The 72089-nt window shown below is 44.9% G+C and overlaps 2 protein-coding genes and 1 long non-coding RNA gene across 3 annotated transcripts; 1 reads left to right on the forward strand and 2 right to left on the reverse strand.

Annotated features, from left to right (window-relative positions):
* Window positions 1–10094: 10094 nt before the first annotated feature.
* On the reverse strand, window positions 10095–11128 carry LOC127331035 (uncharacterized). The gene is made up of 2 exons (XR_007869542.1): window positions 10473–11128; window positions 10095–10391 (listed from the first exon to the last, which is right to left on the reverse strand). It is a non-coding gene; the product is annotated as an uncharacterized lncRNA (long non-coding RNA).
* Window positions 11129–27689: 16561 nt separating this feature from the next.
* On the forward strand, window positions 27690–31084 carry LOC127331037 (probable glucuronosyltransferase Os04g0103100). Its single transcript, XM_051357115.2, has 4 exons — window positions 27690–28817; window positions 29301–29550; window positions 29879–30094; window positions 30768–31084. Exons 1-3 carry the CDS (start codon window positions 28078–28080, stop codon window positions 30047–30049), a joined length of 1161 nt encoding a protein of 386 aa, XP_051213075.1. The 5' UTR covers window positions 27690–28077; the 3' UTR covers window positions 30050–30094; window positions 30768–31084.
* A 488-nt stretch (window positions 31085–31572) lies between these two features.
* Window positions 31573–34497, reverse strand: LOC127331036 (uncharacterized). Its single transcript, XM_051357114.2, has 9 exons — window positions 34155–34497; window positions 33938–34076; window positions 33620–33832; window positions 33386–33530; window positions 32669–32819; window positions 32482–32591; window positions 32308–32405; window positions 32112–32181; window positions 31573–31923 (listed from the first exon to the last, which is right to left on the reverse strand). Exons 1-9 carry the CDS (start codon window positions 34381–34383, stop codon window positions 31834–31836), a joined length of 1245 nt encoding a protein of 414 aa, XP_051213074.1. The 5' UTR covers window positions 34384–34497; the 3' UTR covers window positions 31573–31833.
* Between the last annotated feature and the right edge of the window lie 37592 nt (window positions 34498–72089).

Genomic DNA, 72089 nt, shown 5'->3' on the forward strand with positions numbered 1-72089 from the left:
GCAAAAACGAACCGGGACCAATGCCCCCATTGGTCCTGGTTTGGTTCAGCACTGGGACATTTGCTTGGGATCAAAGACCTCTTCTCCACTAGTGCGACGACTGGTGGGCGAAGCTCGTCGCGGCGCTGGAATGGCGGTGGTGATGCATGCACGTAGAGCTCGCGGTCGCCTGCCTGGACTCCTGGAGGCGCTTTTCTCCGATCATGCCTGGTCCTTATGTGGTGGCCGGTGGGCTGCGGCGGCGCTTGCGCCCTAGCTTCCCTGTTTCTCTGCATAAGGGTAACTAGGGATGATGGATTTGATTGATCTGTTTCGATGATCGATTCTTTAACTTTCAGCCACAGCGGTACAAGCATTGTATTTGACTAAGTATTTTAGTGTTAAAAAAGAATAGTTCTGTAAAAGACTAAACATGGCAGATTATCAAGAAATAAATCTAAAGTGTGGCAAATAATAAATGGTAAAGTAAAGTGTGCAAATAGTAGAGGAATAAAGTAAAGCGTGGCATATTATAAAATCTCTGCCGAGCGCCGCATTGTTACTTTTTTGTATGCGTTGGGAAACACGGGAAACGAGGCGGACCCCTTTACTCTGCACTCCACTCCCCTCACTGCCTAACCGACACTCTCACCTACATCGGTTTTACCATGGTAGCCGCACCTCCTCCTTCCCCTCCGCCCCGCGACCTCCCCAGTATTAGGAGGATGTCCACCTAGGAAGTGTGGGCGGCGAGCTAGCTCCACCTGCTAGCGGCCGGCGGAGGCAACCTCGCAGCCGCACTGAAGGCCCCGTGCTCGGTCTGTTCAAGACCGTGGTCGACGAGGGCGGCGACGATGGAGGCAGCCTCAGAGGTGACGTCTAGCCGGGGATCGTCATCGGTGGCGGGTTGCGGTCGAGATAGCGTTGCGGCACACAAGGCACCTGTATTCGCATGTCCTACCTTCACTGCTTTGGCTCGGGTTTTTTCAACCCCACAGACAACCAGCTCAAACAGGCCCTCCTCTTCTTCCCAAGCTGCGATAGGTCGGTCCAAGTCTCGGAGCGTTCCTCCGCCAACATGAGCACCCAATTTCTCCAAGGTACGCCCGATTTATCCAGTTACAAAAAGAAAAGGATACTACAATCATGGGAAACTAACAGGGCACCTTAAATAGTAAAGAATCAGCATTAATGATCAATAGGCGTGCATGATGTTCATGCACGCAGGCAGATAGGATTGTCCTCTCCTAATGATAGTGACTGGAAAATTGAAAAGGGAGTTACAGGGGATATAAAGGAGAGGGAACACATAGCCACTCATGGCAGCTCTCCAGCCGTTGGGGCTCAACAGGCCGAAATTCAGCGCTATTTAGCGTCGGATGGATGTAAGATTTGGCCTGGGGAGACCTATATTCCCAGCGGGGAGTCCAGGATAGATGTAAAATTTGAACAAATATAGGCGAATTTAGACAAAATCAGACAAATACGTTCAAACATAGGCGAAATTTAGATATATTTAACATATATAGGCGAGTTTGTACATATATAGGCCGAATCCGTAATGTATTTGAATTCGGCCAGATGGAAACATAAACTAAAATTTAAAAACGGCGTTCTACATGTCGAAATGGCGCCGGCGCCGACGGCAGCATCCCCAGGACGGGGGAGTTGCCGCCCTCGATGTGCGCGAGCACACTGTCGAGTGTGCGGCCCGACGCGCTCCACCAGCGGCGTTGTTACGCGCTAGAGGAGGGGAGGACCGGCGTACGCTGCGTGCCGGCGACGGAAGAACTCGTTCCAGGCGTCGTAGTTGTCGGGGAGGTACTGCTCCTCCGCGCGCTGCTCGTCGCTGAGGGTGACTCGCACAGCGCCGATCGCGGCGTCGAGCGCGTCGCCTCCCACCGAATGCGGCGGAATCGGGACGCACCCCGCGCTCAGGCGCCGTCCTCCGGGCGCGCGGAAGTCCGACGGCGCCGGGTAGCCCGCCATGTATAGAAGGCCCTCCTCCCACTGGTGTAAGGAACGCTGGCCGAAGTTGTTGTTCGCCGCGCCTTCGTTGTGGCCCGCCATTGCTCGCTGGAGGAGGATTGGGGAGAGAATATAGGGCTGGGAAGAGAAGGGAGACGGCGGTGGTGAATGCGGCCAGACGCGGTAGTTCCGCAATAAATAGAGGGAGCCACGCGTAAATCCGAGGCGACGGCATTAACTCGCCGCGTGGAAGCTACGCGTTCGGTGAAAACTAACCAGCGGCAGGCTTTTGCAGCGCGCGAAAGACGATTAGCCGTTCCCGCCGACAAGTTGGGGCCACCAGCCGCGCGGGAAGTTTTCTCGATGTTTCCCGCGCTTTCATTTTCTCCAGACTCCCCGAGCGCTCCCGTAGGGCCGGGGATGACCTGGACTCGCCGGATGGATGAAAGCCCAAATCCAGATGAAAACGAGGATTCGGGACCCGACTGGGCCGTTTTCGTCCATCCGAATAAGAAAAAGGATCCTGAGGCCTTCCTGGAGAGACGGCTAGAGATGCTCTTAGAGCATCTCCAGCCGCATCCCCCAAACCGTCCCCCAAAGCGCGCCGGATCGAGCGTTTGGGGGACGTGTTTTGTTCGTGCCGTCTTTGGGGGACGTCGCTCCCCAGCCGCGTCCCCCAAACGCCGCCCCCAATCAAGAAATTCAAATAGATGCATTCAAAAGAGATCGTTCCCGCCGATTCGTCGCGATCAGAGTAGCGGCGATCGATCAAAGTACTGGGCGCGATCATATTACAGACCGTTGGTGCATGCAAATTAGAAGAAGGGGAAGGGGTTGGGCGACGGCGTCGTATCCTGAGTCGATGCAGGCCCGTCGAGCACGACGACCTCGTCGCGATCTGCCTGTTGCTGTGCATGGTGCGTCTGCTCCGTCGCCGACGCGGAGGCCGATGCAGGTGTAGCAGTAGAAGACGCGTCAGCCTGCTCTTGCTGCGCTGCCGCTGCCGCCGATGCCGCTGCCCGGGCCGCCGCGTCCGCCGCCGCCATTTTGGCTTCGATGTCGTCGAGAATCTGGCCTTTGAAGAAGTTGTGCGCCACTCGCGTCCGGGGAGACATTCCCTCTGTCGATGTTCTCAGCAGGGACATGTCGTCCCTGCGTTTCTTGAGCTCCAGCTTCTCCTCTTGCCTCTTGAGCAGCTCCGCCCACCTTTCGTCGTTCTTTTCGGCGCGGGAGAGAAAGGTCGAGGAGACGTCGGCGAGGCATTTCGTGATCGACGCCTGCGTCTTCTCAGACGACGCAGCGTCGGCCAAGGCGGCCTTGGCAGCTTTGTTGCCAGTAGGACGCCCTGTCGAAGTTGCCAGCGGCGCGTCCAGATCAATGGCGTCCTTTCCCTTGGACAGCGACAGGCGCGTCAACCGCCATTTCTCATTCACTTTGAGCTTGCTATAGCAATGCATCAGCGCGAACGGCTTGTGACCTTCCGAGTGCCTCGAGTACAATTCCATGGCCCTATCAAACTAACCAAAGGAAGCAGAGTCATTTCATCGAACACAATGTAGGCGCTACGGAATATGGAAGAAAGAGTCGTACCAGTTGGGCGACGTCGGCGCCGCTGTCGCCTCTGGTCTCTAAGTCCAGATGGTACCCATGGAAGGAGTTCACCGACGCCTGGATGATGGCCCATCGCGTCGACATTGCCTTCTGGCTCCTCTTCATTGTCACTTTGTTGTAGTCGCTGTTGATGAGCTTGCGCTCATCGAACTCGGCCTTGATCCTCGCGCAATACTTCCCGCCTTTTTGGTTGGCGCCGATGATGGAGTCATGGCTCACCGTCGCCCACGACTCGCACAGACAAAGATCTTCCAGAGGCGTCCACTTCGGGCCCCGTGTGCCCGACGCCTTCTTCTTCTTCTTCGTCCTCACGCCGTCCGCGTCTACCTCCACGAGATCATCGTCACCGGCACCCTCGTCGTCCTCTTCCTCGCCGCCCTCTTCGTCCTCATCGTCGTCCTCCACCCCGTCCTCTTCCTCGTCGTCCTCCTCCTCAACCCCGCCGTCCTCCTCAGCACCGGCGCCGTCGTATTCGAGCGGACCCCTGCGGCCGGTGAAAGGGGCGCCATCCGGCCCGGGTCCTGGCTCGCGCTGCTCGTACGCCGGGGAGTAGAGGTTGTTCAGGTTGAAGCCGCCGTGCGGCAGCGCATCCTGGTAGTGCGGCGACAAGTTAGGCGTCACGCACCCGGGAGTGCCGGAGGGGCCGTCGTTGTAGAAGGCGGATGACGACGGAGAGAAGACTCCCGGAACGTACACCGGCAGGTTCGTACTATATGGGCTCGCGTTGGTGGCGGCGATACACCCGGCCAGTATGTGCTGGTGCTGGCGCGCCGCCAGAGCCTTCTTCTCCAGCTCCACCGCCCTCCGTCCTTTCCGCTCCCGATAGCTTCCGGCGCAGGCAATCTTGCTGTCATTCATCGTCGGTCCATCCTTCAGGCTTCTTCTTCAAAGCCGGCGCCTTCCGCGGCCTCGCGAACGGCGCTGTCGCCCCTTTCGCCCCATTGCCCGGCGGCTTCTTGGCCGCTTTCTTCGCCATCTTTTTGGGGGCTGTCAGCGGCGCCATGTGGAGAGGGTAGCGCCGGCGGGTGGACGGCGGGTGGACGGTGGGATAGGAGAAATGAATCGGCGGCGGGATATGTTTTGGGAGGCCTGAAATGCGCGGCGATATAGGCGCGATTTGGCGGGAGCGGCGGGATTTGGCGGGAGTGTGAGACGAATTTTCCCTGTGCCGCTGACGGGTCGGCCCCGCCACTCCCTGTCTCGCTTTTCGTTGTGTCCGGTGTCCCCGGTGCGTCCCCTGTGGGACGGGGACGGGCTCGGGGCGCCGGACACCGAATGGGGGCGCGCCGGACAAAAAAGGGCTTTGGAGGACGCGGCTGGAACGCATTTTCTATCCGGCGCGCCCCAAATCCCTTTGGGGGACGCTTTGGGGGACGCGGCTGGAGATGCTCTTAGGGTGCTGCCAACCCGCGCGGACAAGTTTGGAAAAAGATGGAGGCAGGGGCTCGCCGCGTCAGTTTGCTGATGCTGTTGTGGGATCATGGGGTGGTGGCGGTCACCGTGGCGGCGGCGCCGATGGCGTTCATAGAATATTTGATGATATTTTTGGTTAGACTTACATACGAGATCAAGTGAACCCCTGACTAAAAGTTTCTCTGTTTCATGCATACGTGGAAGCTCTTACATCATCAGCATGCTTCGCTGTGGATTACATGACTAGATGTCATGATATGTTTTCTTGACCTGTAGAAATGAACTGCTCCACACATCAATAGTATGTTTTTTCTTGACCTGAACACACTTGTTCTTCAACTTTAGATGTTATTTGAACTGTAGGTAGTTGAATAGCAATGTTCGTGTCAGCACTATCAGCTGAAGAATTGTCCAGATAGTTCGGAGTAGATGATAAGAATCTATTTTCAAGATGTTTTTTTTTAAGAGAAGGCCGTAGCCCTGCCTTAAATTAATAAGGCCGTTGCCGGCAAGTGATACAGGATGCTGAAGAACAGCTTACAAACATCGATGAACAAGCAAACGAAAGATTACAAAGAAAACAACTTGTCATCAAGGCCATCATCTCAAAGAAGAACCAGAGCGGAGGAGAAACAACGCCATGAAGCTCGCCACCGGGAATCCTGCCACCGTCAAGTCCTGTCGCATCGCAGCCGGAATGCCATCCGCCTCCACCTCCGAAGAAGGTCCCAACCTTCTCGCCCTGGATCGTAGGGCGCCGGACAGTCGGCAAGCGGAGCAGCTCTCCCTAGAGCACGAATGAGCACCAGGGGCATCAAACCAAGGACAAGAACCAGACACGACCACCACATGCGACAGACCACAGGCCTCGCCGCCGACCAACGCACCGGCCACCGAAAAGACTTCAGCATCAGGACGGAGATCGCCAAAGAAGACACGGCAAGCGCCGCAACCGCAGACCAGGACACCCACGCAGCACAGACACCTTCCGCCGACCCAAGGCGGCGCCTTCAAGAAGAAACACGACGCCAGAGTGCCGTCGCCGCCCAATCCAGAGATTTGGGTTTTAACCCGGGTGCCAAAGGAAGGAGGGAGGGGGATATACCTCAGCATCGCCTCCAAGGAGGAAGACGGCGTCCAGGACGTCGCCGACGCTGTGACCGCCACCGCCGGCCAAGGATTTCTCCCGGCCAGAGCCCCCTGCCCTGCCACCCCAACCACACCGACGAGAACGCCGGAAGTCATGGCCTTGGGGTGGGTACCACATGAAATCCGGCCTCCGTCTTCAGATCTGCCACGAGGTCGACGGGGCAACCACCGCGGCCCAAGCACCCTCCACCGCCTCCACGCCGCCCACGCGACCGAGGAGACGGTCCTCAGCATCAGCAAGCGCTCCCCGCCGCCAGGGACCGCGCCGCCCTCACCTCGCAGAGGCCGCCGCCTCCGGTGCCCAAGCCCCCACCGGGAGGAGCGCTAGTCGACCACGCCCTGACCCACGGCTGCTCCGACGGGAGCGAGACGCAGCAGGGGCGCCGACGTCGCGCCCGCTCCGGCACCAGCAGATCCTGCGTGGCGTTCCTCCTCCTATCATCGCGCGCGGAGCCGGGAGCCCAGATCCCCGCCGCCCCCTTCCTGGGCGTCGCGGCCTTCGACCGGCGGCGCCTCCGGGGGCGACGAGGAGGGGAGATCAAGGCGGGGGGAGCTGGCGGCGGCGGCCTAGGGTTTCGTCCCCCGGCCAGGAGGAGGCGACGCGGGGGAGCGAACCGGTCTGATTGGTGACACCATTTTCAAGATGTTTGGTCTCATAATATCAGCTTCTTGACTAACTGCATTTATCCTCAGGCTGAAGCTCTGTTTTCTCCCTGAAAACAAAATGAAGATTGTTAAGCGTCCAAGGCGCTCACGGAGGGTTAATCTTTTGATACATGGAGAGAAGTATTAGACATGGATATCTCCCATAACTTCAGCTATAACATGGCCTGATTATTTGGTCGCTAGATCACTAGATGACCATCAATGGTTGAACAGTACAACTTGTAGGAAATACTTGGACAATTATGAGAAATGCATATTAATGTTGGTACGGTATAAATAGCAGTTTGAGATGCTTTGGCCTATGTGATGTTGAATCAAATCAGGCATGTCCATTCAAGTTCCTCTACCAAATAAGAGGGAAATATGAACGTGCAATTCATTGATATATCTATCTTAAACTTTGTAAACCAATTATTTTCTGCCGCCCATCTCTCTGTTTTGACTTTTAAATCAGATCAAGAGTTTGATTTCATAGCCAATTACTCTAGGAACTGGGACTGTCAATACAAATAGATTCTGAGTGCAATGAATTTCTTGTTGCTATCTTCTAAAGTGTGCCGAATTGCTGTCTCTAAATTAGTATAACGTCCGTTTCGGAAAAAAAAAAGTATAACGTGCAATGTCTTTCTTCACCTACAATTGTGCATTTAATGTGATCTGCATCACATTGGCAGAATGGCTCTTTGATCTTTTCTCACTTTCTAACAAGGAAATGAAGAGTAAATTCTTCCGTGGCTATTTTGCATGGATTGCCACTGGTTTTGTTTACCATCCTCCAGATCTTGCATAATCATGTACGTTGATTCTTAGAATTATGGAGTAGTTTCTTTCCAAAGTAATAGACAATGTTTATCTTAAGAGATGACTGCAGCTAAGGATGCTAGGTTAGTGAGTGTTCACCAGCAGTTAGGCTGGTGTTTTCTACGATTTAGCATTGGATGGTTATGAGAATTATGAATTGTACAATCATTTGGATCTTGAATTATGTCTTTCCACTATATCAATGAAATTTTTGAACAGTGCTAATATAGTTTTGAATTACAGTTGAGATATGAATTTGATCGAGAGAATGAAACAAAAAATAGGAATACCGGATTATGCAATGCATTTCAGTCAAAGGCTCAAAGCCGCCGGGACTGTATGGGGTTTTCATTTAGCGTGGAATAACAACTGTCGGTGATAGTTTTCTGTATGGGCCGCTCGCTTGGTGCTTGTGGGTTTCGATGGATTCGGTCTGCCCCCGGTACTAGTGAATTGAGCCCACCGATAAATATGGCAAAAATCTTGGGCAGCATGCATGGATGCAAGAAGACCGGCCTGGGGCCTGTTTACTGAAACCAGCCGCTATTTTGTTTTTTGTTCTAAACCAAAGCACTATGACGAACTCATGGCGAAAATGCTGAACGGAACCTGGCAACGGGCGAGGATGATATCGAGCCCGTCCGGTGGTTCAAGATTAGGAATGTATTAAGGCCTAAGTGTGTATTCTGTCTTTATTCAGCGATTTAGTTGATAGGTATTCGTGGTATTCATTTCACGCGCTTAGCATTAACTCTCGTGTAGGATGGACGAGGCTTTAATACGGGGCTCGGCTGACCTGCATGCAACTCTAGCCACTCAGAGCAATAATAACTGCTCTAAGGACAGAACATGTCCATAAATTGACCATTAAATATCTAGTCATTAATTTAAGGGAAGTGCTGGGCGTCCCCCGGGGGATTAGAAATCTAATCCCCCGGGTCCCCAACCGTCCGATCTGTTGATCTGGAATGTTTTCGGCCGTCAGATTAAACCAACCAGCCCTCTCTCCCACTTTTGCTACCATGATGTACCAAAGTAGCAAAAAACGCTTTAATTGTAGCAAAATTTATTTTCACCTAAAAACACGAACTCATGGGAGACTACATGGGAGATGTCGCCGGAGACCCACCGGAGACTTAGTAGCAAAAAATATATGCTATAGTAGCAAATACACACAAAGATTGTAGCAACTTTGTTTTGCTATTGTAGCAAAACCGACCTCATCGAAGTCTCGCCGGAGACCTCGCCGGAGAACTTGTAGCAAAAAACGTATACTATTATAGCTAAAACCTAGAACAAATGTAGCAAAACCTGATTCCGCCGGATACTCGCCGGAGACATAGTAGCAAAAAAAATATGGTATAGTAGCAAGAAAACAAAAATATTGTAGCAATTTTTTTTGCTATTGTAGCATCACGCCCCTGAGAAAAAAACGCCGAGGAGCCGTTAGCAAGGGCGGCCGTTGACTTGCGGCTAGAGGGAAGGGGAAGAGGAGGATGACGACCATGGTTGGGGAGCGGAGGACGGAGAAAATCTCGCCACCACGTCACGGGACGCCAGCCAGCCAGCACGGGGATCGGGTAGACACGACGAGCTCTGCTCGGTGGCGCGCGATCAAGCTCCGTGGGATCCCCATGGAAGCGCGGCGCGCGCGCGATTCAAAGCATGGCTGCCCCACGGCAGGTGGCGGATTCAGACGGATCTCCTTGCCGGAGTCCTCCGCGGCGCGAAAGCGGGAGCGGCGGCCAGCGACCGGGCGACCGGCCGGGGAGGAGCGGGAGCGGCGGACGGTGGCTCTTGCGGAGTTGACCGACGGCGTCGCGTGCAGACGCGGCTCCAGGCGAAGGCGGATCTTGGCCGCGCGCATGGAAGCGAGGAAGAAGATGGACGGGATATTTTCTGCCTTTGGTTCAGCGGGACCCACCCATGTGCGCGTGGACCACAACACACCGCGTGCCTGGCAGGACCCGGAGGATTTGATAAGTAATCTTCCGGGGGAACACCAGCTTTTCCCTTAATTTAATTCGTGGAAGAATTTTATTTCACACACAGTCATGTTTGCTCCACCTACTAATTAACATCCGTGTAAAAAATAATATATTACTATATCAAATAGCTTCTTTCCAAATTATCTATAGTAAAATAATGTACTATTTATTCAAATGGCTCCTTTTGCAAATATTTACCATGTAAAAAAGTTGTACTACTAATTCACAGCTGTGTAAAAATGATGTACAACATCAAATGGCTCTTTTCAATTTTCTACAGTAAAATGTTGTACTACTACTAGTTCTCCAAATAGATCCTTTCCAAATTTTTACCATATAAAAAAGTTGTACTACTAATTCACATTCGTGTAAAAATGTTGTAATACATTAATTACTTCATGGGTCATATATTCTGATTTTAAAATCTGCATTTTTTTTTTTTGAACTGCACTTGGTTATTTTTGAAATATTTCATGATATCTCCAAGATAAAAGAATTACTGAATATTCAGCAATTACAAAAGCACAAGGATCTTTTCTCATAATGAAAATAGCTTCATCTAGCTCAATTCTAAATCAACATTCATTCAATCTGAATACAACTTTCAGCATGCACACATCAGTGGTCTCTGAATTTCCAAAACCGACATGAACCGGTATCACAGTTAATTGTGTCATTAACCATAATTTAAAATAAATTCAATGGAATATCATCTTCCCCAAACTCAAAATTATCCACCAAACAACCCCAAGAATCAACATGATTTCATCAATAATTTAGAACAAGTTTAGTGGATAATCATCAACGGGCAAATTTCTGGAAAAACAGAATACTATCAAAATGGATCCAAAACAACAACGAACCAAAAATCTGTAGTAAATCGAGTCAAATCCTCACCGAGCAGATATGGGATGGCCATGATAGATCTCTCTAGAAACCCAGCGCATGAAACAATGGCCATTTTTCCTGGCTTGGAACCAAGATGTCCAGATGCTATGGATCTGGGCAGGACAACAGCGAAGCAGAGATTCTCTGGGCGAACAGGAACTTCCGCGAATCAGGCCATGAGCACGAAGCCATGATTTTACCGGCGCTGGGTATGCTAGCCTATTCGGCGAGCTCCTCGTCGACCGAGAGGATGAAGCCAGCGAGCTCTTCGCCTCCCTCTCCGTTGCTTCGTCGTGCTCCCGGCTCCGGCCGCCTCCGGCCGCCCCCGTTCTCCCCACCGTCATGTACATGAGCGAGAGAGAGAGGGTAGGTGGAGTCATGAGATGGCTGGAGAGGCCGATTTTGCTGCCTGAGATGCACAAGATCCAGAGGATGGAGAAGATCTACAGGAGCATACGGCTAGCTACCATGCACCGTGCTAATAAATGAGGTTAAATGCGAGTTCAGTATGGTTTCGTGGTGGCCTTGTATAAAGCCGCGTATGCGAGGTGCGGATATGAAAATCCAACGCGTATTGAACTGACGCTATATTAGCTACGAATCTCCCGGCGCAAGCTGAGGGCGACGATATCATCCTCGCGCGTTGCCAGGTCCCAATCGGCCGGGTCGGAACTCATGGCCGCTTTTGTCATCCCTTTAGTACTCCTAGTATACTAAACTAGCAGAGTAGTTTAGACAAAGACGAAACCTGCCAACCGTTTCCATTCCTGAGACCTCTTTGTCCTTCGTTCCGTTATTAACCTCCGGAGCGTAGATAGAATTAGGTAAAAATAAAATATTAGAAAGTTCTTTTTTTATAATGGACGTTTTTATTATCCGAAATAAGCAATTACACCTGGTATCTGCATAACCAAGATGCATACAGCCGTCAAAGTTTGAGAATCCACAAGTTCTAAAAAGTTATAAAAAAAAGCATTGTACATATCAATAATGAGTAACTGTGCAAGCGCCTGGGTAACCACTGGCGGCCCGATCCGTAGATTATGCTGCCACCCAAGTTGGAAAATAGTATCTCTCGCCGTAGCCTCCAATCGTGTACAGACCTCCATAAACAGATTACGATTCGCCACCTTCTGTAGCGTAGATCACGAACGTAGAGTACCGGTACATCTGTAGATAACCTGCAAGAGAGAATAATTCTTATCATTAAAAACTTTGTCATTTCTATACAGCAAAAGTGACCATATAACGGCAAGCACTTCCACCCTAATATGCGTTCTAAACCTGTGATCGATACCATGAAACTAATTTCCAAAGACATTGGCTACACTAGTCAGAGGATACAGCTCTGAAGGTACTTGGATGCATGACCAATATTAGAAAGTTATAAATTAGACCAGAAAAAATATGTCGGCTAGAATAAAAAGCGCTTCCGAATTGATCTCATCCTTTATAATAGTATCCGAATTTTTTCCTTGTTCAACAATAACTTAATCTTAGAATAAAATACAAGTGCTGGAAATTCCGTTACGAGACTGTATATTTACTATCCGACATTTCCTTCGAGCAAGTACAATAAGGTACAGTCAGTTGGCTATAAAAAATAAAATATTATAAGTTTGCTTAGTTGGATGAGAGAGATTAGAAGAGAGAATGAAAAGTGTGCTCTTATCTAATAGCCAGCTCTAGCACATGCTTCTAGGTACTATGTGAGACTACAAGATAGACTATGTATTGTAAAAGTACTACACTTTTGTAGCTTACTATTGTACATGCTAGCTATAAGTTAACTATAGATGATGTGGCAAATTGTTATAGCCAGCTGCCGGCTACACTATTGTTCTTCCTCTTCATGCCATGCGTTCCATGCCCCTGGGGGCAGCATATATTTCTAGACCGTGTTTTAGGTCCCCTTTTAATCTACGCGGTTCAGCACGTATTTTAAGACCATGCTTTCCATACTCGGAAGGCTAGCTGGGAGTAATACCGTACACATAACACACCGGAACGTAAAGTGTCTGAACGGTAGAATATATTTCTCAGGTCCTCTTTTATTTTCTGTCAGTGCATGATTATAATGATGAGTCACTCGCGCACATCGCCAAATCGGTCCTATTATATACATGGCGACCTGTGCAATTGTCTTTGGCACAAAGTCAGAATCTTCGGATTCGACTTATTTGTTCTGCTTAGTTGTATTGGGATTCTGCCGCTGATGACTCACTGAACAAACTCAACCTGTAGTATGAAAGAGGAAGACGCGCGAGTTGGCAAAGATGACGGGGATCGATGATGATGATGATGATGATGATGATCCATCTCTGTCTCCGTTCAGATCGCTGTCAACTGAAGCTGGAAAAGCGTTGAGGCCTTGCTTCGTTTCCAGACCAAGCGGAGCTCAGGAAAATCAGGTCGAGAGTTTGGTCGGTCCGCATTGATGCATTCTGGTACGCTGTGCTTTCGTTTGGTCTCTACGCGCGAGTTGCGTTAGTCATTTTGCTGGTCGGCAAAGATGAGGCTTGACAATGCATGTGTCAACCAGTTTAATAGGGGTCCTATATATGGAAAACATAAGCATGCCACATAGTATCAGGGAAATGCACTTTGGCTCATAGGAGCATATGCTCCCATTATGTGAATCCACATTTCAAAGTGTCAAAAAATTCTAAACTAAATTTTTACATGTACATCTAGATATTTTATGTTGGTACACAAGTTTTCAAAAAAAACTAAAAATAATTGTGGCTCCTGTAAAAAAGACAAGTTTTGATGCTATAACACGACTACGTACAGGATATTTTTTTGTTTTTTTTGCACACGCCATATAAAATGTTGTTTCTCCACGAAAATTTGTGCACTAACATAGAATGTCAAGATGTACACCAACAAATTTATATCAGAATTTTTTAACATTTTTAAAATTGTTTTTTAATTATTTTATATAATGAGAGCATTTGCTCCTATGAGCCAAATTGCCACCTCCCATAGTATCATCTTTATATTAGCAAACATATTACAAGGCCAAACCGCTTCGTTCCTTTGGTAGTTTGGTGCAATATTTTTAAAGCGGAATTCACTCGATCTCTAATAGATTTTGTGTGAACTTCAGTTAGAAGTTCTATTTGCTGGCCAGCAAGTCCCCATTCATTGCTAGACTTACTATCTTTAACCAGGCATGGAGTGATGCACAATTTTAATGTGGTGTGGGTGGGTTCTGCAGCTGTGATGTGCTCTTTATGAACCATTCGCAACAAGTCGATCTTCGAGGGCAAAGTCATTAAGATGCCATCTGATTCAGTTTCCGCTTGATCTTTCCTACAGTCGTGGCCCCTGTCATGGAGTAAGAGGATGCAGGGTGTTTTTGAATGGGCGATTAGAAGATGCAAAAAAACAAGATGAAGGCTTTACTCAGAAGAACAAGATCGTAGTGTTTTCGTTTGCTCAAAGGTGTGGTTGCTTTTGGTTTCTCTTAAATGTGTAGTCTGTTCCTTCAGTTCTGTCTTGTGAGGGAGTGACAGTTTAGTCTTGCTTGTTGTTGTGTTCAGGCTAGGTGGGAGCTTAGTCACTTTTTTTGCAGGTTTTGTTTAATGATAAGCAGGGATATTTGCCTTTCATAGAGTGAATTCCACTTCTTATACCTCATAATTGTGCATTTGTGGTGCTAAAACATCCCATCTACTGAAAATCGTTTAGTACTGGTTGAGAAGACGTGCCCTGTATGTGGGACTACCCTTCTCTTCTCCTTTACCTTTTGTTTGGTGCAAGATGATGTGTCACTCACTCTGCTATTCTTGTTACCACGTCAGGGAAAAGATGGAGTTCTGCTTACTTTAGTTACAATCTCTGCGTTCGCATATTCGGCTGATAGGTCACTCTTTGATTGCATTCTGTGTTTGGTAGCATGAAAGAAGAAGAGACTGGCAAACAAGATGAGAATAGGACGTACGATCCACGTATGTATCAATCGCTGAAAGCCTCTAACCGAAAAAGAGTTGAAGATCGTGTTGTCTCAGTGGATCTCCAAGCAAACGAACTTAGAAAACAAATCTCGGCTAGTCGGCAAAATTCCGGCTGTTTTTGCATTGGTAATCGGTGAGCATTCCATTTGCCGGTTTTTTTGGCCGTCGTTGACAATCAGTGCCACCGCATGGCCAATGATTAGAAGGCTGCCTCGTGGCATGCAAGTAAGTACATGTGATCGGCCGCCGACAGACAAGCGAAAGATGAGTCGTTGACTACGTACGGTTCTGCCTAACATGGACGACATGAGCCCGCCCAGCTAGCTACGTGCTGTTCATAATGTGTGTTATCTGGGCAGTCAGGCGTATGCATGTTTGCCTGCTTGTTCTGGTCGGCTAAATATATATTACACCGATCTCAGATGTTAAGGGTTACCATGATATACTATTAGTTGACTGACAGATAAGATAGGCATCAGCGGAAATCTGGTCGCCTATACATATATAACACACTACCTCTATAAGCATCTTCGGAACGCTCAGCCGATAAATCAGGCCCTCATATTGCTAAAATCACTATAGACGTCTCCATCGGCAGTTGATGGAAAACTCACTACTAAGAGTTCACAATGATGTACATGTACCTATATTTATTCTACTAGTGTTAGACTCGTTCATTTAAAGAAAAACTATGTCATTTAATTTGAAGCCAAGGAAGTAATTAAGTTAAACAAGTACATAAGAACCTCTATAAGCATCTTCGAAACACTAAGCCGAAAAATCGGATCCTTAGATTAACAAAATCACTATAAGTGTCTCCATCGGCTGTCGATGGAAAGTCACTACTAAGAGGTTATATTGTCTTCGTTCCGAGTTAACTTAGGTAACTTGAGTCTGATTTAATCTAGATATACATGTTATCTAGACATGTTCTAGTGTGTAGGTTCGTTCATTTGAAGAAAAACAGTGTCACTTAATTTAAAGCCGAGGAGGTAATTAAGTTAAACAGATAGATAAGATAGGCATTGACGCGAATCTGGTCCACGTGCAGCTAGCAACGGCCGGGAGGACAGGCAAGGCCGCAAGGTATAGCGACGGTGCGAGAGGAAGGAATTTGGGAAGAGAGAGTTCCTTGCTTGCTCCAGTTGTACGCGGCGCTATGCTGCGAAGAAAGCGAGGGATCGGCCAAGAAGAAAAGCTTGCCTAAAAGCTACTGGTTTTTAGGACGAGGTACTGTATTCATCTGCAGTATACAGACGAGACGAGCCCTGGTCCATCTCCTTGGGCTTTATCTAGGAGCACCCTTCGCTTTCTTCTCTTTACGTTTTGTTTTTGGTGTATGATGATGTGTCGCTCACTCTACTCTTTTCTTACTCTTACATCAGCGAACAGTTCGAGTTCAATTTAAAAAAGAAAATCTCTGCCCATTTTCGCTTATGGATCACTCAGTTATGCATTGTGCGAGCTCGAGTATGAAGGAAGAAGAAGGAAAGATCGAGTTGGCAAAGAAGATGGGGAAAAGGACGACCCACATATCCATCTCTGTCAGCTGAAACCGGAAAAGATGCTGAAGATCGTGCTGTTCCGGGTGCAAGCAAGCAAACTTGTTATTTTTCGAAAAAGGTTGGCAAAAACTCAAAATTGATCTCGGGTGTATATACACCTGGTATGTACAAAACATATTTTAAAAGCTAAAATTTAGGAAATTTGTTTTGCATGTAGAGGAACATGTTCTATATCTGCACGTAAAGTTTCACATAAAATTGATATTTTGTGAATTTTGTAAAAAGGGAAAAAATGTCTCAAAAAAATAGATTATTTTACCACCAAAATTTATCTTTTTTATAAAGGGCACAAAACATGTCGGTTTTTTGCTGAAACAACTTTGCGAGCATGTAACATGTTAAGATATACATGAGACGTTTTTTATATTTGTTCAACTTCTTAAATATATTCAAAATGCATTATAAATAAAGGGTGCGGAAATACATGTCCGTACTCTTGGCATATGTATCAGAATAAATGCAAGCAAATTTGCAGACTCTCCTTCCAAATACATACGCCCCCGTGTACAATAGGCTATATGCATTCATCGATGCAGAGCCCGGGTACTTCCTATTTTCAAAAAAATGTAATCTCAATTTTTTTTAGTCCTTGAGTTGGCGAAAATATGTAAGTTATTATTTGTAGTAGCGCAGAGCGCTCCACCGGCCTCCTCCCTTCTTCCCCCACCTCGAGCAGCTCCCCTCCGACCGCTGCCACCCGGTCGTCACCGAGCAAAGCCGTGTGACGCGGCGGTGGCTACGGATCTCCTCCGCCATGATCGGCTTGCAGCGGCGACGACCACTCCATGCAATCGGCAGCAAGGTTGCGGAGGCGTGACGATGGGGGTGTGCCGGTGTGCCGGCGGTAGTGGGAGGCGCGAGGCATACCTAGTTTAGTTCCAGATGGGTTCCGACGGGCCACGATATGCAGCTTTCTCGACTCCGACGACGGCACCCGGAGGTGCTCCTGGGCTAGGCCCATAGCTTGAGGACGCTAGGGGACTCTGGCCCCGGATGGCGGTGGTGGCCTCCTCTTCCGTCAGAGGTGGTCGGCCGGCTAGGATCCCACATCCAGTCTCGGTTGCGAGTTGGGAGGCACATCTGGTGAATACTGAGCTCCGACTCCGATCATGGCGGGTGACTATGGCGTATCTGTGCCACTATCTTGCTGAAGGCATCATCGTTGAAGCTTGTGTCTACTCACTCATGCTGCTCTGGGGGCGGGGGCTAAGATCTCAATATCCCGGATCGGATGATGGTGGCACTTTTGGCGTCTCTCTCTCTCTCTCTCTCTCTCTCTCTCTCATGGGCATGATTTTTGGAGCAATTGATGGATGGTGGAGGTAGGGGTGGAGTGGTGTGCATCTTCCACATCGATCAAGGCGTGTTGGTGGCATGGTGCTGCGGGGCCTTGGTGGCGGGTGCGGTGTGACGAACTCACGCAGGGCAAGGGAGTTGGCTGGCCCCATGGTGGCGTCGATGACAGTCCTAGCAAGCTAGGGCTATACGGAACTCTGATCTGAAAATGAACCAACGGTTGCTAGAGCTGACAGAAGTACATGAGGTGAACGTCGAGTGTCTGGTAGACTAGATGTGTGGTCCTGATTTGCCACAGGGTGACTTGGTGATGCCCCTTGTAATTACCTAGTTGGTCGTTGTTTTGTGTTTTAGGGCATAAGGCCCTAATGGCATGTTCTTCACCCATTGTTGATTTTGTAGGTTTTGAGTGGTGGCTTCGGGTTTTATCATGCATGCTTTTGGCGGATCTTTGTTCCATAAATCCAAATAAAATCGTCTCTTCGATGCAAAGGGAGTCTCGACCTGTGTTTCTTAAAAAAAAAAAAAAAAAAAAAAAAAAAAAAAAAACTAGCAGCGTATAACACATTTAGAAAGGAGGGCCTTATTTAGAAGGCCGGGAGCATGAAAACCCGCCTCATGCATGTTCCATATGTCAAATTCCGGTGGGTTTGCCTTTGCTTGATTTGTTGTGTATGGTGTGGTGTCTTGAATTCTTGATCTACGGGATGTGTTATGCTTTTTATTAGGCGTTGAACCCCTCTGCTGGTTTGGCCTGGTTGTCAAAATACGTGTGAAACTGCAGCTAGACATGTATCATCACTGGCATTCATGCCCAACGATTAACACCTAATGAAAAGGCTGTGTCGTGGCATGCAAGTAGTACATGTGATTGGCCGCCGACTGACACAAGGAATATATATCAGTCGTTGACTGATGCACGTAGGATGTGGCGATCAGCATATGCCTAACATGGATGACAATGACATGAGCACGGCCAGCGGGAGACTTTGCCCTGCCCCCTGAGTCGTGGGTATATACTACAGTGATGTCTTCATTTTATATACGTACGTATGTATTATCTGGTTAACAAAACAGATAAGATGCGAATCGATCTGGTCCATGTGCCCAGGGGGAGGGGGAAGGTATAGTATAGTGCTGCTGGCAAAGCCAACGAGAAGAAGGAAGCTAATTCCATTCGTACCTTTGCCTTGCGTGCTGTGACTGTTTGTTGCTAGGCTAGCTGGGAAGAGAGGGAGAGGGATCGGTCAAGAGCAGAACATGGAAAAATATATTTTGAAGTTTCAGAAAATTCCTAGTACAAAATAGCTTATAGGCATAAAAAAATATAATAATAGTAGCGGCCATCTTAAAAGTGTCACACCTATTGGCCAAAATCGTGATGGCATGCCGAAATCTGTTAAGGCACCAGTATTTCACTATCGGCTGCGCCCGGCAAACCTATTACGCCGCCAATCTGGTGGCCCAAGTCGCCTGGCTAATCCCAAAAACTGGTGGTGTGGCTGGGTTGAAACTTCTGGTACACAAGACGTATTGGTGGCGCGGCCAAATGGGCCACGCCGCCAGTTCCGTGCGGCTCAGCCCAACCGACGCGGCCGCGTCCCACGAACTTCACACACAAAGCACACATGCAAGCCCCCTCCCACTCCACTCCCCAAAAGTTCCGCCACCCGCATCCCCGCCCCCTAATCCGGTGTTGCATCCACGCTATTCGTGCCACATCCTCGCCATCGCTGTCTGCATCTGCTCGACCCCTCGCCAACCGTTCGCGCCACCTCACCAATTTATTTGTAGTTGATTTAGTTAGATGGCACTATTAGTTGATTTAGATAATATTGTGATAATAAAATGTGTAGTAAGACGACATTGTGATTATAAAATATGTTAGTTCATTTACATGACATTGCTTGTTGATTTAAGTGACATTGTGATTAGAAAATGTGTAGTTAGATGAATTTGTGCATATTACATTAATATGATGAACATTGTGTAATAGATTAGAAGCTTGTGTTTCTTGTGGACGGGATATGGCACTGCGCCAAGTATGCATGAATGCACATGAGCAGGGCCCTCTTGGCTCCCGATTCTGTAGCGACATGACACCTGGGCATTTCGAGAATTCAGTGTTATAACAAACTAGTCTTTATCATACATTTGTATATATTTTCTAGTACATTGTCATTTATTTAATCAGCATAAGGTTACAGTTTAATGAACTTATAGGAGATAGTGTGCCATTTCTCATAAATGGGTGGACATACAAATGTTGATGTCCATAAAAGTCAATCAAGGTCTTGCTTGGGAGGCACCTGGTGGAACCGAATCGTTATGCGAAACCATCTCACAAGAGGAGAAATGATATGCTTCTCCATAGGAGAAGTGCCAAAGCTATTTATTGCGATATTCAACTTTGATGATGGTGAGGAAGAATAGGATGAAGAAGCGGATGAGGAAGACGGGAAGAGGAGGAACAAGAGGAACACCCTTCTGAATTTTGCATTGTCTTCCCAAAGGTGCAATCTTATGTAGTATGAGCTCGAGGACCTCGCACAAATTCAACATCTAGCCGATACCTACTTCCCCCATTTTGATTTAGTCTACATCCTAGAAAAAAATTACTCCCTCCGTATCGGTTTAACAGGCGCGCACGCAGTTTAAGACAAAGTTTGACTATTAATTTGGTCAACAAAATATAAATTATATGTCTACAAAATTTATACCATTAGATTCGTATTCAAACAAGGTTTCCAAGGATATAATTTTTGTGACATATATTCCATATTTTATTGACTAAAATAATGGTCAAAGTAAATTCTTGAATTACGTGCGCGCCTGTTAAACCGATCCGGAGGTAGTAGATAAATTAGTACTGCATTTATTAGTATTACTTCAACATTTCCATGATACGAGTACTGAGTACATTGAAAGTGATGACATTCAATAGAAGATGAAGGACTGCTTCGTTTCCTGTGTCATTGTTGATTACAAAGCTCGAATGTACATTAATTTAGAACAAATTTTCAGCATGGAATGTGAGTTATTCGGAACGGAGGAACTACCTTGGGGTGCCTTTTGTGATGTGCTTGACCAATATGAATGTGGCTACGCACAGTATGGTTTATTTTCCTCCAAAATTATCAATCGTTTATGTCTAAACTTGTAGGAAATCCCTCTAATTAAATTCTCTTATTTTTTGCAGTGGCTGGCCTCCATGAGATCCCTGATGAGGATGTGGCTGAAGTACGCTTTGAGGAAGGTGGCAGCGCCAGCAACGGCCCGTACACGGTGGATATGGATGGCCGCCTCTCCCTCAGCATTAAGGGGTGGAAGAACTCTTGTTGGAGTTAAAACTGTCAAACATGTCACATTTTTTAGGTTGCTAATAATATATAGCTAGTCTTCTTCATCGATTAATACTTTCAACTATGTCAGGTTTTTTAGGTCCTTAATACTGAACATTGGCTAAGATTCTCCATAAATTTTTTGGATGTCAAATAGTATGTATTTGTGGCGCACCATATAGGTGCTACATCACTAGTACATCTGGTACAGACGGCGTGGAGTCTGGCGTGCCGCCAATAAAGTATAACAATACCGGCAGCGTGCCGAATATACGTCAATAAGTCTGTTTTTGTTACACACCGCTCGTAGGATTTTTTTCCTACTAGTGATATATACTCCAATCGTGTAAAGTCTGAAACCAGAATACATTGTGTTCTACTATACATTAAAAAAAAATACAGATACGTGTGTACGTGAACGGAGCACCGCGTCCAATTCTTGTAGATTTTGTTATTTTGTAGCGCATAATACAACATAGTCCAGGTGAGATATTACACTCTTCAATTGTACATTGTTTCATATGTATACTTTTTTCAAATCTATTGAAGCTCGTATCATTCTCAAATTTTCCGAATAACGGGAACTAGTGCCCTCGTGGTCCGAATCCGACGCAAACGGACTGACGCAGTCCATGAAAAACCTAACCCAGCAGCTCTACGCAAATGGACCGATGTGTATGTGGCAACCGTTTGTTGCCCAAATTTAGGCAGCAAATGCGTCGTTGCTGACACAACAGGGAACACATGAGTGTCCTCCCGCTGCTGGCTCGGGCCCGCATGACAGCGGGTGCGGGCCCGCTTCTCCTTCTGTTCGCGTTGGTCACTGTGGCGCCATCAATACTCGCCTTGACTTCAGTGGCCGCGCCAATTCTGGTGTGTGGATGGCTAGTCTTGTGTGCCACCATCGATGGCACGCGTTGGAGTCCAGCGACAATATTGATGGCAGTCTGTCCTTGCCCACGCCACCCCACAACCATTGCCACTCTCACATCCTTGTGTCCCTAGAGCACCGGCAGCCTCCCTTCCTTGAGTTGTAGGGGAAGCCGAGCATGCACAAGCGTCCTTCACTTTCCACATATATACCAGAAGCATGGGCAGAGCTACATGGGAACATGGGTGTACAAGTGTACACCCGTTATTTTTGTGAAAATTTTCAATAAATGTGTATAGTTCAGATACATAGAGCAACGTACATCAAATAAATTAGAAAGCATGACTAAACTATGCTTTCTAGACAAGTGTGTACACCCATTATTTGGACGTTCCCTCCGCCCATGACCAGAATGGGTGGACGAAGAGGAGGCTCTCTCGGGCTCTCCATGGTGGCCTCGCGTGCAAGCCAAAGCCGTGGTGGGATAAGTTGCGAGAAGCTCCTCAAAAATCAAAAATCAAAAATCAAAAATCGAAACTCAAAAAATGTATGAAGTGGTAAAGTGCGAGGGCTGTCCATGCATGGCCTCGAGCTCAGACAACCATATATTAACCGGCAACGATATTCAACAAAGTGAAGGCTGCATATATGGATTTGGCACATTTGACATCTTGGGCTGTCAGTCCGCCGGACGTTGGTGCCATACCGTACTACGTACGTACCGGCGGTGCGTGGCGTAGCTGATTCGGCTCGGGAAGATAACGGAACCGTGGGCCTCACGCGCTCGCTCGACTCCGGCCGCTTTCAGCTTTGGCTAGTCTGTTCCAGCAGCGCCGCCGGACGCGGATTTGCCAGCTACTGTAAAATGCGACTGCTTCATAGCGCCCTTCACACACACAGAGGAACCAACAACGTCCTACGTAAAACGCGTCAACAGGGCACCCCTTCCTGAGGTTCCAAATCCGTGTCACCATGGAGTCCAATCCCTGGTTCCCTTTTTCTCATTCTGCTCTCCACTCCTAACCCCTGGTTCCCGTACTTGCGTGCCTACGTCGCAACAAAACAAAGAGCTGGTCTTTCGTGTTTCCACCTCAAAACATGCAAACACTTAGGAAAAAGCATATGATAAGGTCAAATGGTCTTTCTTACAGCAAACACTTAGGATGAAAGGTTTTGACCCCGTATGGGGTAGAATAGTGCAACAATTTGTGCAAGGAGGTAGTGTTGGGGTGAAGGTAAATGATGACATTGGTCATTATTTCCAAACAAGGAAAGGTCTAAGGCAAGGGGATCCGCTGTCTCCTATGCTTTTTAATATTGTAGTGGATATGCTTGCCATCTTAATTGAAAGAGCCAAAGATGATGGTCAAGTCGGAGGATTAATTCCTCATTTAGTTGAGGGTGGTCTCTCTATATTACAATATGCTGATGATACTATTCTTTTTTTGGAACATGACCTCAATAAAGCTGTCAATATGAAACTCATCTTGTGTCTTTTTGAGGAACTATCGGGTCTCAAGATTAATTTCCATAAGAGTGAAATTTTTTGTTTTGGAAAGGCAAAAGAGGAGGAGGAGCAGTATAAGCAGATCTTTGGATGTGATGCTGGTCAACTTCCTTTTAGATACCTAGGTATTCCAATTCATTACAAAAAACTTAGAAATGCAGATTGGTACCCGGTAGAAACAAGGTTTGAGGGTAAATTAGGATGCTGGAAAGGGAAGCTGTTATCCTATGGTGATAGGTTAGTGCTTATTAATTCAGTATTAACTAGTTTATCGATGTTTATGTTATCTTTCCTACAAATACCTGTTGGGGTAAGGAAACGTTTGGACTTCTATAGATCTAGATTCTTTTGGCAGTCCGACGAAAATAAGAGAAAATACCGGCTTACAAAATGGAACATTGTCTGTAGACCAAAGGACCAAGGGGGATTGGGTATTGAAGTTCTTGCGATCAAAAACAGATGTCTTTTGAGCAAATGGCTTTTTAAACTTCTCAATGAGGATGGGGTGTGGCAAGAGTTGCTACATAACAAGTACCTCAGACAGAAGACATTATCGGAGGTTCAAGTCAAACCGACTGATTCTCCATTCTGGAAAGGTCTCATGGAGGTTAAACAGGAGTTTTTTTCTAGGGGTTTTTTCAAAGTGGGTAATGGATTGCAGACCCGCTTCTGGGAAGATATCTGGTTAGGCAAAACTTCTTTGGCCCAACAATACCCGTCGTTGTACAATATTGCCCATCATAAAAATGTCACAGTTGCACAAGTGTTAGGTCAAACACCCCTGCATATTACTTTTAGAAGAATTTTAACTGGTAACAAATGGAATCTATGGTTACAATTATGTAGAAAATTAATGGCAGTACAATTATCTGACGAGGAAGATCGTTTTATATGGGATCTTACACCAAATGGCGTGTTTACCGTAAAGTCGATGTATGAAGATCTTATGTGTGATTAAAAAAATATCTGTGGAAGGTTAAAATTCCATTAAAGATTAAAAAATTTATGTGGTTCTTGAGTAACAAGGTGTTGTTAACCAAGGACAACCTAGCTAAACGTCATTGGAATGGGTGTACAAAATGTGTTTTCTGTGGGGAACAGGAGACCATCCAACACCTTTTTATTGAGTGTCCTTTAGCTAAACTATTATGGCGTACAGTTAACTTTACCTATGGTCTTCCACCTCCCACCAATATTACCAATATGTTTGGTAACTGGTTAAATGGAGTAGATAGACAATCTAAAGCATATATCCGGATTGGGGTTTCTGCTTTATGTTGGGCTATTTGGAGGAGCAGAAATGTCATAATTTTTAACAACAAACCCTCTTTTCATTTCTTGCAGGATATCCATATGGTTTTCCATTGGGTCCAGCTTTGGGCTCTACTCTCTCCGGAGGGACAGCGGGATGCCATGGTTTCTGGCTGCACACGGCTCCTGATGGTCGCTCAGGATATCTTGTGCCAGGCTGGTTGGCGGCATACTAGAAGGCTATGTTGATCCGTAGTCTCAATAGTTTATTTTTTCGATGGTTGATTCTTGTATCAATCCTCGATGATGCGTGATTTGTAAACAATAATAATATTTTCGTATTTTAATAAAAGGCCGTGTGCACCATCATGATGCAGAAGCCGGGGCATCACCCCATTTCAAAAAAAAAAACCTCAAAACATGCTTTCGTTCCATAATAAATAAATCAACCACAGCATACACCGTACGAGGACAAGCTTCAAATAAAAGGGAAAAAATGCCCTATAGGGCCATAACACAAACATGTCCAAGGTAAATCCAAACAAAAAGACATAACTCGAACGCAACACCCTAGGACTGGTGGGCGTCAGTCAACGTCTGGATGGTGCGGGAAGACGTCATGCCGCCTCCAATAAGTGGTGAAGAGAGGGGTCCAGTTTAACCATCTTATTGGGTTAACTAGCAACAAGGCTAAAATAGTCTATCAAAACATCAGGAAAATGCTAGCGGAACTTGGCTCTAGGCACATCCAGTTTTCCAAAATTTAAAATATATGCTATTTATAAATTCGAAAACAAGAAGTGAAATTTTGCATGTACATATTATCTTGAAGCTTGCTGGTGTAAATTTTAAGAAAAATATGATTTTGTGTGGCTTACATAAAAATGGCAAAATGACCAAACAACACTATAATGATTAGTAGATTTTTATCATTTACATAAATTTAAGTTTTTGTTTTTATTTTCCCTGTGCAGGCCACGTATGGTCATGTTTTGCCTTAAATTTTTACACCGGTAAGTACAAAGATAATATATATGTACGTGAATTATTTTCTGAAACTTTAAAATACCATTTTTTTTCAATTCTCTAATAAACAGATACACCCATGTCCACCGTATCCTGGTCGTCCAAAACGCCTCATAATTTGGATGGTGATAGTACTTCATCATCACCACCCTCCTACTTTGAGGAGCGTTTCTTAGAGCAAAAAGCTAGCTTGCGCCTTGCGGCAATAATCTACTTGGAGGATCTCTAATGGCCGTGATCTTTTGTAACTACTCCGTCTAGGATGGACAATATGCCTGAAAATGACACGTGACTAAAAAAATGTAAATATTTGGGCAGACAGTCAAGGAAACCAATTCTATATGTGAGTCCATTACCGGGGAATAACGCAACACAAGTGTGCACGATACAGCTGCCAACTCCACGGTATATAGTGCCTCTTGGATTGTGTATTCTTGAATTTGGACACTCAAATTGCACCTCACGCCCACATTGTATTTTTTTTTGGCAGACCAAGCGCCGTTGGTTTGTTTGAATTTCCTCTGTAGCCATCACCCCACTTGGCACTTCTGACTGAAATACATGTTACCAATATGACCGTATATGTATAACTAAAACGACTAAACCCATCATGTAAATATAACAGGATGATGTGCATGCCATCCTAGCTTTGACAATATGGGAAACATATCCGTCGACAATGGACTTCCGTTCTAAACCTTGCATCCAACCGTCACTCTCCTTCTTCCACCCTCTTTCGAACCTCGAAACCTAGGAACTCATGACATTACCGGTGAGTGGGATGAAATGTGCATCATGTGACAATTTTTCCATCTTATATGAAAAATAAGGTGAGCAAATCGATAATGATGAAATGAACTTGTACTCGCCACACCAACTTCATGTCACAAAAATGAGGAAATAAATAAACGCACTATCCGTAACAAATGAACTCCTGGTCAATAATATTGTTTCAGCAAAACCAGATATCAAAATATCAAAAAATAGATGTTGGTTAAAGTCAAGGAAATTTTTACAACGTCGGATTTGCATTGTGATTCGTGAGATTTTTTCTTTAGCTGCAAGTGAGATTGTAATAATTAGGAAAAAATATCTCGGAACCGTTTAGTTTGATTCATGGTCAGTGATAATGGTGAGTTGCAATCTATGAGATTATATGGCGTAGTTCTACTTAGAACAAAGTTAGTCCTATGTAAACCGAGAATTAATCGCACACTAAAACACTGAAGTCAAACTACCGAGTATTAGTAAACGCCAACGGACCCAGCATTCCATCGTCACCGAAATATCCAAAAATTCTGTTTGGAGCAAATTAAACACTTCCTCGTTATTACGTACAAGTACAACCGGAACAGATCGAAATGGAGCAGTAGCTCTCATTCCGTTGCCCTAACGTCTTGTCCCAGGTCGGCCTATCCTTGTTTTTTGCCAGAGGACGCCACCCGGAGGTATTATGAATTTCTAAGAGGCATCATCATCCGTCCAACTCCAAATGTGTTCCCCAACAACATAATAGCCCGTGTTTTCCCATTCACTCGTGTCTGTAGCCACCGTCTTACTAAAATGTGCAAGTTGACTATCGAGCGAGCCAAAATGTGGAGGTCTAATACCAAACTGAAAATAAAATTAGTGAGAGAAAATAGAAACATGAAATGTGCATCATGAGACAAGTTGTTCATCTTATATGACCAAATAAGGTGAACAAATCGGTAATGATGAACAAATGTGTGTAATGGCGGCACCACTTGATGTCACATAAAACCCACTATTTTATTTAAAAAAAAATTGAAGAAATAAATAAACGCACTATTTGTAACAAATGAACTCTTGGTCAAACTATTGTTTCAGCAAAACCAAATAGGTGTTCTTCTTCTAAGAAGAAAGGAGGAAGTAAAAAAATGGAAATTAATTTATGGGACCTTGTTCACAAATTCATCTTGGTGTATCAACTTCATAAAATAATTTTCCAAATTAGAAAGTAACCTCTGGTTAAAGTCAAACTACCGATTAGAAAACGCAAACGTGTCCAACATTTATTCAGTTGGGTTGCAGCTCTTAGAATTTTCTCCAGTCGCAAGTTGGGTTACAACTAAAATCATTCAGCTGCAAGTGAGGTTGTAAGTACTACAAAATATATCTTCGAATCGTTTGCCTTGCTTCGTGATCTGTGATAATGATGCGTTACAACCTATGAGATTCTATGGAGTAATTCTGCTAAAAACGAAGTTAGTTCTGGTAAACTCAGAATTAATCACACCCTAAAGTCAAACTACCGATTATTCCATCGTCACCGAAATATCCAAAAATTCTTTTTTTTTTTTTCGAAATGGAAAATTCTTTTTGGAGCAAATTAAACACTTCCTCGTTATTACGTACAAGTACAGCCCCTGCAGATCGAAATGGAGCAGTAGCTCTCATTCCGTTGCCCTTTCCTCGCTCAGCGTCAGCTCTCAGCTGCCCCGCGTCGTCGTCTTCCTCTCGCCTTCCATCCATCTTTCCTTCTCCTCCGCCTAACCTCTCCCTCTCCGCCTCCTCTACTTCTTCTGGTCCACGGCGACCTCCGACTCGCCTCCACCAAACCGCGCGCACCAACCTTCTCCCATTCCATTCGCTTCTCCGCTTCAACATCACCCCGCCATTCGCGCCGCGATCCATTCTTGTTCCTGCTTCTTCTTCTTCTTCTTTGATCCCGCCAGCTTCCGCCCAACTCCCCTCTTTCTTAACCCCGTCATCCCGCCCGCCGGCCTCTCTCAGCAAGTTCTTGCCTTCTCGGAAGCACTGATCTTGGGGGCGAATTGATGGCGTCGATCCGGCGGCCGCACTCGCCGGCCAAGTCGCAGCACCTGCTGCGGCACCAGCACCCCTTCGCCGCCTCCTCCCCGCCCTCCTCGCCGCTCCGCCACAGCTCCTCGGCCTCCTCGCCCAGGCACCACCACCCCGGGACCAGGCACCCCTTCCTCTTCCTCCTCGCCCGCCGCCCGCTCCCGCGCTTCGCCGCCTTCTTCCTCCTCGGCTCCTTCCTCGGCCTGCTCCACTTCCTCTCCCACCTCCCGCTCCGCCCCCACCTCCCCGTCCCGCCCAACGCCGCCTCCCAGCTCAACCAGCTCCAGCAGCAACAACTCCCCATACCCCACCAACAACAAGAATCCAACCCCGGCGCCGCCCCCGCCGAGCGCGGCGGCGACAAGCTGCTCATCGTCATCACGCCCACGCGCGCGCGGGCGTCGCAGGCCTACTACCTCAGCCGGCTGGGCCAGACGCTGCGCCTCGTGCGCGCGCCCCTGCTCTGGGTCGTCGTTGAGGCCGGCAAGCCCACCGCCGAGGCCGCCCTCGCGCTGCGCCACACCGCCGTCATGCACCGCTACGTCGGCTGCTGCGACAACCTCAACGCCTCCGCCGCGGCCGTCGACTACCGCTCGCACCAGATGAACGCGGGGCTGGAGGTGGTCGAGAACCACCGCCTCGACGGCGTCGTCTACTTCGCCGACGAGGAGGGCGTCTACTCCCTGCACCTCTTCGACCGCCTCCGCCACATCAGGTGCCCACCCGCCATTTGCTTGCTCCAATTTCTCTGATTCAGATTCAGTCAAATGCGTTGAATTGGTAAAAATTGCTGATTGATTGATTGATGTCTTAGTACTAAGATCCTTGGTATACTAGTTAGTTTATGGTTTCTACTAGGATGGCAAAACGAGTTTCGCATCGAATTGCCTGAACCGAGTCAAAGATCGCAACTTTATGATTTCTTACTCCCTGTTGCCATTGATGATAATTCGAGTAGCATTTTCCTTCTCGCTGATTCAGTAATCACTACTAATTTGCTTCCTAGCTTGCCATTGATGATTCAGTACCGGTAGTAATTTACCATGTTAGCTAGAACAGCGGCCCTGTGAATACTGCAAGCAAATATTCAGTTGGTTGCATTGAATTTCAAACCTTATGTGCTCTGTATCACTGGATAAAATTTGATGATGCCTAAAGATCCAACTTATTGACTTCGCTGCTGCCTGTCAATGATTAGGAGGTTTGGCACATGGCCTGTTCCAGTGATCTCTGACGGCGGTAGCAATGTCGTGCTGGAAGGCCCCGTATGTAAGCAGAACCAAGTTGTGGGGTGGCACACAAGTGGGGAAGGAAACAAGCTCCAGAGATTTCATGTCGCCATGTCGGGTTTTGCGTTCAACAGCACCATGCTCTGGGATTCCAAACTCAGGTCCCATCTGGCCTGGAATTCGATCCGGCATCCGGAGATGGTTGAGCAGGGTTTCCAAGTAAGATCCTTTATTTGCCTTTAAATCCCTTCACCTCACATACTATGTTCAAGTACCCTAGTGGCCAGTACTGTGTCTGTATTATTCATTTAATTGATCGACGATTTGTCTCATACCAACTATTATACCGGATACTGGATATGGCGGGATTTTAAGATAAAATGAAAGCTGGCATTGGAGTAAAATAAGAATAAGAAACAGTTCTATGTAGCCATCTAACACATGCCACATGGTGGTGATCAAACAAATGAGAGATCCCTTTGCTTGGACTTTGTTTCCAATGCCTCTCTGCATTGTTATAACAGCTTGGATTCTTGTTACTTTGCAGGGAACCACGTTTGTGGAGCAGCTAGTGGAGGATGAAAGCCAGATGGAAGGCATACCTGCTGACTGCTCTCAAATAATGAACTGGCATGTGCCATTTGGATCTGAGAGTCTCGTCTATCCTAAAGGATGGCGAGTTTCGACGAATCTGGATGTGATTATTCCTCTAAAATAGTAGTATCAACAGCTCTGTTCATCAAAGCACTAACTCACTTGACAGGTTGGTTTACTTTTCAATCCATTTGCGTACTCTGCTTTCGCTCTCCACATCTGTATCCTGATTTCTTAGCTATTTCTCACTGATTGCGCACTTACATCCTTCAACTTGACGCTAGCGGGCATACACGAGTGTCATTCGGTTCTGTTTGTCTTGTCTCTTTATTCCAATGCTATTTTCTCCACAAAATTGCTGAAGATGTGCCTTGTAGGGCTCGGTATATTAAAATGGTTGTCTTCTGATTGAGACTCCTTTGAATTTTCATCTACCCGGTGTCCTTGTTTGACAGGGACTACGGTGTGTACAGCTGCCTTTTAGTCACTGTACAGTTCCTTGTTTTCATTAAAAGCTTGCTTTTCGTCTGTGTATTAAAAATGTTTGCTAGATTGGGTCAATTTATTACAAAACAATTTGCAAGTTTCCGATAATTTGCAGTATATTCATGAAGTCAATTCAATGAAGAATGTGGTTCAAACTTCAAACTGCTACTGAGCTCTATTTAAACAACAACAAACTAAAACCGGTTGATCATTTAAACCCTAAGGTGAACTTTGACTATGCATATGTTAGCGTTCATCTCCCTTCTGCCTCGGAATAAGTTTGTACCATAGTTGCAGTATATTTGTGCAAATCTCTTCAGGCCTTTCTAAACCCAATTGGTGGTACTTTGTTTCAGGCATTTACATAGCAGTTAAGCCTTGAAGATTGGGCTTAACAAGCACATTCCAGATTGACTACCTTCGGGAATCAGCTCTTGACAAGACGGTGCTACACATTTCAGTCCATTTCTGGGAGATATTTTGTAGGATGGAGAACTAGTTTGGCAGCTCTTGGCTCTTTGCCATGTAATTGTACATGTCGTGATTTGTATTCATTTGTTGAGTTGGAAAATCCAAAAAGGTGATATATACAAAGTTCAGAGATTTCGCATAGTTCTGTGTAGTTTTGGTACATGCTCAATAAAATACCAAAGCTCGAGCTGTTTTTTTTTTTTTTTTTGAGATCATGGCACTTTATTAATCAAACAGCAAAATTACATAGAGTTCTCCGGATACATTCCAGGGCAAAGTTCCTGACTAAGTAAGAAACAAAATGCTCAGCCAAACGAGCAAGAATATGTGCCGATTCATTACTATGACGAGAGACATGATTAATCGAAAATGTGGTGAAGCCTGAACGAAGAAGCTTGATGTCCTGGCACACCACACCCACGAAGCTGCGATCCTGTGCTGGCGACCTGAGCCGCTGGACCAGAAACAGGCAATCTGAAACAACCATCACCTTAAGCTCGAGCTGTTTGAGCATACACTTAAACCAGATAAACCCAGGACATAGTTTACTTGGAAATAATGTTGTAGGAACATGAGGCAATTTTGGTTCTTAACCGGTCTTCAAACTATAGCACAACATTCAGCAAAGTCGCACAGTATGTTCGGCATGACAAAAATGAGATAGATTCTCACGAATCCCAAAGCCAAACCTTGGAAAGAAACAATATCATGATAAACAAGCATCCAGTATGAACAATCAGGACTTTGTGTAACAAGTAATGGCTGACTTTAAGCATGGTTTTGTCTACAAAATTCATGCAACATGAAATTTGTTTAGGCATGCTGTTGCAACCAAAATCTAGCAACCATGGTAACAGGTAGGAAGTATATTGGATTACAAGATATCTAGTACAAAATGATTGCGCATCTAATCTCGAGGCTATGATCTCAATTTAGCAACTTCCTCTCCAATCAGCGGGTCGCCACTCCTTGCATCCCCTGTGCACCATCTTCAGCCACCTTGTTAGCTTGGATAGTGCTGATAGCATTTGCGATATTTCCCTGCAGTATATTTTTTACAAGGAAACTAAATCAGTTTCATGGTAAGCACTTTTTCATGGTAAAATATGAATCCAACACTTCTGGCATTCATAAGAAACTGGGAAAGCTATGCATTCGTTTGCTGAACTAACTGTAACTCCAAATTATCAAGCTGTAAATCCGAGAGGAGATAATTGCAAGAGGCTTACCCTCCAAACTCCAAGCTTTGAACGTAGACTCTTCCATTGTGGTATCCCAAAGATCCTCTCAGTATGCCGACTGAAATTACATAGAAGAGCATGCATTAAACAAAAGAAAGAACATAACACTGTAATATAGAGCACAAAACGTGATGCACAACTAAATTATGAACAATGGCCAGAAAGATCTTGCAGATATAAATACCTGACAATGACAAACTGATTAAGCTGATCAACTTTGCAGTCCAAAATCTTGGATGAAATTGCTTTCACAATCCAATATTCCACTTCATCATCATTGATCTAACAAAGAACAAGAAAAGTTAATAAGACATTACAGTAAGTGATCAACAATAGGAAGGCATGATTAGTCAATTACCCCAAGTGCTTTCGTAATTGCGGAGTAAGGGATTTCGCCAGAGCAATGGCTGCTCAGGTCAAGCAGAGACATCAGCCGCATTTTGGTTATGCAATCCTCATGAACCAGTCCTGTAAATGACCCATCATTAGATAACAAACAAAATGAAGTAACATAAAGTTGTTAGTATTTGTTCAACAGGACATACCGTATCCTTGCAGCAAGGTAGAGTTAGCAGACTGAAACTCTAAATAGGAATCGAGCCTCTGAGTAAGGAATATCTTTAATAGCTCGTAAACTGATTGATACTTCTCATCTTTCTCGAGCTGTGCAACAGCTGGCATATCGAGCAGATCACACTGCAAGATGAACATATTTCCATAAATAAATTACATGGACTGAAAGTACAGGCGCAAGGTCATTTAAGTGGCATGCTAAACAGATGTATAGTTTGTATAGAGTAAAAGTCGATATATGCCAGAGTTTCAGAACTATGCTGGCATACAAGACACGGCACCATACAGAGCGGTACTAGAGCCATAATCCAACGCAACGAAATGATGTAGCAGTGGGCCAAATTGACTGAAAGAAATAAACCATCCATCCAAAACAGAAAGATTGTATATCGATCTTAAACAGAAAGATTGTACAGGACATGCTCACCACAATGTTATAATCACACAAATTCAGGGTTGACAAGACATTGGCACATTGCAGGCTGTATAGCTAATGCTGGCATGTTGTAACTAAATTCATATTTGGTAATATGGTTGAAGAACGACAAGTTGCATCACGGTTCTGATACGGAGACAGTGATGAATAGCTCACAGGGAATGAAACTCAGTACGCACTATCTCTTCACAAAGTTATTTTCACACAAAGAGAAGACCTGGCAACAGAGATGTTAACTAAAGGATAGGAGTACCTGAAAGAGATCAGCTGACTTCACAAACTCAATGATTGCTGCAGCAGCTTCTTCCTTTGCTTCACCAATCACCTCGGCATCGTCACTTGATCCATCAAACGTGGCCAGGTACTTGTTCAGAAAGTTGAAGTACTCCTTGCTCATGCTGTCAATCACAACAAGATTGCATTGCATCAATGTGAAATCCTGCCACATGATTGGTAAAAGCAATGAACTTGGGGGTATGTGTCGCACCCTTTCTGGTCTTTGAGAATCCTGGCGACGGCGAGGAACAGGTCCCTCTGCTCCAGCTTGCCGATGCCCCAGTCACCGACAAAGGCGTCGATGTTTTTAAAGCTGGGGACAACGCAGTCCGCAGCCTTCCCGGCGGCGGCGACCTCTAGCGCCTTCCTGTAGACGAAGGCCTTGCCGTAGGAGCTCGGCAGCAGGTTGTACAGGCTGAACAGGCTGCAGAGATACATGCATTGGAGGGCGGGTAAGGATAGCGCATCGTAGGGATAGAAGCAGTTACAGTGGGGTAGCGCGCGCGGAGTTGATGTGTTAAAAGCTTACACTTTGACGCGCAGCGCCGGCTTCTCCCCCGGCTGCTGGACGAGCTTCGCGCAGATGGCCTCGGCGATGTGCAGCGCCTCCTCGTCGGATCCGGCCTTGGTGACGAGGTTGCAGATGATGGCCAGGACGCACTCGAGATCTGCGGCACGATGGTAGGGTGAGCGAGGAGTGAGCAGGGAGATGGGGCGGGGAGAGAGGGAGGGAGGGGTGAGCTGACCTTTGTCCGGGACGCGGGGGGAGAGGAGGAGGAGGTCGGCGGAGGCGAGCATGAGGGACGCCATGTCGAGCCAGCGGGCGGCGAGGACGTGCTGCTGCGCCTCGGCGCAGAGGCGGGCCACCTCGGGCTCGGCGACGTCGGGCCCCGCGTCGGCCCAGGCGAGCTCGGCGGTGAAGCGCACCACCGCCAGCATCGGCTCCTCCTCCGTGGTGTTCACGATCGTCGCCATGGCCGGTTCTTCTCTCTGCGCTGGAGTACGCCGCCGCCGCTGCCGCCGCCGCCGGAGTGGGAGAGAGGAGGAGAGGAGGTATGGGGATTGGGAGGCGAAAGGAGGAGAAACCCTAAATCCCGATGCGGCTTACGCTGCTTAACACCCGATGCCTTGGGCCCACCGGTCAGTGACTATGAAATAAACCTATATAACATAAGAAATGTTATAATGCAAGACATGGCACGGCCATGTGAGTTTTCTTTTACCAAACACGCTGCAGATTCTTGAAAAGAAAAATATACATTCACTCCTATGAATACACGAGCGTGCACACTCTCTCGTACGAGCACTTTCAAGAAACCGAGTTCAAGCAATCTATTTATCGGATGTTGAGATTGACGGAGTCACCACAAATGTCTCGCTATCTCGCTATCGATGTAAACGTCGCCTTCACTCAAATAATATTTTAACTTTATGACACACCAAAGTTTCAAACATAGGGTTTGAACCCTAGTGTGCTAAGGTACCATTGCCACCCTACCCATCCAAGCACAGGTTAGTTCTCCACGGCCTTGTGAGTTGCGCAGCGCCCAACCATCTGACCGAAATTCACTAAAAAGGAATCATTTTGTACTACGAAACAGCCTCACGAACAATCTTTATTACGGTACTATTAATTAATATTAATGCGGAAGTTGTGAATGTGTGGTGTCACATTTTCTCCTAACTATAAAAATGCCATCGTGGATGCAGTGCTCATAGCAAAACAAGCTCTTTAACAAACGCCACCACACTCATGTATATCCTCTCCTATTTTCTTGCCCATGATCTCCTCTCTTGGCTCTACTGTGTGCACTGACTTGTGGGAAATCTATTGGAGATATGCCCAAGAGGCAATAATAAAATGGTTGTTATAATATATCTTTGTGTTTATGATAATTGTTTGCATACCATGCTATATTTTTATTAACCGAAACATTGATACATGTGTGTTATGTAAACAACAAGGAGTCCCTAGTAAGCCTCTTGTATAACTAGCTTGTTGATTAATAGATGATCATGGTTTCGTGATCATGAACATTGGATGTTATTAATAACAAGGTTATGTCATTAGATGAATGATATAATGGACACACACCCAAATAAGCGTAGCATAAGATCATGTCATTAAGTTCAACTTGCTATAAGCTTCCGATACATAGTTACCTAGTCCTTCGACCATGAGATCATGTAAATCACTTATACCGGAAGGGTACTTTGATTACATCAAACACCACTACGTAAATGGGTGGTTATAAAGGTGGGATTAAGTATTCGGAAAGTATGATTTGAGGCATATGGATCAAGAGTGGGATATTGTCTATCCCGATGACGGATAGATATACTCTGGACCCTCTCGGTGGAATGTCGTCTGATTAGCTTGCAAGCATATGAATGGTTCATAAGAGATGACATACCACGGTACGAGTAAAGAGTACTTGTCGGTGATGAGGTTGAACAAGGTATCGTGATACCGATGATCGAACCTCGGACAAATAAACTATCGCGTGACAAAAGGAATCGGTATCGTATGTAAATGGTTCAATCGATCACTAAGTTATCGTTGAATATGTGGGAGCCATTATGGATCTCCAGATCCCGCTATTGGTTATTGGTCGAAGAAGAGTCTCAACCATGTCTGCATAGTTCACGAACCGTAGGGTGACACACTTAAGGTTTGATGTCGTTTTAAGTAGATGTGGAATATGGAATGGAATTCGAATTTTCTTCGGAGTCTCGGATGGGATCCAGGACATCACGAGGAGGTCCGGAATGGTCCGGAGAATAAGATTCATATATAGGAAGTCACTTTCCAAGTTTGGAAATGATTCGGTGCATTTGTGGAAGGCGCTAGAATGTTCTAGAACCTTCCGGATGAAATCACCATGGAAGGTGGAGTCCCAGTTGGACTCCACCAAACCCAACCAGTCAACCAAGTGGGAGGGTGGATTCCATGGAGGACTCCACCTCCTTGGCCGGCCAAAGAAAGGGGGAAGGGGAGAGTCCCTGTCCCTTTAGGTTTCGTCCATAAGGCAGTTTTTGAATTGGGGTCTTATTCGAAGACTTTGGGCAAACCCTTGGGGATCCACCTATATAATGAGGGACAAGGGGAGGGGTCGGCTACCACAACACCACCTTGGCCGCACCCCTCAAGGCACCCAAGCCGGCGCCCCCTCTCCCCAAACCCTAGCCGCCCCTCCTCCTCATACACCTCTAGTAGTGCTTAGGCGAAGCTCTGCCGGAGATCTCCACCACCACCGCCACCATGCCGTCGTGCTGTCGGGATTCCGAGGAGGATCTACTACTTCCGCTGCCCGCTGGAACGGGGAGAAGGACATCGTCATCAACACCGAACGTGTGACCGAGTACGGAGGTGCTGCCCGACTGTGGCACCGTCAACATATTCTACGCGCTTTTGAAAGCGGCAAGTGATCGACTACATCCACAACGAGATCTAATCTCGTAGGCTTTGCAAATCTTCGAGGGTTAGTCTCATGATCTTCTCGTTGCTACCATCTTCTAGATTGGATCTTGGCTTGTTATTCGTTCTTGCGGTAGGAAAATTTTTGTTTTCTATGCTACGAATCCCTTCAAAATCCTCTCTCAAATCTTTGTAGCACGTCGAATTCTGCGGGACCGATTGATATGATCTCACCCACTCATGTGCAAATGGCAATCTTATCGATCAACGCATTCGATCTAGTACAAGGCAGTTTTTGAATTGGGGTCTTATTCGAAGACTTTGGGCAAACCCTTGGGGATCCACCTTGTCAACACCCGGATTTTTAAGTCCCGGTGCCTATTATGTCGTACATCGCAATCCCAGGAAGATTGTTGTTGCGAGACATAACAGTTGAATATCATAGAGTCATCATTTATTACAACACATAGAGTCTTACATCCATAGATCACATGATCCAATATTACACAAATAGTTGATCCAATGATCAACGAACATAACAAGTAGCGGAAGCGTAGTAGTAGGTGGAACTATCGATCCACAGGCCAACGCTTGACGTTAGAAGCATCCTAGTTCTGGTACACGTCCTGCTGACCGTCATCCTCATAGTGTTGCTCCTCTTTATAGTCTGGCATTGGAATAGCCAGGGACACAACCATGAGTACTTTAAGTACTCGCAAACTAATACTAATGTAAGTACTTATCAATTTTAATGGTTGCTAAGCTCTAGGTTTATTTGCATAAAGCCAAGTTTAGTTCATAAACGTTTAGTAAAGATGCTTGAATCGCTAGACTAACTCAAGTGGGAACATTAGTGTCATTCCCACAACATCAGTTGTGTTTTCAAAATTCAAGTCACCATTCATTTTCAAGGCAAGTTCTGACAACGGAACAGTATGGCCTTTCCAATCGTCCGTAACCGTGGACACGGCTATTCGAATAGGTTTAACACTCTGCAGAGGTTGTACTCTTGTGCCACAACTTTTGATTACATCCGTCGGGAATAACCCCGAATCATCGTAACTCAGTACGCGGATCATCAACCATAACCTTTCACTTAAATAATCTAGTATAGGCACCTCTCCCCATGAGCTTGGCCTCCCGGTGAAAACCAACTGTCAAACCGGGAACTGCACAGGGCTTGGGTCATACATTCACCTCATATTCACATCATTCCACTTGTAACGGAGGCAGCCTCGGCATAACCCCTATGATGCTTGTTTAGAGGGAACCCATACTAAACTACATAAGTTTCTAGTTAAGCCCTACCCATAATCAGGTATTGTGGGGGTACTTGTATAATTGGAAGGGTATCGCATCCGAACTCAATCATCAGTTTTCATCAAAGTTCACCAAATCATCAATGTCATATTCACCTTCAAAATCTTTCAAGTCATTTCATTTCACATTTGTTCCCATCTAGAGTAGTCAATTTTAGTTTCTTAGCAATAGCAACTAATCATGAGGGGGTGCTATCTAGCTTTGTTGACTTAGGCTAATTTTGATGCTCTTGTTCTATACTAGACAAGTGAATCATAAATCAAAAAGTAAACTTTGAAGTATAAAGCAAAATAAATTGCATGGTAAAAACATAGGATAGGATCATTAAGCATAAGTAAAATGTGATGATGCCTTGCTCTTGTGGAGCTTGACATTAGGGTGGCTTGCAAGAGTGTTAGCTTGCCTTGGTGGGGATAGGAGTCAAAGTTCTCCTCCTCTTCTTGAGAGTAGCCTTCCTCCTCTTGGTACTCCTCGTTACTAGCGTCTATACACGAATACGGGGTACACAATCACCACACAAACTTAAGTGCTAAGCTAAACACACCAAAGATTCACAGAAGCCTATGCTAACATCACATCTTATTTAGCATGGTGATTTACTTTGTTTTATTGTAAAGAAAAATAATTTCCTCTCATTATAATTATTTATTAGTGTAGCTCTTTAATGCTTTGGAGGAAATAATTTCCTCTCATTGAATCTTATTAAGATTTAATCTCTTCAAATAATAATAAGGTATGAGTATAAGTTGAACAAGGTCAACACTCCATATCTATTATTTGCGAGTGAAAATTTAAATGAGGTGCTACACCTCATGCATTTTAATACTAACATGGAAATGATTTAATGTCACTAAGTAACCAAGTATGAGGCTTATTAGACCAAGGTCAGTACCTCTATTTGAATTACTTAGGATCACAATTTAAATGAGAGAGGAGCTCTCATACTATTTAAATAAGTTTATGTGTATGGGTTAAATGGACTAGAAATGGCTCCATAGCCATTATTTGGATCTAGTCCATGATAATGCAAAACACTATGTTATATTTTTGCAGAAACAATTAGAGTATATCAAATGTGATTTATGAGAGTTGGAATCAACTCAAAATCATTTGTAGATCATTTTTAATAATTATTTGAAGTTAGAAAAGGCACTGCCTTGTTATTTTTATCATTTGGATTTAATTTCGAATTTGGAAATGAGGCCAGTGGCATTGTTTAGATAATTTCATGGGCTTTCCGAATATATAAAATTTGCTAAATTTGGTGCAGTAGATTTTAAACTATTCAATTTGGAAGTGGACACCAGTATTTGAATCCAGCTGAATTAATTAAACGAAGTTTGAATTTGTGGGCCGCGCGGGAAACTAGAATGGGCCGAAACCAGAAATAACAGCACAGCGCAGCCCAACACGCATCTGGTGCGAGTGGGCCGCCTGACAAGGTAGGGGACACCCGTCAGTGGCTCTTTAACAGCCGAAACGGTACGCGTGATGAGATCCGTTAGATCAGAGGGGAGATCAACGGCGCACAGGGGTCGTCGTCTCCGGCGAGAATCCGACGAGCTCACGGCGAGCCTAGGGGGTCGGAGGGCATACCAGAGTTCCCGCGGTGTTCTGCTTGGTGCGAGGTGATGCGTGCAATCGACACGTCCGTTGGGAACCCCAAGAGGAAGGTGTGATGCAGACAGTAGCAAGTTTTCCCTCAGAAAGAAACCAAGGTTTATCGAACCAGGAGGAGCCAAGAAGCACGTTGAAGGTTGATGGCGGCGAGATGTAGTGCGGCGCAACACCAGGGATTCCGGCGCCAACGTGGAACCTGCACAACACAACCAAAGTACTTTGCCCCAACGAAACAGTGAGGTTGTCAATCTCACCGGCTTGCTGTAACAAAGGATTAGATGTATAGTGTGGATGATGATTGTTTGCAGAAAATAGTAAAGAACAAATATTGCAGTAGATTGTATTCGATGTAAAGAATAGGACCGGGGTCCACAGTTCACTAGAGGTGTCTCTCCCATAAGATAAATAGCATGTTGGGTGAACAAATTACAGTCGGGCAATTGACAAATAGAGAGGGCATGACAATGCACATACATGATATGATAAGTATAGTGAGATTTAATTGGGCATTACGACAAAGTACATAGACCGCTATCCAGCATGCATCTATGCCTAAAAAGTCCACCTTCAGGTTATCATCCGAATCCCTTCCAGTATTAAGTTGCAAACAACAGACAATTGCATTAAGTATGGTGCGTAATGTAATCAATAACTACATCCTCGGACATAGCATCAATGTTTTATCCCTAGTGGCAACAGCACATCCACAACCTTAGAACTTTATGTCACTGTCCCAGATTTAATGGAGGCATGGACCCACTATCGAGCATAAATACTCCCTCTTGGAGTTAAGAGCAAAAACTTGGCCAGAGCCTCTACTAATAACGGAGAGCATGCAAGATCATAAACAACACATAGGTAATAGATTGATAATCAACATAACATAGTATTCTCTATCCATCGGATCCCGACAAACACAACATATAGCATTACAGATAGATGATCTTGATCATGTTAGGCAGCTCACAAGATCCAACAATGAAGCACATAAGGAGAAGACGACCATCTAGCTACTGCTATGGACCCATAGTCCAGGGGTGAACTACTCACTCATCACTCCGGAGGCGACCATGGCGGTGAAGAGTCCTCCGGGAGATGATTCCCCTCTCCGGCAGAGTACCGGAGGCGATCTCCTGAATCCCCCGAGATGGGATTGGCGGCGGCGGCGTCTCAGTAAGGTTTTCCGTATCGTGGCTCTCGGTACTGGGGGTTTCGCGACGGAGGCTTTAAGTAGGCGGAAGGGCAGGTCAGGAGGCGTCACGGGGGCCCCACACAACAGGGTCGCGCGGGCCCTATGCTGGCCGCGCCGCCCTAGTGTGGTGGCGCCCCGTGGCCCCACTTCGTCTCCCCTCCGGTCTTCTGGAAGCTTCGTGTAAAAATAGGCCCCTGGGCGTTGATTTCGTCCAATTCCGAAAATATTTCCTTTGTTGGATTTCTGAAACCAAAAACAGCAACTTGACAAAGAATCGGCTCTTCGGCATCTTGTTAATAGGTTAGTGCCGGAAAAAGCATAAATACGACAAAAATTAGGCATAAAACATGTAGATATCATCAATAATGTGGCATGGAACATAAGAAATTATCGATACGTCGAGACGTATCGGCATCCCCAAAGCTTAGTTCCTGCTCGTCCCGAGCAGGTAAACGATAACAAAGATAATTTCTGGAGTGACATGCCATCATAACCTTGATCATACTATTGTAAGCATATGTAATGAATGCAGCGATCAAAACAATGGTAATGACATGAGTAAACAAATGAATCATAAGCAAAGACTTTTCATGAATAGTACTTCAAGACAAGCATCAATAAGTCTTGCATAAGAGTTAACTCATAAAGCAATAATTCAAAGTAAAAGGTATTGAAGCAACACAAAGGAAGATTAAGTTTCAGCGGTTGCTTTCAACTTATAACATGTATATCTCATGGATAGTTGTCAATGCAAAGTAATATAACAAGTGCAATATGCAAATATGTAGGAATCAATGCACAGTTCACACAAGTGTTTGCTTCTTGAGGTGGAGAGAGATAGGTGAACTGACTCAACATAAAAGTAAAAGAAAGGCCCTTCGCAGAGGGAAGCATTGATTGCTATATTTGTGCTAGAGCTTTGGTTTTGAAAACAAGAAACAATTTTGTCAACGGTAGTAATAAAGCATATGTGTTATGTAAATTATATCTTACAAGTTGCAAGCCTCATGCATAGTGTACTAATAGTGCCCGCATCTTGTCCTAATTAGCTTGGGTTAACACGGATTATCATTGCATAACATATGTTTCAACCAAGTGTCACAAAGGGGTACCTCTATGCCGCCTGTACAAGGGTCTAAGGAGAAAGTTCGCATTGGATTTCTCGCTTTTGATCATTCTTCAACTTAGACACCCATACCGGGACAACATAGACAACAGATAATGGACTCCTCTTTTAATGCTTAAGCATTCAACAACAGATAATATTCTCATAAGAGATTGAGGTTTTATGTCCAAACTGAAACTTCCACCATGAATCATGGCTTTAGTTAGCGGCCCAATGTTCTTCTCTAACAGTATGCATACTCAAACCATTTGATTGTGAAAACCGCCCTTACTTCAGACAAGACGAGCATGCATAGCAACTCACATGATATTCAACAAAGAGTAGTTGATGGCGTCCCCAGGAACATGGTTATCGCACAACAAGCAACTTAATAAGAGATAAAGTGCATAAGTACATATTCAATACCACAATAGTTTTTAAGGCTATTTTGTCCCATGAGCTATATATTGCAAAGGCGAATGATGGAAATTTAAAGGTAGCACTCAAGCAATTTACTTTGGAATGGCGGAGAAATACCATGTAGTAGGTAGGTATGGTGGACACAAATGGCATAGTGGTTGGCTCAAGGATTTTGGATGCATGAGAAGTATTCCCTCTCGATACAAGGTTTAGGCTAGCAAGGTTTATTTGAAACAAACACAAGGATGAACCGGTGCAGCAAAACTCACATAAAAGAGATATTGTAAACATTATAAGACTCTACACCGTCTTCCTTGTTGTTCAAAACTCAATACTAGAAATTATCTAGACTTTAGAGAGACCAAATATGCAAACCAAATTTTAGCAAGCTCTATGTATTTCTTCATTAATGGGTGCAAAGTATATGATGCAAGAGCTTAAACATGAGCACAACAATTGCCAAGTATCAAATTATCCAAGACATTTTAGAATTACTACATGTAGCATTTCCCGATTCCAACCATATAACAATTTAACGAAGAAGATTCAACTTTCGCCATGAATACTATGAGTAAAGCCTAAGGACATATTTGTCCATATGCAACAGCGGAGCGTGTCTCTCTCCCACACAATGAATGCTAGGATCCATTTTATTCAAACAAAAACAAAAACAAAAACAAACCGACGCTCCAAGCAAAGCACATAAGATGTGATGGAATAAAAATATAGTTTCAGGGGAGGAACCTGATAATGTTGTCGATGAAGAAGGGGATGCCTTGGGCATCCCCAAGCTTAGACGCTTGAGTCTTCTTAAAATATGCAGGGGTGAACCACCGGGGCATCCCCAAGCTTAGAGCTTTCACTCTCCTTGATCATATTGCATCATTTCCCTCTCTTGATCCTTGAAAACTTCATCCACACCAAAATCAAAACAACTCATTAGAGGGTTAGTGCACAATAAAAATTTACATGTTCAGAGGTGACATAATCATTCTTAACACTTCTGGACATTGCACAAAGCTACTGGACATTAATGGAACAAAGAAACTCATCCAACATAGCAAAAGAGGCAATGCGAAATAAAAGGCAGAATCTATCAAAACAGAACAGTTCGTAAAGACGAATTTTAAAGTGGCACCAGACTTGCTCAAATGAAAATGCCCAAATTGAATGAAAGTTGCGTACATATCTGAGGATCACTCACGTAAATTGGCATAATTTTCCGAGTTACCTACAGAGAATTAGGCCTAGATTCGTGAGAGCAAAGAAATCTGTTTCTGCGCAGTAATCCAAATCTAGTATGAACCTTACTATCAACGACTTTACTTGGCACAACAATGCACAAAACTAAGATAAGGAGAGGTTGCTACAGTAGTAAACAACTTCCAAGACTCAAATATAAAATAAAGTACTGTAGTAAAAACATGGGTTGTCTCCCATAAGCGCTTTTCTTTAACGCCTTTCAGCTAGGCGCAGAAAGTGTATATCAAGTGTTATCAAGAGATGAAGCATCGACATCATAATTTGTTCTAATAATAGAATCAAAAGGTAACTTCATTCTCTTTCTAGGGAAGTGTTCCATACCTTTCTTGAGAGGAAATTGATATTTAATATTACCTTCCTTCATATCAATGATAGCTCCAACATTTCGAAGAAAAGGACTTCCCAATATAATGGGACAAGATGCATTGCATTCAATATCCAAGACAACAAAATCAACGGGGACAAGGTTATTGTTAACGGTAATGCGAACATTATCAACTCCCCCCAAAGGTTTCTTTTTAGCATTATCAGTGAGATTAACATCCAAATAACAATTTTTCAATGGTGGCAAGTCAAGCATATCATAAATTTTCTTAGGCATAACATAAATACTTGCACCAAGATCACATAAAGCATTACAATCAAAGTCATTGACCTTCATCTTAATGATGGGCTCCCAACCATCTTCTAACTTTCTAGGAATAGAGGTTTCAAGTTTTAATTTCTCCTCTCTTGCTTTGATGAGAGCATTTGTAATATGTTTTGTAAAGGCCAAATTTATAGCACTAGCATTGGGACTTTTAGCAAGCTTTTGTAAGAACTTTATAACTTCAGAGATGTGGCAATCATCAAAGTCTAAACCATTATGATCTACAGCAATGGGATCATCATCCCCAATGTTGGAAAAAATTTCAGTAGCTTTTTATCACAAAGTGCAGTTTCAAATAGCTTTAGCAGTTTCCGGTAGTTTTGCAGGCTTTGCATTAGAAGTAGAAACATTGCCAACACCAATTCTTTCACCATTATTAGTAGGAGGTGCAGCAACATGTGGAGCATTAACATTACTAGTGGTGGTAATAGTCCAAACTTTAGCTACATTATTCTCTTTAGCAAGTTTTTCATTTTCTTCTCTTTCCCACCTAGCATGCAATTTAGCCATTAATATTATATTCTCATTAATTCTAACTTGGATGGCATTTGCTGTAGTAGCAATTTTATTTTCAATATCCTTATTAGGCATAACTTTCAATTTCAAAAGATCAACATCAGAGGCAAGTCTATCAACCTTAGAAGCAAGAATATCAATTTTATTGAGCTTTTCCTCAACAGATTTGTTAAAAGCAGTTTGTGTACTAATAAATTCTTTAAGCATAGCTTCAAGTCCAGGGGGTGTGTTCCTATTATTGTTGTAAGAATTCCCATAAGAATTACCATAACCGTTACCATTATTATAAGGATATGGCCTATAGTTATTACTAGAATTGTTCCGATAAGCATTGTTGTTGAAATTATTATTTTTAATGAAGTTTACATCAAAATGTTCTTCTTGAGCAACCAATGAAGCTAATGGAACATTATTAGGATCAACATTAGTCCTATCATTCACAAGCATAGACATAATAGCATCAATCTTATCACTCAAGGAAGAGGTTTCTTCGACAGAATTTACCTTCGTACCTTGTGGAGCTCTTTCCGTGTGCCATTCAGAGTAATTAATCATCATATTATCAAGAAGCTTTGTTGCTTCACCAAGAGTGATGGACATAAAGGTACCTCCAGCAGCTGAATCCAATAGGTTCCGCGAAGAAAAGTTCGATCTGCATAAAAGGTTTGGATGATCATCCAAGTAGTCAGTCCATGGGTTGGGCAATTCTTTACCAAAGATTTCATTCTCTCCCATGCTTGAGCAACATGTTCATTATCTAATTGTTTAAAATTCATTATGCTACTCCTCAAAGATATAATTTTAGCGGGAGGATAATATCTACCAATAAAAGCATCCTTACATTTAGTCCATGAATCAATACTATTTCTAGGCAGAGATAGCAACCAATCTTTAGCTCTTCCTCTTAATGAGAAAGGAAACAATTTTAATTTTATAATGTCACCATCTACATCCTTATACTTTTGCATTTCACATAATTCAACAAAATTATTAAGATGGGCAGCAGCATCATCAGAACTAACACCAAAAAATTGCTTTCTCATGCATAACAAGATTCAGTAAAGCAGGTTTAATTTCAAAGAATTCTGCTGTAGTAGCAGGTGGAGCAATAGGTGTGCATAAGAAATCATTATTATTTGTGGTTGTGAAGTCACACAACTTAGTATTTTCAGGAGTACCCATTTTAGCAGTGGTAAATAAAGCAAACTAGATAAAGTAAATGCAAGTAACTAATTTTTTGTGTTTTTGATATGGAGAACAAGACAGTAAATAAAGTAAAACTAGCAACTAATTTTTTTGTGTTTTGATATAATGCAGCAAACAAAGTAGTAAATAAAGTAAAGCAAGACAAAAACAAAGTAAAGAGATTGGATTGTGGAGACTCCCCTTGCAGCGTGTCTTGATCTCCCCGGCAACGGCGCCAGAAAATGTGCTTGATGCGTGCAATCGACACGTCCGTTGGGAACCCCAAGAGGAAGGTGTGATGCAGACAGTAGCAAGTTTTCCCTCAGAAAGAAACCAAGGTTTATCGAACCAGGAGGAGCCAAGAAGCACGTTGAAGGTTGATGGCGGCGAAGTATAGTGCGGCGCAACACCAGGGATTCCGGCGCCAACGTGGAACCTGCACAACACAACCAAAGTACTTTGCCCCAACGAAACAGTGAGGTTGTCAATCTCACCGGCTTGCTGTAACAAAGGATTAGATGTATAGTGTGGTGACCCGGCATACCACTGCATGATGTAGTATGCAAGTCTGATATAACACCAATGAAACACCGTTCCACTAGTATTATATCGCTCAGAGTGGTACAACAGAAACATATGCGGGTCCAAGGCATGTCTATAGAATTACAACTCCGACTCTGTTACATAAGATCAGCACAACCTCCTACTTTACAATGAGGTAAATCTGCAATTAAACTCCAGAAGAACGACTCGTAGTCTATTCCTATCACGAACCTCTATTTGTAGAGTAATTAACTAGCTATAGAGGCTATGAATAGATTCTAGCTAAATAGGAGCTAGGTTTAGGAAGCTAGTTCCTTTCTATTTCTAATCTAGGTTTTCTCCTTGTTGGATGTGGTATCTGACTCCTCTGATAGGGTTCTGTCCCGTGAAGTAGTTGTTGACTCCTCGACCTTCGAGTTGCACTGTAGATCCTCCTTCGATGCCTCCATATCTAAGCAGGGGATTTAAGAGTGGGATGAGTACGAGCGTACTCAACAAGTTCATTATAGGAAAGAGGTGTTTAATGCACTAGCTACGGCATTAGACCAGAAAGTCTAATACCAATGCAGGTTTTCATAATCATTTCTTCAAAAGGTTGCTTTTATTCAGAAGAACTATGTTCGTCAGCCTTCACCGGTTTACTAGAACTTCATGGAGTTCCTTTCCGGCAGCGTTCGCAGTTCCAAAACCCGGAACAGGGAGTGACTGGTCACGATTCATTACACTCTGCAGAGGTGTGTTGCTTTACCCATAAGAGATCTTAACCTTGGTGCCAACCGGGCGTACTCCCCGTCTACACTTCCTTTGGTGTGAGGCCCGGTATAAGGTCATAGCCAATCATATTCCTCCGCTACCTCGCACACCCACCCTTTGTTGCAATTCCGACCTTGGGTCCTCGCCGGTCAGCGTATCCAAAGGATACCATCCGACCTCGACTATTACCAGGTCGCAACCATGGTCCTTCGCCGGTCGTTGCAACCCCTCATAGACCGCATTACCGTGGGGAATTAGAGTGGGATCCCCACCCTCCGGTTGTTCCGCAAGACACAACTGCTACGGTAAGCATTGCATTACCGTGGGGAATTAGAGTGGGATCCCTGATGCATGCAGTTGACACACGTCCGTTGGGAACCCCAAGAGGAAGGTGTGATGCAGACAGTAGCAAGTTTTCCCTCAGAAAGAAACCAAGGTTTATCGAACCAGGAGGAGCCAAGAAGCACGTTGAAGGTTGATGGCGGAGGGATGTAGTGCGGCGCAACACCAGGGATTCCGGCGCCAACGTGGAACCTGCACAACACAACCAAAGTACTTTGCCCCAACGAAACAGTGAGGTTGTCAATCTCACCGGCTTGCTGTAACAAAGGATTAACCGTATTGTGTGGAAGATGATTGTTTGCAGAAAATAGTAAAGAACAATTGCAGTAGATTGTATGCGATGTAAAGAATAGGACCGGGGTCCACAGTTCACTAGAGGTGTCTCTCCCATAAGATAAATAGCATGTTGGGTGAACAAATTACAATGTGCAATTGACAAATAGAGAGGGCATGACAATGCACATACATGATATGATAAATATAGTGAGATTTAATTGGGCATTACGACAAAGTACATAGACCGCTATCCAGCATGCATCTATGCCTAAAAAGTCCACCTTCAGGTTATCATCCGAACCCCTTCCGGTATTAAGTTGCAAACAACAGACAATTGCATTAAGTATGGTGCGTAATGTAATCAACAACTACATCCTTGGACATAGCATCAAAGTTTTATCCCTAGTGGCAATAGCACATCCACAACCTTAGAACTTTCTCACTGTCCTGATTTAATGGAGGCATGAACCCACTATCGAGCATAAATACTCCCTCTTGGAGTTAAGAGAAAAAACTTGGCCAGAGCCTCTACTAATAACGGAGAGCATGCAAGATCATAAACAACACATAGGTAATAGATTGATAATTAACATAACATAGTATTCTCTATCCATCGGATCCCGACAAACACAACATATAGCATTACAGATAGATGATCTTGATCATGTTAGGCAGCTCACAAGATCCAACAATGAAGCACATAAGGAGAAGACGACCATCTAGCTACTGCTATGGACCCATAGTCCAGGGGTGAACTACTCACTCATCACTCCGGAGGCGACCATGGCGGTGAAGAGTCCTCCGGGAGATGATTCCCCTCTCCGGCAGGGTGCCGGAGGCGATCTCCAGAATCCCCCGAGATGGGATTGGCGGCGGCGGCGTCTCGAAGGTTTTCCGTATCGTGGCTCTCGATCCGGGGGTTTCGCGACGGAGGCTTTAAGTAGGCGGAAGGGCAGGTCAAAGGGCGTCACGGGGGACCCACACGGCAGGCCGCGCGGCCAGGGCCCAGGCCGCGCCGCCCTGGCGTGTCGTCGCCCCGTGGCCCCACTTCGTCTTCTCTTCGGTCTTCTGGAAGCTTCGTGGCAAAATAGGACCCTGGGCGTTGATTTCGTCCAATTCCGAGAATATTTCCTTTGTAGGATTTCTGAAACCAAAAACAGCAGAAAACAACAACTGGCTCTTCGGCATCTCGTTAATAGGTTAGTGCCGGAAAATGCATAAATATGACATATAATGTGTATAAAACATGTAGATATCATCAATAATGTGGCATGGAACATAAGAAATTATCGATACGTCGGAGACGTATCAGCATCCCCAAGCTTAGTTCCTGCTCGTCCCGAGCAGGTAAACGATAACAAAGATAATTTCTGGAGTGACATGCCATCATAACCTTGATCATACTATTGTGAGCATATGTAATGGATGCAGCGATCAAAACAATGGTAATGACATGAGTAAACAAATGAATCATAAAGCAAAGACTTTTCATGAATAGTACTTCAAGACAAGCATCAATAAGTCTTGCATAAGAGTTAACTCATAAAGCAATAAATCAAAGTAAAGGTATTGAAGCAACACAAAGGAAGATTAAGTTTCAGCGGTTGCTTTCAACTTATAACATGTATATCTCATGGATATTGTCAACATAGAGTAATATAACAAGTGCAATATGCAAGTATGTAGGAATCAATGCACAGTTCACACAAGTGTTTGCTTCTTGAGGTGGTGACAAAGTATTAACTTGTCAATGCCTATGGATTGTAGGCTAGGGTTTAGTTGGAAGTAGAGGGCAAGTAGATCTCGAAGGTTTCAGCCGAAAAGTACCCGACGATTATGAAAACTAGGGTTTGTAAACAATGATTCGATGCCTTCCTCGTCCCTCGACTCCCCCTTTATATAGGAGGCGGAGCCGAGGGATTCGTGTTGTACAAGTTTACAAAGTCCGGGACGGTTTCTAACTCATCCCGCCAGATTACAAATAACGCCTCCTATTACAACTCTAACTTTCCTTAATAATATCTTGGGCTTCCGAATCTTCTTATTCTTCGGGTAGTGGGCCTTCAGTAAACCCCGGGTACTATCTTCGGCAGGCCCATTTGGGATGCCTATGTCAGTAGCCCCCGAGATTTTGCTTGAATCGTAGGGTCAAGGAAAATCTCCACTGTTTATTTTTATTCGACAGCTTTGACTTTTCTATATTTTTCCTCATAAACATCTATATTGTACAGGGATAATGGTAATTGGGGCTAGTTCATCTGACGGATCAGGTACTAGTTAACTGCTCTAGTGGCAATCCGCAAAAACCTACTTCAAGATCACGTCCCTGGACATGACCTCGGGATACCGGTGTAAACTTCGACAGGTGCCGCTTAAGGTCTTACCATTCTGTCGAGTCCCAGTAAAGTTTATCGGGTACCTAACGCGTCCGTTAGGATTTTTCTTCGTATCTGTTGATACGGATAAAAGTAGCAGAGCGCAGTCTTCGGCGATGCCACGCCCAGCAGAACGGATCTGGGGTCTTACCTTCGCAAATTTGCGGCATTTAGAAATTGATCGCAACTTTGGCGTTCTGAGAATATATTGTCGACTGCTTTTTCGGCTGTTGGAATGGCACATTTTATCGAGTCAAAGATGACTTATACTGTTCTCCCGATGGGAGTATATGTAGAGTTAATTTTAACTCGAAATATACTCTTTTGCTCTTCTATCTTTCTTTTTCTCTTTCTTTTCTTTCTTCTTTATAATTTCATCGGGCACGCGAGCAGCGTTCCCGATGGGAGTAGCCCCCGAGGCTACAGCCAAGGACTTGTTCTTGGTTGTAGGCTCCACGCCTCATGCCGCTATATTCTCTTTTTATCTCCCGAAGTTTTATAATTCCTCGGGTGCGCGAACAGCGCTCCCGATGGGAGTAGCCCCCGAGGCTATGAACAAATATTTGTATTTGGTCATAGGCTCACGCCATTTCTATTTTGTCTGTCTAGATCTTTTTTCCTTTTTTCCAAAGTAGCCCCCGAGCATTTGATCAAAAACTTGTATTTGATCAAAGGCTCAACATTATTTTTCCATGTCGCCTTTTATGAAGTTGTGTAGTCGAATTTGTCCTTCTGCCAAGGTGACGTTATTGCTGACGATAGCCACGATTGCTAGTCAGAATTTTGCGACAAGCCTGTTCTCGCTGCCATGCGGGCCTAATTGATCCACTTTCCTGACACGTCATGCAAGTGGGGGACACACGTCCTCCGCTTTTTCGGGCACACGCACCGTAACTTTCCCAACGTTAAGTTACTTTTTTACCCTTGTTGCTACGTGGCTATCATCTGTCACACATATTCCTTATCCAACGGTTCGTCGTTTCGCCGCACCCTTATATAAGATCATCGTCTTCCTCCTTGAGCACTTCCGCTCGCGCCGTCCTCCTTTTCTCATCTGCAAATTTCCCCTTGCGATCCACAATCTCCTAAGCTCCTCGCTTCCAAGCTGCAAACCCTGCGCCATTGTTGATGCCACCGCGTCGATTGACGAGGCACAGCACACCGGAATCTGATGTCTACTTCCCCCTCCTTTTCCTGTAGACAGTGTTGGGCCTCCAAGAGCAGAGGTTTGTAGAACAGCAGCAAGTTTTCCCTTAAGTGGATCACCCAAGGTTTATCGAACTCAGGGAGGAAGAGGTCAAAGATATCCCTCTCATGCAACCCTGCAACCACAAAGCAAGAAGTCTCTTGTGTCCCCAACACACCTAATAGGTGCACTAGTTCGGCGAAGAGATAGTGAAATACAGGTGGTATGAATATATATGAGCAGTAGCAACGATGCCAGAAAATAGCTTGCTGGCGTGTAGTTGATGGTGGTAGTATTGCAGCAGTAGTAACACAGTGAAACAGTAAACAAGCAGTAGTAACGCAGCAGTATTTAGGAACAAGGCCTAGGGATTAGACTTTCACTAGTGGACACTCTCAACATTGATCACATAACAGAATAGATAAATGCATACTCTACACTCTTGTTGGATGATGAACACATTGCGTAGGATTACACGAACCCTCAATGCCGGAGTTAACAAGCTCCACAATTCAATGTTCATATTTAAGTAACCTTAGAGTGTAAGATAGATCAATACGACTAAACCAAGTACTAACATAGCATGCACACTGTCACCTTCATGCATATGTAGGAGGAATAGATCACATCAATACTATCATAGCAATAGTTAACTTCGCAATCTACAAGAGATCATGATCATAGCATAAACCAAGTACTAACACGGATGCACACACTGTCACCATTACACCGTGTAGGAGGAATAAAACTACTTTAATAACATTAATAGAGTAGCACATAGATAAATTGTGATACAAATACATTGCAATCATAAAGAGATATAAATAAGCACTTCACTATGCCATTCATAACAGTGAATAAGTATTCTGTGAAATATAGCCTAAGAGACCCACACGGTGCACACACTGTCACCTTTACACACGTGGGACAAGGAGTCTCCGGAGATCACATAAGTAAAATTCACTTGACTAGCATAACGACATCTAGATTACAAGCATCATCATATGAATCTCAATCATGTAAAGCAGCTCATGAGATTATTGTATTGAAGTACATAGGAGAGAGATGAACCACATACCTACCGGTACAGCCCCGAGCCTCGATGGAGAACTACTCCCTCCTCATGGGAGCAGCAGCGTTGATGGAGATGGCGGTGGTGTCGATGGAGGAGCCTTCCGGGGGCACTTCCCCGTTCCGGCGGCGTGCCGGAACAGAGACTCCTGTCCCCCAGATCTTGGCGTCGCGATGACGGCGGCTCTGGAAGGTTTCTGTGGGTTTCGTCGAACGTATCAGGGTTTTCGCGACGGAGGCTTTAAATAGGCGAAGAGGCGGCGCCAGAGGGTCGAAGGGGTGCCCACACCATAGGGTGGCGCGGGCCCCCCCTGGCCGCGCTGGCCTAGGGTTTGGTGGGCCTGTGCCCCCTCCCTGGTGGCTCTCGGGTGTTCTGGATGCTTCCGGGCAAAATAGGAACCTGGGCGTTGATTTCGTCCAATTCCGAGAATATTTCGTTACTAGGATTTCTGAAACCAAAAACAGCAGAAAACAGAACCGGCACTTCGGCATCTTGTTAATAGGTTAGTTCCAGAAAATGCACGAATATGACATAAAGTGTGCATAAAACATGTAGATAACATCAATAATGTGGCATGGAACATAAGAAATTATCGATACGTCGGAGACGTATCAGCATCCCCAAGCTTAGTTCTGCTCGTCCCGAAGGTGTAAAACGATAACACAGATAATTTCTGGAGTGACATGCCATCATAACCTTGATCATACTATTTGTAAAACATATGTAGTGAATGCAGCGATCAAAACAATGTATATGACATGAGTAAACAAGTGAATCATAAAGCAAAGACTTTTCATGAATAGTACTTCAAGACAAGCATCAATAAGTCTTGCATAAGAGTTAACTCATAAAGCAATAATTCAAAGTAAAAGCATTGAAGCAACACAAAGGAAGATTAAGTTTCAGCGGTTGCTTTCAACTTGTAACATGTATATCTCATGGATATTGTCAACATAGAGTAATATAATAAGTGCAATAAGCAAGTATGTAGGAATCAATGCACAGTTCACACAAGTGTTTGCTTCTTGAGGTGGAGAGAAATAGGTGAACTGACTCAACATTGAAAGTAAAAGAATGGTCCTCCATAGAGGAAAAGCATCGATTGCTATATTTGTGCTAGAGCTTTGATTTTGAAAACATGAAACAATTTTGTCAACGGTAGTAATAAAGCATATGTATCATGTAAATTATATCTTACAAGTTGCAAGCCTCATGCATAGTGTACTAATAGTGCCCGCACCTTATCCTAATTAGCTTGGACTACCGGATCATCGCAATGCACATGTTTTAACCAAGTGTCACAAAGGGGTACCTCTATGCCGCCTGTACAAAGGTCTAAGGAGAAAGCTCGCATTGGATTTCTCGCTATTGATTATTCTCAACTTAGACATCCATACCGGGACAACATAGACAACAGATAATGGACTCCTCTTTTATGCATAAGCATGTAACAACAATTAATAATTTTCTCATATGAGATTGAGGATATTGTCCAAAACTGAAACTTCCACCATGGATCATGGCTTTAGTTAGCGGCCCAATGTTCTTCTCTAACAATATGCATGCTTAACCATAAGGTGGTAGATCTCTCTTACTTCAGTCAAGACGAACATGCATAGCAACTCACATGAAATTCAACAAAGAGTAGTTGATGGCGTCCCCAGTGAACATGGTTATCGCACAACAAGCAACTTAATAAGAGATAAAGTGCATAATTACATATTCAATACCACAATAGTTTTTAAGCTATTTGTCCCATGAGCTATATATTGCAAAGGTGAATGATGGAATTTTAAAGGTAGCACTCAAGCAATTTACTTTGGAATGGCGGAAAATACCATGTAGTAGGTAGGTATGGTGGACACAAATGGCATAGTGGTTGGCTCAAGTATTTTGGATGCATGAGAAGTATTCCCTCTCGATACAAGGTTTAAGCTAGCAAGGCTTATTTGAAACAAACACAAGGATGAACCGGTGCAGCAAAACTCACATAAAAGACATATTGTAAACATTATAAGACTCTACACCGTCTTCCTTGTTGTTCAAACTCAATACTAGAAATTATCTAGACCTTAGAGAAACCAAATATGCAAACCAAATTTTAGCATGCTCTATGTATTTCTTCGTTAATGGGTGCAAAGCATATGATGCAAGAGCTTAAACATGAGCACAACAATTGCCAAGTATCACATTACCCAAGACATTATAGCAATTACTACATGTATCATTTTCCAATTCCAACCATATAACAATTTAACGAAGAAGAAACTTCGCCATGAATATTAAAAGATAAGAACACATGTGTTCATATGAACCAGCGGAGCGTGTCTCTCTCCCACACAAGCATTTATTCAAACAAAAACAAAAACAAAAGCACACAGACGCTCCAAGTAAAGCACATAAGATGTGATGGAATAAAAATATAGTTTCAGGGGAGGAACCTGATAATGTTGTCGATGAAGAAGGGGATGCCTTGGGCATCCCCAAGCTTAGATGCTTGAGTCTTCTTGATATATGCAGGGGTGAACCACCGGGGCATCCCGAAGCTTAGAGCTTTCACTCTTCTTGATCATAGTATATCATCCTCCTCTCTTGACCCTTGAAAACTTCCTTCACACCAAACTTCTCATAAACTTCATTAGAGGGGTTAGTACATAATCAAAAACTCACATGTTCAGAGGTGAAACAATCATTCTTAACACTTCTGGACATTGCTCAAAGCTACTGGAAGGTAATGGAACAAAGAAATCCACCCAACACAGCGAAAGAAGCAATGCGAAATAAAAGGCAGAATCTGTCAAAACAGAACAGTCCGTAAAGACGAATTTTTAATAAATACTTCCGTTGCTCAAATCAGAAAACTCAAAACTAATGAAAGTTGCGTACATATCTGAGGAACACGCACGTAAATTGGCATATTTTTCTGATTTTTCTACAGAGAAAACAGCCCAGATTCGTGACAGATAGAAATCTGTTTCTGCGCAGAAATCCAAATCTAGTATCAACCTTCGATTAGAGGCTTCACTTGGCACAACAAAACACAAAACTAAGATAAGGAGATGTTGCTACAGTAGTAAACAACTTCCAAGACACAAATATAAAACAAAGTACTGTAGCAAAATAACACATGGGTTATCTCCCAAGAAGTTCTTTTCTTTATAGCCATTAAGATGGGCTCAGCAGTTTTAATGATGCACTCGCAAGAAATAATATTTGAAGCAAAAGAGAGCATCAAAAGGCAAATTCAAAACACATTTAAGTCTAACATGCTTCCTATGCATTGGAATCTTGTAAATAAACAAGTTCATGAAGAGCAAAGTAACAAGCATAGGAAGATAAAACAAGTATAGCTTCAAAAATTTCAGCACATAGAGAGGTGTTTTAGTAATATGAAAATTTCTACAACCATATTTTCCTCTCTCATAATAATATCCAGTAGCATCATGAGCAAACTCAACAATATAACTATCACATAAAGCATTCTTATCATGAGTCTCATGCATAAAATTATTACTCTTCACATAAGCATAATCAATTTTATTAGTTGTAGTGGGAGCAAATTCAACAAAGTAGCTATCATTATTATTCTCATCAAGTGTAGGAGGCATAGTATAATCACAACAAAATTTACTCTCCATAGTAGGTGGCACCAAAAGACCACTATCATTATAATCATCATAAATAGGAGGCAAAGTATCATCAAAGAAAATTTTCTCCTCAATGCTTGGGGGACTAAAAAGATCATGAAAACCAGCTTCCCCAAGCTTAGAACTTTCTATATCATTATCAACAATGGTGTTCAAAGCGTTCATACTAATATTACTACCAGCATGCAAATAAGATTCCATAGGTTTTTTAATTTTCGCATCAAACAATCCATGTTTTAAATCAGGAAATAGCATAAGAAGCTCATTTTTGTCCATTATGCCAAACTAGTGTAAACAAGAAACAAAAAGATGCAATTGCAGGATCTAAAGGAAATAGCTTTGAGTACTTACAATGCGCTGGAAAATAGCTTGGTAGCCGAGATCCGGAGTGTGAGTACCTTTTACCTTTCCTCCCCGGCAACGGCGCTTTAAAAATAGCTTGATGTCTACTTCCCCTCCTTTTCCTGTAGATGTTGTTGGGCCTCCAAGAGCAGAGGTTTGTAGAACAGCAGCAAGTTTTCCCTTAAGTGGATCACCCAAGGTTTATCGAACTCAGGGAGGAAGAGGTCAAAGATATCCCTCTCATGCAACCCTGCAACCACAAAGCAAGAAGTCTCTTGTGTCCCCAACACACCTAATAGGTGCACTAGTTCGGCGAAGAGATAGTGAAATACAGGTGGTATGAATATATATGAGCAGTAGCAACGATGCCAGAAAATAGCTTGCTGGCGTGTAGTTGATGGTGGTAGTATTGCAGCAGTAGTAACACAGTGAAACAGTAAACAAGCAGTAGTAACGCAGCAGTATTTAGGAACAAGGCCTAGGGATTAGACTTTCACTAGTGGACACTCTCAACATTGATCACATAACAGAATAGATAAATGCATACTCTACACTCTTGTTGGATGATGAACACATTGCGTAGGATTACATGAACCCTCAATGCCGGAGTTAACAAGCTCCACAATTCAATGTTCATATTTAAGTAACCTTAGAGTGTAAGATAGATCAATACGACTAAACCAAGTACTAACATAGCATGCACACTGTCACCTTCATGCATATGTAGGAGGAATAGATCACATCAATACTATCATAGCAATAGTTAACTTCGCAATCTACAAGAGATCATGATCATAGCATAAACCAAGTACTAACACGGATGCACACACTGTCACCATTACACCGTGTAGGAGGAATAAAACTACTTTAATAACATTGCTAGAGTAGCACATAGATAAATTGTGATACAAATACATTGCAATCATAAAGAGATATAAATAAGCACTTCACTGTGCCATTCATAACAGTGAATAAGTATTCTGTGAAATATAGCCTAAGAGACCCACACGGTGCACACACTGTCACCTTTACACACGTGGGACAAGGAGTCTCCGGAGATCACATAAGTAAAATTCACTTGACTAGCATAACGACATCTAGATTACAAGCATCATCATATGAATCTCAATCATGTAAAGCAGCTCATGAGATTATTGTATTGAAGTACATAGGAGAGAGATGAACCACATAGCTACCGGTACAGCCCCGAGCCTCGATGGAGAACTACTCCCTCCTCATGGGAGCAGCAGCGTTGATGGAGATGGCGGTGGTGTCGATGGAGGAGCCTTCCGGGGGCACTTCCCCGTTCCGGCGGCGTGCCGGAACAGAGACTCCTGTCCCCCAGATCTTGGCGTCGCGATGACGGCGGCTCTGGAAGGTTTCTGTGGGTTTCGTCGAACGTATCAGGGTTTTCGCGACGGAGGCTTTAAATAGGCGAAGAGGCGGCGCCAGAGGGTCGAAGGGGTGCCCACACCATAGGGTGGTGCGGGCCCCCCCTGGCCGCGCCGGCCTAGGGTTTGGTGGGCCTGTGCCCCCTCCCTGGTGGCTCTCGGGTGTTCTGGATGCTTCCGGGCAAAATAGGAACCTGTGCGTTGATTTCGTCCAATTCCGAGAATATTTCGTTACTAGGATTTCTGAAACCAAAAACAGCAGAAAACAGGAACTGGCACTTCGGCATCTTGTTAATAGGTTAGTTCCAGAAAATGCACGAATATGACATAAAGTGTGCATAAAACATGTAGATAACATCAATAATGTGGCATGGAACATAAGAAATTATCGATACGTCGGAGACGTATCAGAATCCTCCATGGCCGCCGTGGATCTTGGAGCGGCGGAGTGGGAAAGATCCAAAATTTTCCACTCAAGACGTCAACATGCTGAAAAAGCTGGGGATCAGCAAGAAACCCAAAGCATTGTGCTTCCCCAGTGAGGAGAGCTACCCAACCCCTCCAATGGGGTACCGGGTAAGTTTTGTCGACCACCTCATCCGCGGTCTTTCCGCCCCTATTCATCCTTTTCTCCGCGGACTGCTTTTTGTCTATGGTTTGCAACTCCACCACCTCACGCCAAATTCAATTCTCCACATCTCCATTTTCATCACTTTATGCGAGGCCTTCCTTGGCGTCCAGCCTAACTGGGCACTATGGAAGTGCATTTTCTTCTGCCACCGTAATGGCTCGCCCAATGTCGCCTATAATATAGGCGGCGTTGTAATTTCTGTTCGGCCCACTGTCGACTACTTCGACGTCAAGCTTCCTGACTCAGTTCAAGGATGGCGCAAGAAGTGGTTGTACATTCAGGAGGAGAACCATGGATGTGCGGAAGACAACATCCCTCCTTTTGATGGCGCCGAGAAAATCTTTCGCGCCGCTCATGGGACGCGGAGGCCACCGAAGAAAAAAGGGCGTCGACAGAAACCTTGATGGCTCGTATCCACGAGTTGCAAAATACTCGCGGCAAAGAATTATCAGGTATTCAAATCACTGCATACTTCCTTAGGACTAGGGTGCAGCCGCTTCAGGCTCGCAAACATCCTCTCTGGAAATATGCCGGCGACAAGGACGTAGATCGGCTGTCGGTGAATTTGGAGGTCAAGGATTTAGAAAGACTTGTCCGAAAAATTTCATCTCTCAGCAAAAAAGATGCTGTCCCTTCTTCTTGTCGTGTGACGCCATTCAGCGCCGCCAATCCACTTCCCGAGGTAATCTTTGTCTATTGTCTTGTTGTTGCTTTGCTATCTTTTTTTGTAACTTTATTTCGGATATCGCTCCCTGTTTTATTTTGAACAGAATCATCCAGACCTTGTCTCGCTTCCTCCTCTCCCTGAAGGTGGAGAAGTCGAAGAAAGGGCCATTGTCACTGATGACAATCAGGAAGCTCCATCTTTTGTGAATGAACCCGTGGATTCTCGAAAATCTGCGGGTTCTTCCGAAGGTACTGCGTCGACACAATCTCCTCCTCCCGCTGTCTCCCCGAAAGGCAAAAGGAAGAGGAATGATGTCAAAGACTCCGGCACTTCCAAAGCCGAAGAAGTTGATCCTTCACATCAGAAGGCAGCTTACGATCCTTATCTTGAATCCCTCGTCAGCTCGTAAGTCATTTTTATTTCTCCTTTTTTCTGTACTCAAAATGTTTGTTTTGTCTTGCTTTTTATGCTGTCGATTTTTAATCACAGCGATGATGAGGAAGAAATACCAACTGTTGACGTGGCTCCTCGGACGAGCACGTCACATACTTTACTTGCCTCGGATACTCTAGTTGAAGGAGAAGAATCTTCGCCTCCTCAACGAAACGTCGTCACCACTACTCCGCCATCAAGCCCCCTTGCTCCTTCACCAAAAAGGACAAGGATTGAAACGATCATTGAGCCTGCCCCTCAATTGGGTAGCTCTTCTACTCTGCTCTTGGATGATGTAAGTTTTTGAATTTTCTTGCCAATATCTATATTTCCTCTATTTTGCTTTTTCATGCCTTCACTCTTTTTTCATACCGATGTTTCTCTTTCTTTGTTCTTCTTTGACAGCCCATGATCAAAGAGCTTATCCGCATCGGATCCCAATTCGTTGGGTACCGTGAGTATGCCAACAGAACTGAAGGTAATAACTTTTTTTTGCTATCGTTGTTTCTGACTTCTTGCTCCTGTCGTTTGTCGCAATTTTTGACCTTTCTTTTTTATTTCGACAGAGAAACTTGCAGAGGCCAACAAACGTGCCGACGCACTTGCTCAAAAACTGGAGCAAAGTGAAGCGGCCCGCAAGAAAGCCGAACTTGTTGCTAGCGAAGCCAAAGCGAGAGGCTGATGAAGCCAAAGCAAAAGCTGCTAGTGTCGAGGAACTGCAGAAGAAACTGGAGGATGCTGAGGCTGCACTGAATGAGCACAAAACCGCGCAGGCTGCTCGCGAAAAGGGAATTCTCAAGCGCCTGACTTCGCAAAGTCGGCGCTTCAAAGGTAATTTTATCGATCTCTTCTATTTTTTATAGGATCTGCTGTTTCTTGTTTTTGACCAACGTTTATTTCCTGTGGCAGGCCAAACAAACCAAGAATTTGATCTGGAGAATCCCGACAATGATCCTCTCCTTGACGCACTTTCTTATCTGGAGTTACATGGATCCGAAATTCGTGAAGGCGTGGCGAATCTTGGCCGACGCAGATCGTCGCATGTTGTTCCCCTACTTCTTCCCGAAGAAAGAGGAGCCCAGGACTTTCCTTGCCCTTGCCCAGAGCTTCAATTCATTAGAGGACCTTGGACTGAAAATGCGCCAGGAGAACATGAAGATTGCTGTCGAAAGCACTGTTGCTTTGGTCGCTGACAGTCAACAAACTGTTGATTGGATGAAGGTTGGCGACACCGATCAGATAGAGCAATCAAGATGGAGGTCGTTGATTAAGGCAGCCAAGCCCAACACGAAGAAAATCCTGGCCTATCTCGGGATCAAACCAGCTTCAACTCCTAGCTCATCAAGGCCGGAGGTCTAGTTGCATGCCTCTTTGTTTTTTGCTTTCTCTGTCTCTTTTGCCCCTGTCGCCAATTTAGCTATGGCGACAATTATCCTGGTAGTCCTTTTGGAGAAACTTCTTTTGTAATGTCTATGTAAATTTTTCTAGAAATTAATGAAATTCCCTCTGGCACTATCATTGATCCTGGCGCTTTCTTTTCCAGTTAATATTTGATAACTATTCGACCAATCCTTGCTCTGCCGATGCTTCGCCTGCTTCTTCTTTCTCGAGGAAAATGCGAATCGATGACAACCCCCTCGAAGGTTCTTCAAGCAAACATTTGTCGGAGGATTTGCAAGAACTTCGACAACAACTTCAATCCATGAAGAAACAAACTCTTGCGATGATGGAAAAATCTCGACAAGCGTCCGAGAGAGAGAAAATTGCGCTTCAACAGGCGAGAGAAGCCATCGCTGCGAAGGATGCTGCTGTTGCCGAAGCTGCTGAAACTTCTTCTCGCGAGAATTATATGCTTCAGCTAATGACTGATGCCAGTTTGGACATGACAGGTATGTTTCTCGCTCGTAACCGTGTTGGATATTGTTCTTCGCTATTCGTTCCTTGATTTTTTGTTTGATGTGTCAGGCTCGTTTCTGGATGCTGCTGCCGAAGACCAACGTGTTAAAGCTCGAACCACTGTTTTGCTGAGACTGGCTACGCAACATGGGTCTAACTTTTGGATTACTCCTGAGCGCACCCGCCAAATCGTCAGATTTCAAGATCGCGCGACTCAGGTCCGCGACTTCCTTGATTTTTGTACGAAGACTTTATTCTTAGTTTATGGAACCATGTTCCCTCGGAACAAAATGCCAGAGACCCTTCCAGCTTTAATGGAAAAATTTCGAGATGCTCCTCGAATCCATGGCTTTGTGCGGGCTCAACTTTCTGCTGGCGCAAGATTTGCCATGATGATGATAAAAATTTGTCATCCAAAATTGCCCATAGATCAAATTGTTCCTACTTGCTTGGCGAAGATGGCAAAGAAAAAGAGAAATATGGGCAAGATTGACGATTTGGTCACTCCTGTTGCCGAAGATATGATGGATGAACTTCTTCGGATGGATTCTGAGTTCTTCGTGAAGGGAAGCTATGCTGAGCATAGTACCCGTCCTTCTACTGAGCGGATAACCATAGATCATGTGCTAGGTTTCCCTTAAAAACTTTTTCCTCTTCTTTGCTGTATTTCTATCATTGATATATCTTTGTGTATTTGTAAACACAATCTATATTGTAAAGCTGTATTTTTTCTATTTTTGATCACTGAGCCCCCGAGCTTTTAGCTGGAGTTTATACTATTTTACTATCTCGAAGGTTTTCCCTCCTGTCATAATAATATATCTCTGTTTTTTCATTGATGGGTTGGAAGCCCCCGAGTGTTGTGGTGTCGAAGTTCTATATTTTTGTTTGCGAGGTTCTTGAACCAAGGCAATAAGATTTTTGACGTGTACACTATATTTATAATTTTGTTAGCTTCCGATATTTGGCGAGGTATTTAGTGTACCAAGGCGAAATATTTTGGTAAGTCTAATTTGTCTATATTGTACGTATTTTGAGACTTGAAGGCGTTGAGCCCCCGAGCGTGTCGAAAAATAAGAAATATATCTCCACTATCTTTATTATATTGCAGCACCGCGAGCCCGCCTCATTAAAAACCTTTCCGGCCCCACTCGGTGCCCCGAAAAGGAAAAGAGTGCGTCTGAAAACTCGCGGGCATTTCAGTACATTGTATTTTTACAGAGAAGGACTATATTTTGACTCTAAGCGTTGAACCGCCTGAGCTGTGCCACGTTCCAGGGGTTTTTCTCGGGAACCCCTGTCTTCTTGTCTTTTATCCTGTACGCTCCTCCTTCAATTACTTCCGTTATGACGTAGGGGCCAAGCCATGGCGACTCGAGTTTTTCAGTGCGCTCTTGATTGAGTCGCAAAACTAAGTCTCCGACTTGAAAAGATCTTCGTCTCAAACGTCGACTGTGGTAATTTTTCAGGTCCTGCTGATATTTGGTTACCCTTGATAATACTTCGTCTCGAGCTTCGTCGAGTGCGTCGACGTCGTCTTCCAATGCTTTCCTGGAAGCTTCTTCATTATACTACGTGACTGCGGGGGAGTCGTGCTCTATTTCTATTGGCGATCGCCTCTGCTCCATGGACAAGGAAAACGGGGTCTCCTGTGTCGCTGTATTTGGTGTTGTTCGGATGCTCCATAACACACTTGGTAGTTCTTCTGGCCAGGTATGTCGAGCTTTTTCCAGTGGTCCTAATAGGCGTTTCTTGATGCCATTGCAGATGATGCCATTGGCTTTCTCGACTTGACCATTGGTTTGAGGATGTGCAACTGACGCGAAGTGCAATTTGATGCCTACCTCTTCACAGTACGCCTTGAACTCCTTTGATGTAAAGTTGCTGCCATTGTCTGTGACGATGCTATGAGGTACTCCAAATCGAAAAACAATGCCCTTCACGAATTTTATTGCTGATGCTGCATCTGGTGAATTTATCGGCTTTGCTTCTATCCACTTGGTGAATTTGTCGATGACAACCAGCAAGTACTCATATCCTCCTGGCGAAGCTTTGTGCAACTTGCCCACCATATCAAGTCCCCATTGGGCAAAGGGCCACGACAATGGTATTGGTGTTAATTCCGCCGCTGGAGAGTGAGGTTTGGCGGCGAATCTTTGACACGCGTCGCAAGTTCTTACTATTTCCTTGGCATCCTCAATTGCTGTCAACCAATAGAATCCTGCCCGAAAAACTTTGGCTGCAATAGCTCGACTACTTGCGTGGTGGCCACATATCCCTTCGTGTACATCCTTCAGAATTACTCTTCCTTCTTCGGGTGTGACACACCTTTGCAGGACGCCTGAAATACTTCGCTTGTATAACTCCCCTTTGATCACTGTGAAAGCTTTGGATCGTCGAATAACTCGCCTTGCCTCAACTGGATCGTCGGGTATTTCTTTCCTGAGGATGTATGATATATATGCTTGCATCCACGGAATTTGTACCATCATCACAAGCTCGTGGTCCTCTTCATCCTCCGTGGTTTCGTTGAGGGTCGCCGAAGTTTTCTCTTCTTTTGCTTTTTTCTGCACCTTTTTTGGCTTCGTGGATCTCTCCGCTATTTCTTCCCAAAATACTCCTGGCGGGATTGAGAGGCACTGCGACCCGATGTTTGCGAGAACGTCGGCTTCATCATTACTCAATCTACTGATGTGATTTACCTCGCATCCATCAAACAGCTTCTCGAGCTCATTGTATACCTCCTTGTATGCCATCATGCTATCATTGACCGCGTCACATTGGTTCATAACTTGCTGAGCCACCAATTGTGAGTCACCGAAGATTTTTAGTCGAGTTGCACCGCAGGCTTTCGCCATCTTCATCCCGTGTATGAGGGCTTCATATTACGCTTCATTGTTGGATGCGTTAGGGAACGTCATCCGAAGGACGTATTTCAACTTGTCGCCTTCGGGTGATATAAGTACTACTCTGCGCCACTCCTTCTACTCTCTTGGACCCATCGAAATTCATGGTCCAGGTTCTCGACAAGTCTGGGGTCCCGTGTTTTGTAGCTCCATCCACTCTGCAATGAAATCGCAGAACTTGCGACTTGATTGCCTTTCTTTTTCATACGTGATGTCCAGGGAAAGTTCTATTCCCCAAAGGGAGACACGCCCGTAGCTTCTGGATTGTTCAAGATATTTGAGAGAGGTGCTTCATTGACTACTATTATCGGGTGTGCCGAAAAATAGTGGCGCAACTTCCTTGCCGTTGCAATTACTCCATATGCTAGTTTCTGGTACTGCGGGTACCGCTGTTTGGAAGGTGATAAGACTTCACTGATGAAATATACTGGTCTTTGCACTCCATGGAGTTTTCCTTCTTCTTCTCTTTCGACAACTAGCACCGTGCTAATCACTTGGGGCGTGGCTGCAATATACAGCAGGAGAGGTTCCTTTTCCTTCGGCGCCACCAAAATTGGTGGTGTCGAGATTGTGCGCTTCAAATCCTCGAAAGCTCTGTCGGCCTCTTCGTTCCACTGGAATTTATCTCCTTGCTTTATCAGAGCGTAAAATGGTAACGCTTTTTCTCCCAGTCTGGCGACGAATCTGCTCAAAGCTGCGACTCGCCCAGTTAGCTGTTGTATTTCTTTCAACTTCGTTGGCTTCCTCATTGTTACGATAGCTTGTATTTTATCGGGATTTGCTTCGATCCCTCTTGCTGAAACTAGAAACCCCAGAAGTTCTCCTGCTGGAACGCCAAAAGAACACTTCGTCGGGTTCAGCTTGAGGCAGAATTTGTCGAGGTTGTCAAAGGTTTCCTTGAGATCCTCGATTAGCGTTGCCCCCTTTTTTGACGTTATGACGACATCATCGATGTATACTTGCACATTTTTCCCAATCTGTGTCGCCAAACACTTCTGCATCATCCTCTGATATGTTGCTCCCGCGTTTTTTAGATCAAAGGGCATTGTTCTGTAGCAAAACACGCCATAAGGTGTTATAAACGCTGTCTTTACTTCATCTTCTTCTTTCAATCTGATCTGGTTGTAACCAGAATATGCGTCCAGGAAGGAAAGACGTTCACATCCAGCCGTGGAGTCGATAATTTGATCGATTCTCGGGAGGGGAAAGTGATCCTTTGGACAGTGTTTATTGAGACACGTAAAGTCGACGCACATGCGAAGGACCTTAGTGTTTTTCTTCGGCACCAACACAGGATTTGCTACCCATGTGGCTTCTGTAAATATCTCTTTGATAAAACCAGCTTCTCATGATCGATCGATTTCTGACAGCATGGCCTTGCGGTTTGGTTCCGAAAAACGCCGCAAGGGTTGTTTGATTGGTCTCGCTAATGGATCCAAGTTTAGGTGGTGCTCGGCAAGTTCCCTGGGTACTCCTGGCATGTCGGCTGGACACCATGCGAAGATTTTCCAGTTCTCACGGAGGAACTCGATGAGCGCGTTTTCCTATGCGAGGTCCATGTCGTTTGCGATGAACGTCGTCTTTTTCGGGTCTGTCGGGTGAATCTGCACCTCTTTAGAATTTTTCTCGGTGTTGAAAGTTGATTCTTTGTTTGGCCTTCCAACGTCTGGCAGCACGTCGTAGTCAGTCATACTCCTTGACGCCAGATACTCAGCTTGCATCCCGAAAGTTTCTGATATCCGGTGAAAATCTTTATCGCACTTATCGGCTAAGGCGAAGCTTCCTTTGACTGTGATTGGTCCCTTTGGTCCAGGCAACCTCCACAACAGGTATGTATAATGTGGCACCGCAATAAATCTAGCATATGCTGGTCGTCCCAACAGAGCGTGGTATTGTGACGGAAAATCCACGACTTCAAATTCCAGCCTCTCAATTCTATAATTCTCTCGGGTTCCAAACTGGATGTCGAGATTGATCTTCCCCAATGGATAACTTGGTTTCTCCGGTGTGATACCGTGGAACCTTGTGTCTGTTGGCTTCAAGTTCGCTAGGGATATGTTCATCTTCCTCAATGTATCTGCATACATAAGGTTTAAGCTGCTGCCGCCGTCTATGAACACTCGAGAGACATCAAATCCCGCAATAACTGCTTGGTAAAATAAGTGCCGACTGCCCTGGTCGAGGAACTTGCTGCGGATGATCTGCTATGGTGAAGCCAATATCTTGCCACGACCAATTAAGATACTCGATTGTTGGTGGAGGCATTTTTCTACCATAAACACCGTCGTGAGATTACTTTACGAGCTCTATTGGATGGCCTTCCCTTCGAATCATCGACACCGCTCCGTTGGAGTTAGGATCAACATAAGGTGGTGGTGGAGGTGCTGCCGCTATTACGAGCTGATGTCGATTGTCGTACGTAATCGCGGGGGAGGTGGTAAGTGAATCTCACTCCTGGGTTCTCGAGGATTTCTCTCGTGCTGCCCGAGCGTTAGCGTGCTACGCCCACCTTAGCATTGCCTGGAAATTGCGACAATCTTCTGCAGATGTCCCGACTTTGTCTTTTTCCGTTCTTTGTCGAGGAAAAAATGCATCTGACACGACCCATTCATCATCTCTTCAGGAGACACGAAAGGCCTCGGGAACCTAGGACCGCTATTTTGGCTGTTGTTTCGAGAATCGTCTCTATTATCGCCTCGCTGCTCATTGCTTCTCTGATAATCATCTCTGTTATTTCCCCCTGTGTTTGCCCGAAAACCTGCCGAAATTTGTCCTGGAGCGTCATAGTTCGGGTACTGCCGAGGAAATCGTCGCCTCGGTTGATAATTTCGACCACGGTCCTCCTCTGGCGACCTGTGCCGTTTGTTGTGGACAGCATCTTCTCCATCTGCCCATCTGTTTGCTATTTCCATTAACGCGGATCCGTCTTTGGGTTGGTCCTTCCCAAGTCCTCGACAAAATCTCCACGCCTGATTCTCGCGACAAACGCATCTATCGCTCTCTCGTCAGATATATTTTCTGCCGAGTTTTTGATGATGTTCCACCTTTGGATGTATTTTCTCATTGGCTCGTCTGGCTTTTGTCGACATGCTCTCAACTCCTCTAACGACGCAGGTTTTTTGCACATGGACCTGAAGTTCTTGACGAACACGTCCTCGAAGCTTTCCCAGCTGTCGATAGATCCTGGAGGAAGTTTCTTTATCCAAGATCGTGCGGCTCCACTTAAATGCACCTGGATGCTTTGCATAGCTGTTGCCCTGGTTCCTCCTGTAAGCTTCACTGTCTCGAGATAATCAACTAGCCAATCCTCTGGATCTTGAAGGCCGTCGAATTTCCTGAAGTTGTCAGGTAACTTGAATCCTGAAGGGACTCGAGTTTTTCGGACTCGCCGCGTGAAGCACGGCCGGCCACACAGGTCCTCGTCGTTAAGCTCCGGGATTGCCGATGTTCCTTACGCTTTGCCGTGCTCTATCGACCCTTGCTTGTGCTGCCGTGTCTCTTGCTCCACTTGGTCCTTCAGGGGCTGCCGCTGTTACTGCTGCAGGTCGTGGACTATTTTGCCTTGCCGCTCCTTCGGGAGGCGTTGATACAAACGCTGTCCCCATAGCTCCAACTCCTGCTATCGCCATATTGTATAGTGTTTCCCTTGGATCGCCTGGAGGTGGTTTAGATGCGAGGATAAAAGCATGTGTCGCCATATACCCAGCCTCTGGTGTCTTAGGGATGATGTTTCCTCTTGTATCTATAGACATAAAGGACATGTCGAGGTTTTGGACCAAGTGCTCTCTTTCTGCTTCGGGTATATGTTGCAACCTTGATCTTGCTCTGTTTCGAGCCTCCCTGTGGCTATCACCCGAAGTTCTAGATTGTCGACTTAGATCTGCCCTTCTCCTGCTGGATGCAGAAGCTGCCTCCTTTCTCCTGTTTAACTCAGCTGTCTGTTTTTCCAATTCTCTTGCAGCTCGTGCGAGCCTATATTGATATGCTTGCAATTCCTCTGGCGTGGCTGTGGTGGCCATTGGTTCTGAGCCGTCCATAGCTCTCGCGGCTCTATCCCACGCTGCTTGCGGGAGTTGAACTCTGTGTCGTGGCTGTGGCCCGACGTACTTATTTCCCAGGCCTCGTCGCAGATCGGAGGGATCGACGTATGGATTTCCCAGATCGTCGAAAGCCTCAGATGTTTCCTCTTGATCATTATTTGGCTCTTCAATGGCATAAATCTGATGATATTTTGTATTCAGATCTATGTTGGGTTTGGTGACACCATCGTTAAGATTGATGAAGACCTTGCCCACTGTAATAGATTTGTCGATGAAGTCGTAACTGTCGACACTGCTTGAGTCATCACTTATATATGAGTCCGCAGATGACTCAAACGACATGTCGCTGAAGATCTTGGCGAGTTTCTCTCTTGCCCTTGTGCTGACGTAGTGTGTCGATGAAGTTTCTTCTCCTCCTGATTCTGTTGACGATGTATAGCTTGAAAAATCGGAATCGACCGCCGATGATCCCGACGAAATTGGAATTTCGACACGATACGATCCTTCCTTCTCGACGCGAAAGCGAAACCTTCCGAACGTCATCTCCATAGGCTCCGCCAGATACGCATATGCATCCAAACGGGAGGGTGGGTGAGGAACAAAATCGACAGGACCAGCAGCGATCTGTTTACCTCGATCCATTGCGTTGCTTGCGGTTGATGACGTCGAAGATTTTGAACGTGCCATCGAGATCAGATCCTTACGCCTCTAGTTCCCACAGACGGCGCCAATTGACAAAGTATTAACTTGTCAATGCCTATGGATTGTAGGCTAGGGTTTAGTTGGAAGTAGAGGGCAAGTAGATCTCGAAGGTTTCAGCCGAAAAGTACCCGACGATTATGAAAACTAGGGTTTGTAAACAATGATTCGATGCCTTCCTCGTCCCTCGACTCCCCCTTTATATAGGAGGCGGAGCCGAGGGATTCGTGTTGTACAAGTTTACAAAGTCCGGGACGGTTTTTAACTCATCCCGCCAGATTACAAATAACGCCTCCTATTACAACTCTAACTTTCCTTAATAATATCTTGGGCTTCCGAATCTTCTTATTCTTCGGGTACTGGGCCTTCAGTAAACCCCGGGTACTATCTTCGGCAGGCCCATTTGGGATGCCTATGTCAGGTGGAGAGAGATAGGTGAACTGACTCAACATAAAAGTAAAAGAAAGGTCCTTCAAAGAGGAAAGCATCGATTGCTATATTTGTCCTAGAGCTGTTAGTTTGAAAACATGAAACAATTTTGTCAACGGTAGTAATAAAGCATATGTATCATGTAAATTATATCTTACAAGTTGCAAGCCTCATGCATAGTATACTAATAGTGCCCGCACCTTGTCCTAATTAGCTTGGACTACCGGGATCATCGCAATACACATGTTTTAACCAAGTGTCACAAAGGGGTACCTCCATGCCGCCTGTACAAAGGTCTAAGGAGAAAGCTCGCATTTTGGATTTCTCGCTTTTGATTATTCTCAACTTAGACATCCATACCGGGACAACAGGGACAACAGATAATGGACTCCTCTTTAATGCATAAGTGATGCGTGTGGTTGACACGTCCGTTGGGAACCCCAAGAGGAAGGTGTGATGCGCACAGCGACAAGTTTCCCTCAGTAAGAAACCAAGGTTTAATCGAACCAGTAGGAGTCAAGAAGCACGTTGAAGGTTGATGGCGGCGGGATGTAGTGCGGCGCAACACCAAAGATTCCGGCGCCAACGTGGAACCTGCACAACACAACCAAAGTACTTTGCCCCAACGAAACAGTGAGGTTGTCAATCTCACCGGCTTGCTGTAACAAAGGATTAACCGTATTGTGTGGAAGATGATTGTTTGCAGAAAACAGTAGAACAGTATTGCAGAAGATTGTATTTTAGTATAGAGAATTGGACCGGGGTCCACAGTTCACTAGAGGTGTCTCTCCCATAAGATAAACAGCATGTTGGGTGAACAAATTACAGTTGGGCAATTGACAAATAAAGAGGGCATGACCATGCACATACATATTATGATGAGTATAGTGAGATTTAATTGGGCATTATGACAAAGTACATAGACCGCCATCCAGCATGCATCTATGCCTAAAAAGTCCACCTTCAGGTTATCATCCGAACCCCTCCGGTATTAAGTTGCTAACAACGAGACAATTGCATTAAGTATTGCGCGTAATGTAACTAGTGACTACATCCTTGAACATAGCACCAATGTTTTATCCCTAGTGGCAACAGCACATCCATAACCTTAGAGGTTCTTGTCACCCCTCCAGATTCACGGAGACATGAACCCACTATCGAGCATAAATACTCCCTCTTGGAGTTACTAGCATCAACTTGGCCAGAGCATCTACTAATAACGGAGAGCATGCAAGATCATAAACAACACATAGACATGAATTGATAATCAACATAACAAGTATTCTCTATTCATCGGATCCCAACAAACGCAACATATAGAATTACAGATAGATGATCTTGATCATGTTAGGCAGCTCACAAGATCCGACAATGAAGCACAATGGGGAGAAGACAACCATCTAGCTACTGCTATGGACCCATAGTCCAGGGGTAGACTACTCACACATCACTCCGGAGGCGACCATGGCGGCGTAGAGTCCTCCGGGAGGTGATTCCCCTCTCCGGCAGGGTGCCGGAGGCGATCTCCTGGATCCCCCGAGATGGGATCGGCGGCGGCGGCGTCTCTGGAAGGTTTTCCGTATCGTGGCTCTCGGTACTGGGGGTTTCGCAACGGAGGCTTTAAGTAGGCGGAAGGGCAGGCCGGGGAGGCGGCACGAGGGCCCCACACCGCCGGGCCGCGCGGCGACGGGGGGGGGCCGCTCCGCCCTAGGGTGTGGCCCCCGCGTGGCCCCTCGTCGTCTCCTCTTCGGACTTACGGAAGCTTCGTGGCAAAATAGGACCACGGGCGTTGATTTCGTCCAATTCCGAGAATATTTCGTTACTAGGATTTCTAAAACCAAAAACAGCAGAAACAAAGAATCGGCACTTCGGCATCTTGTTAATAGGTTAGTTCCAGAAAATGCACGAATACGACATAAAGTGTGCATAAAACATGTAGATAACATCAATAATGTGGCATGGAACATAAGAAATTATCGATACGTCGGAGACGTATCAGCATCCCCAAGCTTATTTCTGCTCGTCCCGAGCAGGTAAAACGATAACACAGATAATTTCTGGAGTGACATGCCATCATAACCTTGATCATACCATTTGTAAAGCATATGTAGTGAATGCAGCGATCAAAACAATGTATATGACATGAGTAAACAAGTGAATCATAAAGCAAAGACTTTTCATGAATAGCACTTCAAGACAAGCATCAATAAGTCTTGCATAAGAGTTAACTCATAAAGCAATAATTCAAAGTAAAGGTATTGAAGCAACACAAAGGAATATTAAGTTTCAGCGGTTGCTTTCAACTTGTAACATGTATATCTCATGGATATTGTCAACATAGAGTAATATAATAAGTGCAATAAGCA

This window comes from Lolium perenne, chromosome 2, assembly GCF_019359855.2.
Source record: "Lolium perenne isolate Kyuss_39 chromosome 2, Kyuss_2.0, whole genome shotgun sequence".
Classification (NCBI taxonomy): domain Eukaryota; kingdom Viridiplantae; phylum Streptophyta; class Magnoliopsida; order Poales; family Poaceae; genus Lolium; species Lolium perenne.

Excerpts from the sequence above, each read along its gene's own strand:
- LOC127331037 (XM_051357115.2), top strand. The coding sequence starts at position 28,078 with ATGGCGTCGATCCGGCGGCCGCACTCGCCGGCCAAGTCGCAGCACCTG. Across the intron at positions 28,818-29,300 it reads GACCGCCTCCGCCACATCAG|GAGGTTTGGCACATGGCCTG; the intron begins GTGCCCACCCGC and ends GTCAATGATTAG. Across the intron at positions 29,551-29,878 it reads TGGTTGAGCAGGGTTTCCAA|GGAACCACGTTTGTGGAGCA; the intron begins GTAAGATCCTTT and ends GTTACTTTGCAG.
- LOC127331036 (XM_051357114.2), bottom strand. The coding sequence starts at position 34,383 with ATGGCGACGATCGTGAACACCACGGAGGAGGAGCCGATGCTGGCGGTG. Across the intron at positions 32,592-32,668 it reads TACCTTGCTGCAAGGATACG|GACTGGTTCATGAGGATTGC; the intron begins GTATGTCCTGTT and ends GGTCATTTACAG. Across the intron at positions 31,924-32,111 it reads CAAAGCTTGGAGTTTGGAGG|GGAAATATCGCAAATGCTAT; the intron begins GTAAGCCTCTTG and ends AATATACTGCAG.